Genomic DNA, 72,089 nt, shown 5'->3' on the forward strand with positions numbered 1-72,089 from the left:
GACAATAGTAGGGTGCTCTAGTGTTAAAATCATGGGGAAAACAGAAAGCTTGTAGATGTAATTTAAAACAACTTCTAATGCAAAGTAGAAGACACTATTTTTCTTCATTCTCAGATCCTAGTGTCCTCCCTTTACCCAACAAAATCCCAGGTATTTTCACATTGGAATTTTCCCCTTTCCTGAAAATTCTTTAGTGATCTTTGATGTTGCTGCAGAATATATATATATGAAATGATTCGTAAAGGAACATTTTACCAGAAAATACAAGCAAGTAAATGAACTCATACAATATAATTCTATGCTTCAATTTTAAATGTAACGTGCAAATCCCTACTTTTAAAACCCTATAAAAAGGCTTTCTGGACTTTATTATCCTAGGTTTACTGCAATTAGACTGGGTCATTGCATATACATTGCCAGGAACCATGCTATTTTGCAGTATTGTAATTGTTGTTTCATTTCCATTTTGATGATATTATTCTCTGTGTTATTATTTTAGCTTTGGACTCAGACACATTCTTTCACATTAAAATGGCATTTCATTAGCTTTCAACTTTCTCAGACACACATGATGATGGGGTTTAAATCAATGTATCCATCTATGTTATGGCCTATTTCTTTGTTCTAATTCAAGTGACAAAATTGCGGTTTATTTGTCTGATGACTATTGTTATCAAATATTTCAGCATGTAAGCTGCTGTTATTCAAAGGAATTTAAGTCAACAAACGTACTTAACAAGTACTATTAAAAATGATTCATAAAGTCATAACAGTTTTGTAAATTTTGATCTGGAGGACTTATTACAGATGTTACAGAAACATACTTTTACTGGAACAGGAACCTGATTCCAGATAGGTGATTTGACACTCAAGGTCTTCCAGGTATTTTGAATGAGCTAAGCCTGAAACCACTGGTCAATTTTTCTTTACTTTTTTTTCATATGCTGAAATCATCCAAATTATGTCTAGCCCCCATTTCTTTAACTTGGCTAATTAGAATGCATGTAATAAAACCTTGTCAACCAAATATCACATCATGCATAATAATATGTATCTTGAAGGTTATGTTAAATGGGAAGATGAATCTGGAAAGCTAAGAGAATTAGAGTTCATGGCTTGGTATAAAATCACTATGGAAACAGCTTTCATGGCCAATTTGTGGGGAGGTGTCAAAAGGCAATAACCCGTGACTCCTTACTTCCAAAGCCCTGTCTATGAAGGTTACAGGTTCTATATCTACTTTCATGATGACATTTGTCTATGTTATTGTAGGTTTCTATTCTGACAAGCACAAAACCCTGCCCCAAGTTGAACCTGTCCTTTGTGATGAAGCTGTTGAACAGAAGAGCAGCATAGCAGTCTGTTTATTCTTGCTCCACATTCAGCTAAATGCCAACTCCTATCCCTTTGAGATACTGATCAGCCTGAACTCAGGGAGAGTGTCACCTCTCAGTATCCCAACTTCTCCTGAGAACTATGTGGTGAAACCACTTGATTAAGGTCAAGTTCTTAGTCAGTTCATGGAGTTATTTTATCTATAAGCTAAAGGATATCTATGTATCTAAAAATCTACATATAAATATACAAATACATGAAAAATACTTCAAGCTTGTGTCTCTAAATACAAATGTATAAAGAAATAATGCAAGTCAGACATTAGTTTTGCTTCATTATCTTATATAGTTCAGTCATTGTGAAAGAGTTGTATATTTACTATTTTATTTAAATCAGAAATATACAAGAGAATCCTTACATTTTATTAGTGTGAGACATTTTTACTACAAAGCAAATTTCTGTTTTACTTATTGAATATAATTAAGTAATTATATTTCATAGTATATTAAAATTAAATGTAACTATAGTTATATTACACATATAACTATACACATATACATTTATTTATATATACATGTAACTATAGTTATGTTACACATATAACTATATATAAATAAATATATATTTATTTGCATGTATATATGAAATATATATAAATAAATATATAGAAATATGTGTAAATTTCTATACACATATTTTTATATGTGTATAGAAATTTATTTATATATAGTTTCCAAAATACTGGTATTCAGCTTTATAGACATGGGTAGAAAAATATGTGTCCTTTGTTGAAGACTCACATACCAAGACCAAACAGATTTAGTTTTTGCAGGCATACTGATAAATTAAATAATATATTGTAAAGCATCATTATAATGTGTTCTGGTATTATTTCTTATGATATTATAATAGTCTTTAATAAATACAACTTATTTTAAGTATTACTACCTAACTTATTTTGATTTTAAGTTTAACATAGTTGTACATCTCTAGTTTAGTCAGGAGTAAATTACAAATTGAGTTGATTAGATAACATACATATTTTCTAGTTTTTTTGATTTTTTAAGGTTTTCTGTCCCTCTGTGAGAATTATCTTTCATGACATCTAACAAATAAATTGTCTAGTGAGATGTTGGATTAATTTTTTTCTTGTTTTCAATCCAGCATTGCCTAAATGGTAGAGTGGTGAAAGTATTCCATTCTCTTTACCTATAACCTATAGCTTAAAATATTTTGAGTCTTCAGGGATGCTTACATTTTAACCTAAAATTACAGCTAAGTAGCACAGTGTCAGTATAAGGATACAAAACTATAAAAAAAGAAGATGTAGTACTGCTCACCAATGTTTTTAAGAACATTAGTTTTATCTTCAACTGTTTCTGATTTTAAAAAGTGTTGAAACCACTAAGAGCTTGAAAACATTGATCTTTTAAAAAAATTGTTTTTAAAAAAGAAAGTCCAGGTAATTCTAATTCCAAATATTCCATGTTTAAAATAACAGTATGGATATCAGGAAAAATGTATATATTTTTCAGCATGTTACTTTTCCCAAGAAACCCAAAACAAATATTCTGTTTTTAAATGGAAAACCTTTTTTTTTCATAAAAATAAGTATATTTTGACTTAAAAGACTTTGGTATTCATGAGAGAGAAATCGTTAATTCAGTGTTTTAATGTATCAATTGAAAATTATGTTGCATTTAGAATATATATTTAAATCCTAATATAATCTAAAAATAAAAATTAGCCAGTAGCTAGTAATGAGATTTCTTGGTGAAGCATAAAGTTGCTCCATTTAGTATTACAGCTTTTAAAAGATTTGTGGCAATTTTTGCTTTACATGTTTGATAGAATGAATGTATACCTAATTAAAGGCTTTAATATTAAAACCTGACTTCTTTGAATGTTCTTTCTGTATTTTGTAAATTTGTTTTTGAAATCATACAACTAATTTTCCAAAGTTTTAAAAGAAAGGAAATTAGATACCTATAAAAGAATGAAACTAGACCCCTATCTCCCACCACTCATAAAAATTAACTTGAAAGAGATTAAAGGAGTTCATGACTATGAGGAGTTCATGACCATGAAACTCCTTCAAGGAGTTTCATGACCAAGATGAGGTATCACCTCACACCTAACAGAATGGCCATCATCAAGACAAGACATACCAAGTGCTGACAAGTATGTGGAGAAAAGGGGATCCATTGCACACTGTTGGTGGAATGTAAATTGGTACAACCACTATGGAAGACAGCATGGTGGTTCCTAAAAACATTTAGTAGAACTACCATATATATGACCCAGCAATTTCACTTCTGGGTATTTATTCAAAGAAAATGAAAACACTAACTTGAAAACTATCTTTACCTTCGTGTTTATAGCAGATTATTTACAATACCCAGACATGGAAATAACCTAAGTGTCCAAGGGATAAATGAAAGAAGATATTGTGGTGTTATAATATAAAAGATAGAATATTATTCAGCCATAAACAAACAAAGGAATTCTTCCATTTTTGACAAAATAAATTCATCTTGAGGGCATTATGTTAAATAAGTCAGAGAAAAACGGAGACTATATGATCTCACCTACATGTGGAACTAAAAAAGAACTTACAAAAAAGGATTATATGTGTGGTTACCAGAGGTAGTGGGGGAATGTCATAGGAAGGGGGAAAGGAGACAGGTGGGCAAAAGGTATAAGCTTCTAGTTACAAGATGAAAAAAAACTAGGAATGTAATGTACACCAGAATGACTATAGTTAACATCGCTGTATAATACAGGGTATGAAAGTTAAGAGAGTAAATTCTAAGAGTTGTCATCACAATTTTTTTTCCTTTTCTTTTTGTATCTATATGAAATGATCATTGCAAAAAAATGTCAGAAAGGGGTACTGAAGTATTTTTGAGTGAAATGGAAAGAACTACTAATTTAAAATTATTCACTCCAGTTAAAAAGAGAAAAGGAAAGTGAAAATAATATAAAAACTAAATTATTGTAGAGAGTATAGATAAATAAGATTGGCAAAATATTAATTGCTTTTGCACTTGGGTGATGAATGCAAGGGATTTTTGATGTTTCACCATTCTTTTCACCTCGTATTTGAAGTTACTCATTATAGAAATTAAAAAGTTCGCCAACTAAGTAACTACAACAACAACAACAACAACAATAACAACAAAACCTGTGAAGCCTCAGCATCTGAGACTATGATTTCATTGGTATGGATTGAAATCGAAATATCTTTTTAAAATACTTTCTCAGGGCTACTAATTTTTTAATTGAATTTATTGGGATGATCTTGGTTTGCAAAACCTTATAGGTTTCGAGTGTACAACTGAGTAACATAATCTGCACACTGCATTATGTGCCAATTGCCCCAAGCAAAGTTTCTTTCTGTCCCCATTTTTCTCCCTTTCCATACCTCCATCCACCACACTTGCCTGCTGGCTATCATCACTCTATTGTCTGTGTCTTTGTATTTTTTATATATATATATATATGTATATATATATGTATATATATATTTATATAAATATTTATATAAATATTTATATATATATAGTGTGTGTGTGTGTATACATACACACACACACAATACACACACAATATGTGTGTGTCTGTGTTTGTTCCTTAATTCCTTCACCTTTGTTCACCCAGTTCCCCAATACCTCTCCCCTCTGACAGCTGTCAGTCTATTCCATGTATCTATGCCTCTGTTTCTATTTTGTCAGTTTATTTTTATCATTAGATTCCACACATAAGTGAAATCATGTGCTATTTGTCTTTCTCTGACTGGCTTATTTTACTTAGCCCAAAATCATGTTCGTCCATGTTGTTGTAAATGGTAAGATCCCCCTCCACTTTTTTTTAATGCTGAATAGTGTTCCACTGTATAAATGTACCACAGCTTTTCATCCACTCATCTGTTGATTTTCACTTGGACTGTTTCCAGACCTTGGTGATTGTAAATAATGTTGCAATAAATATGGGGGTATATATATTCTTTTGAATTAGTGTTTTGATTTCTTAGGATATATCCTCAAAAGTGGGATCACTGAGTCAAAAGGCAGTTCTATTTTTAACTTTTTGAGAAAACTCCATACTGTTTTCCACAGTGGCTGCACCAGTCTGTATTCCCACCAACAGTGCACTAGGGTTCCCTTTTCTCCACATCCTCCCCAGCACTTCTTGTTTGTTGATTTATTAATGATAGGCATTGCGACAGGTGTGAGGCAATACCTCATTGTGGTTTTAATTTGCATCTTCTGATGATTAGTGATATTGAGCATTTTTTCATATGTCTATTGGCCATCTCTATGTCCTTTTTGAAGAAGTGTCTCTTCAGACCCTTTGCCCATGTTTTAACTGGATGGTTTATATTCCTGGTGTTGAATTGTATAAGTTCTTTACATATTTTGGAAATGGACACCTTATTAGATGTATCATTAGTGGATATGTTCTCTCATGCAGTGGGTGGCTTTTTCCTTTTTTTGATGATTTCTTTTGCTGTGCAGAAGATTTATAGTTTGATGTCATCCATTTGTTTATTTATTTATTTTTTCAAAACAGCCTGCTACTGGCATAAGAACAGGAATATAGATCAATGGAACAGAACAGAGAGTGCAGAAATAAACCCATGCCTTCTAGGTCAATTGATATTCAACAAAGGGGGTAATAGCATACAATGGAATAAAGACAGTCTCTTCAATGAAGGGTGCTGGGAAAATTGAACAGCTTCATGCAAAAAAATGATACTAGACCACCAACTTACACGATACACCAGAATAAACTCAAAATAGACAAAAAACTTACATGCAAGTAGTAAAACCATAAAAATCCTAGAAGAAGACTGAGGTAGGACAATCTCAGACAACTCTCGCAGCTATTTTTTTGCTGGTAAACCTCCTCAGCAACGGAAACAGTAAAAAATTACAAATAGGATTACATTAAACTAAAAAGCTTTTGCGCAGGGCCACTAGTTTTAATTAAATGTTGAGAATATCAGCTTTGTTGAAAAGGGGTCATTTGAGAAGAAAAAGGCATTTCATTAAATAAAATAACTATGTTTTTACTACATATCTATGTGTATTTTCAAATTAAACTTTTTATTTTGAGATAGACTCACATGTAGTTTTAAAGAATAGTATAGTAAGATCTCATGTGCCCTCTTCTCAGTTTCTATGTTTGTACTATATTGCAAAACTATAGTATTATATATAATATCACAGCCAGGATATTAACTCTGATACAATAAATGTACAGAACTTTTTCACCATCCAAAGGATGCTTCCTGTTGCTTTTATAGCCAACCAACCATTCATACTCATCCTTTAGCCCTGGAAACTACTAATCTGTCCTCCATTTCTATAGTGTTGTCATTTCAAGAATGTTACATAAACAAAATTATATAATAAGGAAGTTTTGGGAGTTGATATTTTCCATTTTATGTAATAGTCTGGACATTCATCTAGGTAGTTCTGTGTACATTCAAATGGTTTTTTCTCATGTAGGTAAGATGTTACACACTCTCTCTCTCTCTGCATTTAAGAGATTTTCTTTGTCTTTGGTTTTCAGTAACTTACATAATGTGTCCTGACATGGATTTCTTTGGGTTTATCCTGTTTGGGATTCACACAAGTCCTTGACTACACAGGGCTATGTGTTTTACCAAATTGAAAAAGTTTTTACAAATTATTCCTTTGAGCATTTTTTAGCTTTCTCCTCTTTCTCCTCTCCTTGTACTCCAGTACCATGAATGATCATTTTTTGTTATATCTGTACATTCCTTGAGGCTCTGTTCATATGTGTGTGAGTACGCATATACACACATTCACACAACCAAGAACATACAGTTTACCTTTTAAAAGTTATACACAATGTAAATATAGGAATAAAAACAGAAATATAATGGAAGTTGCAAAGGTAAGGTCAACTGTATTGGTTAATATATTAGAAAATTCCCCTATTTTAAAACAGACAGTTGGTATCTAAGAGTATATTATTTACTTTTAAAAATAAACTGTTAAAGGATAATTTCAAAGAAATTAAAATTGCATTCATACAGATATAAAATAAATGTGTTCAAATATTTATTTAACTCATTATTAATGAGAGATCAAAAAGATGTTACAACTAGTTCAAAGGGAATCTAAAGAATAGATATATTTATAGATAAGAAATATTTCAATACATTTTAAAATAAAAAAAAATCCAGCTTCTTCTAAAGTGATTGAGGGAAATCAATTGAAGCTCCAACTGACATAATTTATATGAATGTCTATAGACAATAATTATTTTCAATCCCATCAGTCATCCACAATTTACAGAGTTCTAAAACATCTCAAAGGTAATGAAAGAGCAGAGTCCCCGCAGGGGCAGAATTGGATAACTGCTGGAGGCCCAGGGTCTGAAAAATGCATGGTTTTCCCCAGAAGCATATTTTCCCCCTACACTGCTGAGAAACTCATGAAAAAATTATAAAAATGATATTTGTTTGACATTACCTTGTGCAATGACTCAAGGTGATTCTTATGTATTCGCCACTGAATACGTAACCCATTTTGGGGACTAATATTATGTTAGCATATTTTCTAAGCATATTGAATCCTATAAACAAAAAGCGAAATTTCATGGTAAGAAATATTGGACTAGAGATTTAGAGTGAAATGGGATCTAAAAATTAAAAATAGAGTAAATTTCTTTTTGATGATTTCTTTACTTTGGAAATTTTGCTTAGAACATCTTTCTGTGGTTTAACTCTCGAACCCATTTCAATGACTAGTCTGGTCCTTAGGAGTGGTCAAGCCTTCCACTGGAAATCATGTTTTTGAGGTTTGTTACTCTATATCTAAATGTCAACATTCACATCATTTTTAAGAACTTGTAGAAGGAAGAACACTTAGATAGAGAGCTGCTAAAAATTCTATCTTTAATCCTCAAAACCATGCACATTTGTGATAGTTGTTATCCTGAATGCCCATTTTCAGAGATAACTTTTATTGAATATAATCAAGATAATTAAACTCATCTTGTTCTATAACAGTTGTTACATCTCTTCAATCATATTTGTCTAAAAGGACTTTGCCCTTGACAACAATAAACTTTACCTGAGTTCTGTGCCTCCAGTAACCAGTGCTGCTTAACTCCTCCTCCCACTTTTGTTTTGTGAAATATCCTAAATTTTCATGTTCTGGGAAATGGCTTACTGAAAAGAACCAGTTTTCCCCATATGACTTAGATGAGACTCACGGATGACTCTCTTGTTTACTTATAATAAGGCTAGACACAGTTCCTACGAATCCCCATTCTTTCTCTCATAAATGATTAGCCGAACTGTTTGTTCCCCCTTGCTGAAAATAGCTAGACACTGAGTGACTAAATATGTGAAACAGACAATAGTCAGACCACTTCTGAAACAGATTTCTGACCAATAGTCTGCAGCAATAAGACTGGAAGGCCAGTCTGCTCCCTGCAGTGACTAGCCTAGTAAACTGACTTAACTGGCTACAAGTCGAATTTGTGGGAGGTCAGACTATCTCTTACAAACACTCTGGGAAGCCAAATAATAACCCTTGTAACAATTGTTCACACATAGCCAGAACTTGATTAATAACTGATAGTTTCCCTAAATTCTGTTTCTACTTCCAATTTAGGACCAACTAGAGAAAGCCAATTATATACCTCTCACCAATCACATAAGACACCCCACTGCTAGTTAGCCTGCTTACAAAATTCCTGTGCCAACAGCCTCCAATCAAGACACACCTGAAGCCTTCCCTTTTACCTACTGTCTAGCTTTACATTACCCTATCTACCTTTGAGTCTTTGCCAAATGCAAGTGATAGTGGCTGACTTGCAATGGGAAGCTCTGAATAAATAACATTCCCTTGTTCTTATTTGGGTGGTCTTCCTTAATTCCCATAACATAAACATTTGCTAACTGACTCAAATTCCCTTTGTTTATAAAACCAACCTCAACTGTAAAATCACCCAGCTATATCTTGCTACTCCTCATAAAAGTCTAAAACAATCCACCACACTGATACATTGATCTTCTAGGCATCTGAGCATCTAGGGTACTCTTCCTATTGCAACAGCATAAAGAAAATAATTTCCACTTTCTCATAAATCATATAGTCTTCATACAATCTACATGCACGCAGGGATGGACAAAAGTTTACAGTTTTTATGCAAATAAATACAATAATTAATAAATAATAGAAGATATACTTGGTGTTTCATGTACTTACAACTGTAAACCTCCTTTTGTCTACTCCTATGTTTGCATAATTATTTTTATTTTTAAAAGATTTTATTTATGTATTTTTAGAGAGGGGAAAGGAGGGAGAAAGAGAGGGAGAAAAACATTAATGTGTGGTTGCCTGTTGCGTGCCCCCCACTGAGGACTTGGCCTGCAACCCAGGCATGTACCCTAGACTGGGAATCAGATATGTGACCCTTTGGTTCACCAGCCACCACTCAATCCACTGAGCCACACCAGCCAGGGCTTTATTTGCATAATTATTTAGAAAAGACCTCTCTCTTAAAAGAACATTCATGCCACTTTATGTAAATATGTAAATGCACAAAGAAGGGAGTGAAAGCTTAAAGGAAGGGAAAATAAGTATGCAGCAGAAAAGGAATGAGGAGGGAGGGGAATTTGGGGGGGAATAGCAGGGAAATGAGGTTTAGCTAAAAAAGAAAGGAGTTCGTATGTCTAAATCAAAGATACAAAAGTATATTGAGTTTATTAATATTGATAATATACTCTGTGGGGATTCTGTCTTACTCCCTGTAGAATATTCTGTGCCATTTAAAGAATATATAGGCAATAGTTTCTGTTTTCATCTTATCTCTGTGCACAAATTAAAGTTGAATATCTCCTTTAAGAAGATATAAATCCAGGTTAAGAAAATAATTCAACATAGTGGGGTAGTTAATTTTTTTCTCTTTGTATCTGGGTATTGCTCATTTCCTATGTGTGGAGGAGACAATTGAGGCTATCATTGTCCACATTTACTACTAATAACACTTTTTAAAAAACTCTCACCAGAGGATATACAGTATTTTTTATTGATTTTAAAGACAGAGGAAGGGGGAGAGAGAAACAGACAGATGGACAGACAGAGAGACATTTATTGGTTGACTCTCAATTGGAGATCAAATCCTCAACCTTGGAATGTGCCCTGCCTGGGGCAGAACCCACAAACTTTGGTGTACAGGTTGACACTCCAACCAGCTGAGCAACCTGGCCAGGGCCTGATGAAACTTCTTTAAAAGCAATGACTGTGTCAGACACAGTGCTTGGACTAGAAATTGAGTAAGATTCAGTTGTTTGTGCTCCCAAGGTCCTCAAACTTCAATTCTGGAGAAAGACTTGGAAAAAGATATAAATAAAAATTCTGTATACATTTCATTGTTTCTCACTTTGGAATATTTTATGCATTTTGATGTTAGTTTAATTTTGCTACTGATGATTCTTTATCATTTATATAAATTTAAAGTCAGTACATATCTGTATATGTATAGCTACTGCAATCACATTTCAAAGGATCACCAAAAGGGAAATATTTTAGACTGAAGAGAAAACTAACATTTTACATAGTTGAAAGAACATGGTTCATAAGTTTATAAATTCATCATGTTTATCATCCAAATACAACATTATCTTTTCCAAATTGCTAACATTCTTGGAACAATAATACTGGTCCATAATCTTCAGATACACTGGTATTTCCTGTGTTTGCATCACTGTCCTCCTGCTAATAGTCATGACCTTCAAAAACTTGTTCAGTTTAGGTTTGATGAACTTTCCATAAAGAAAAGATGTTGCCCTTTTCTGCTTGTGGTTTCACATTAAATTTTCAAATGTAGTTTTTTCAAGGGTATAATGTCACCCATAGTTGCTTTTTTCACTGCTGAATGATTATAATCAGCAGATACCTGAAACTCTGTCATTTGCCATTGAATGTTTCATTTCTAAGCAAGAATGCATAATTTGGGGTAAGTTTTTTAAATGAATAACGTGTTAGTTATCAATAACAATGAAATTCTTAAGTAGTATGCCTGATAAATAGAGCCTTGATTATGAGAAACATAATCTCCTAATTTTTTGCAGCCTACTGAGAAAATGATTATTAGATGTGGTGAAAACCCCTACCAAGCACTCAGTCAGAGCAATGAAATCCATATTCCAGCAGTGAGTATGTTCCATTTAATATTTTCTTCCCCTTCCTCCCCTCCATTTCCCTTAATCAAAAGGAGAAGTACTTTTAAGCCATCCACAATCTGTGTGAAACTTCCCAAGGAAAGTTTATTGAATTGTTTTCTGTTCAGCTGCTCTCAGAAAAACATGGGCCCCTACTCCCAGCTGCAGAAACAACATAATAGCATTCCTTATCCTTCTTGATCACTTTGTTTATGCTTCTCTAACCTTCTAGTAAAAAAAAAGGAAACAGAAAACTCTCAATCTGGATCCATAGATAATTGGCAAATGGCAAAAGGGAGACTCAATTAACTCAGATTATTAACAGAGACATGCTACATCTGCTCATGGCTGAGTCTGTTTGTCCAGAAATATCTATCAAATAAATGATTAAAATCAAGACCTGGCAGATGTGCTCTCTCCACATATGACCCTCTTTCTCTAATGTATAAAAATGCACTTGGTTTGATTAGAGATTTTTCCCCTTTAATTATACAACTTAAAGTCGATATTTGGAAAATGGAAAATAACCTGGAAAAAGACATCTGTATATGCTTATTTAAGTTTTCCCTCTTGAATCTTGTCTCTGCAGTACTAGAATATAGTAGAATGAGAAACAATCTGTATTCTTGCCTTTTGCTCATAGCCCTGAAGGAAAACCTGCTGGGATTGGCTGCAGATGGTTTCATTGCGAGAGAAGGATGTGCCTGCTCTTGGCTGCCTGTTCCGTATGCATGATCAAGCCTCAGTCAATGCTTCATGTGCCTCATTAACTGTGGGACAGGAAGAAGTATCGTGCTTCCAAAATACATGCCCTTTTTTTCGAGCTAAGGCCAAATATGAAAAGCAAACAGTTAAAAATTAGAAATACTGTTAAAGATTGGTTTTTACTACCAAACTCAGTGCCCAGCTGACAAACGATTGTTAAAGACACACACTCACTCACAACTGATTTGTTTACTTCCAAGTGAATAATACTGGAAGGAAAAAAGCATCATAATTTCTTAGGACCCTGAACATGAAATACATAAGATACTTAGATTGCATGATGGTACATCAGGAAGAACAATTATATGAGGGAACCAGAGAGTTAATTTTGTTTAAAGCTTCTATTTGCCCATGACAATTGTTATATTAAAATGTGTACTAAGTATGATTTTTGCCACTGCAAGAGGCCTAAAGCAATTTAAAATTTGCTTAGAGTTTCTCAATATAATTAAACATTTTCAAATTATTTAAATGAGGATAATTAACATTTATTAAACTCATACCACAACCGGGTGTTTTAAATTTGTATATAATTTTGTATTCCTAATAATATTGCAAAGTAGTTATAATCATCTCATTTTATAGGCAAAGCTAAAAGACGTTAAGTGCTCTTGGTCAAGATCCTTTGAAATAAGTCGGGTAGGGTAGGCCAAGTCTTTCTGAGGCTGATGAAAATCCTGAGCCTACTACTCTGCCTCATCACAAGCTACCTGAGGATGGCGATGACAGCAAGCAAGAGCAGCATTTGGAACAGGTAATTTCTTTTTTTTTAATTTGTTTTTATTGTATTTTTTCCATTACCACTTAGCCCCCTTATACCCTCCCTGCCCCACCCACAATCACTACACTGCTGTCCATGTCCATGAGTCTTGTTTCCTTTTCATCCAATCTCTCCATCTCCTATACTTCCTCTCCCTTAGCTGCCATCCTGCTCTCTATCAGTCTGTCTTTATTTTGCTTGTTAATTTAGTTTGTTCATGAATGAGTGAAATCATATGGTATTTGACTTTTTCTGACTGGCTTATTTCACTTAGTGTAATGTTCTCCAGGTCCATCTATACTCTCACAAAGGGTAAAATGTTCTTTTTTTTTATGTCTGAGATTATTCCATTGTGTAAATTTCTAACCAATGCACTCTTCCACTTACAGTAAAATTTTAATTAGAGTGTTTAGAATAACATATTTCAAACAGAAAAAGCATTAGGGATTAGAAGCTTTGTTGCTGATGAAGTAGTTAATTTTTTAGTTATTGTTATTGATTTTTAGTGAAAGTAATGTAATATGATTAAATACAAAATAAAAGTGATGAGCTAAATGTAATGCAGCAGTAGACAACCTAGTCCCAATCCTCAGATGCAACAACTACCCTTAACTCATCCTCATCTTTCAGTTCCCTTCATTTATTTAAATGTTTGATAATTTTATCTACTGATTTACCACCTTAGATCATCTGTATTGACTTCCTGCTAAAAGGTGTGATATATAACATATAATACTTCTTCTTCCTCCTCCTCCTAAATGTCCATAGATATATTATAATCTGTTCTGCTTTAACCTGTGTTTCTAAAGTACTAATCTTTTATTTGATATTGGTACATTGGTAAGTAATGTAAGTATTAAGATGGAACTTGTCCATACTTATTTCCATGTTCCACCAGGGAAGAGAGCAGAATAGCAGGGCTAGAGGTATAACTTCAGAGGGGAAAAAACCCCATAAAACTTTGTTTCCCACAATACAAGGAAGAAACCCTTTCAGTGCTATTTTTACCAAAATTGATTTTGAACACCTGCAGGTAGAGCCATCCCAGCTTCCTCAAATCCTGCCAGGTTGCTCTTCTTGTGTCTGAAATTCCACTTCCATCTTCATGTGTCCTCACCATGAAACAGTTATTTCCAATCTATTGTTTTTGCGTATGTTTAATATCACCCGAGGAAGCCTCCAACCTGGGTTATGTCCATGGGTATAACACTTGTTTTTGTCAGTGTTCAGTTTAGAATTTGAATGATTTTGACTTTGCTTTTACTATTTCCCCTCAATGACCTTGTCATTTTTAAAGATGGAAATCTTGCAGAACAAATAATTTTTTTTCCTTTTCAGGAACACATATGGTAAGGCAGAAAGACCTGCATTTTTTGCTTATGTTTTATTTGACTTTGTAAACCTGCTATTATACTTAAATCTCTCTTTAGAATCATCTAACTCTTTCTTCCTTTTGGTCATTTGAGTATTTAGCACCTTTAAACTTGCTCCCTCAAACTTTTTTTACTTCTTGTCTTTTGCTTAGGTTTTATCGTTCTCCCTATAACTTAATAGTATGTACTTTTCCATTTCTGCCCATGGGGAGATCCTAGATTTTTAAAACATTAATAGATTTGCATAATTATTCAACTACCTTTTGCTGCAAATCCATGTTTAGGCTGTGACTATTTCTTTCTTTGTGTTTCCAAAGTCATGACTACTTTTCACAAAAATGAGAGTGTTTTCCAATGCAAAGGTCAAATGTATCCCTCTGTTTATAGTCTACAAATTCTTCAAATCATCACTATTTATTGTTTGTCTCATATTTTGACATGGATTTTTCAGTTCTTGTTTTGTTTTTCTTGTTTGATTTTGTGCATGTATGTACAAATATAGATATTTGTATGTATATGTATAGAAATATATAGAAATACATATAGAAATATAGTAGGAGAATTATAGAACTTAAAATATAGAAAGTAAAATATAGAAATATAGAAAGTAAAATATAAAATATAGAAATTAAAATATAGAGGTATAGATATTAAAACATAGAAAGTAAAATATAGAAATACATATGAAATACATGTATGTATTTCTCTAATATACAAACACTTCTCTCTATTTAAGCAGAGTAATCCTAATATTTTATTAGCTTTTTTTAAAAAATCCATTTTCTCAGTTTATTGAAGACATTCCTCTAGTCTTTCCTCATTTGGGCTGACTGCATCCTAGGCTTATGATACGCATTCCCACCATGACTGCTCTGTCCCTCTGTGAGACTCTAGGATCAACCACAGAATCTGGTCTATTACATGTAGTACTCTTTTTGATAAAGTACATTGTCTTAGAAGGCAATCTTCTGAATATTTTTTCCATTGATTTTATATTTATTTTAAAATTGTATTTGGTATCTTGTTCTCTCATTTTCTAAATATTTTCTCATAAAATTGTGGGACCTTGTTCCAGCAATACAGCTTTCCCCATGTATAACTCTGTGGATATGTTTCAGTCCTCAAGTTACTTGTCTCCCTATTGGAATCTGATATTGATCATAAAACTTTCCTTATTGAAACATGACCCTCTACCTGTGCCCATGAGACTACTTCTTTTTTATATTTCCTCATTGGCATCTTCCAATTTTGTCTGTACCTGCTTTGTGACTCGTTCTTTAGTATCTAGTTGCCTCAGTGCTTAGTGATGATAACTAGCCCACATTTTAGTCCTTCCTAATGGCCAAAGTAACCTCTTCACACTCAGTTACAATCATTATCTATCTATATGTTAAGTACAGCCAAATTTATAGCTACAGCATGGGTCTGAGCTCCAGATTCATAAACCTCTGCCTACTCTACATCTCTCAGATATATCAAAATAATCTCATATTCAACATGCCTAAACCTTGAAATAATTTTGTACACACACAAGCACTCACTATATCTGCCAAAGTCTGTTCTACTTTCAAGATATCATGTTCCAGAGAATATTAATAACCACACAACTTTTCAATCCAGACACAAAATATTCTTTACAACTTCTCCTTCCTCATCTTTAATATCTAACCTATGACAAGGTCTTATTGATTTTACTTCATAAGTCTCACTCAAGTAATCTGCACTTTACACCTATACTATTCTGATTTAAGCTATCATGTCTCACCAGAACCATCACAGTGGCTCCAACCAATTTCCCTTTCTATAATGTATTCTGCATTTGCTACACAGAATTTACTTTTGAAAAATAACAAATATAATCATGTCAAATGACCAACTTAGTATCTATCAATGGCTTCCTATTGTTGCTAGGATAAAACCAAACAACATGCTCTACTAAATCCTCCATTGTCTGTTCTGCTCCACCAACATTTCCATCTCATACCACAGTTTCCCCAATTCAGTTATAATCATTGTGGCTTTCTTTCTGTTCCTTATTTATATCTCATTCATTTCTAATAACTTACCCTTTTGACTTGCTTACCCATTTGCAAGAAATAATCTTTACTCACACTTTATGAGAGTTCATGGTTGACTTTCTCAGAGTGAAATTATCTTGTCTATTTCTACTTTCCAGGCCAGGTTATTTTTCTTTTTATATAAGATCATAAAATTCTTTCACTTTTCAGGTCACTTAATTTATTTTTAATTGTGAATGAATTCATTTTTAATTGTAAATGTACTGGTATGGTTAATTGTCTGTCTCCTGTAGTAGAATCTAAGATCTATGAGAGCAGGCATTCATCTGTTCTTGATCAGTGCCTACATTTATCACATAATCTGAAAAACAAGAAACATCTGAAGTCTGTAAAGTTAGTTAGTCAATGAACAAGCAAAGACTAAGCAAGAGAACAAGTCCAGGAATTCTAAAGGATAAGGAGAATTTTAAGTCTTTTTTAAAATATTGATGTAAAGTTCAAAAACTACAGAGTATCTGATTAGTATGTTCTGTCCTTGAAAAAGTAAACATTGTTTTTCTATTCTGTTGTAATACCTAAGCCCTGAAAAACAAAAGTGCTCAATTTCTCTCATCATTTTTTTTTTCTTAAAGGTGATTTTCCTACAGTGGACATATATTATCTTCCCCTTTTCTCTTGCAACATTCCTCCAAATTGTTTTCAAAAACTTCCTCTCTCACTAAATTATTATAGTTACTACCAAGAACCCATCAGGCATATTTCAGATAATTTTTACCTATTTGGACATAAAAAATAAAATATATAACTTTTTAAATTTTGCTTACAGTGATATTTCCTAAGTGAGACTGGCATAACCCAGGGGAGTTGGAATGGTGATCCACTGGGTTGAAAAAAAGATATTTTAAAAGTTTTTATTTATATCAATTATAAATCTGACATAAGAAATAAGCAGTAATAATATTTGATATATAGCTTGATATATGTTGAAAGTGATTTGAGGCTTTATTATATTAATAAAGAGAATAAATAGCATAAATTAACCAAATTTTTGTGTTGGGAGTAGGTGTGCTCCAAATACCACTTAATATACACTACTGTCTGACTGGGATCATCATACCCTGATCCAGATATTAGCAAGTTAACAGAATGGTAACTAGTGTGTTTTTCTTGCTTAGACAATAATAAAAAAGCATGCAGTAAAGTATATATTAAATAATTTTGCAGCTGTAATGTCACTACATATGCATGTAGGGCAAGAAGACTATATAGTTAATATTGCTTAAATGTTTTATGATTTTTATTAATTATTTAAGGTTTCTAAGAGAAACTAATTTTGATTTTAGACAGCATGTTTTGTGTAAAGGGATATTAAGGTTAGGAAAAATCAAGGGACCATCGCCACATTAATTGCTAGCCCTTAGTTTTAATTTTCAGATTTTGTAAGCAAAGAAGCATTGTTTTATATTAAATAAAATGTAATTTCTAATTTAATTTCCCTATATTTGTAAAATATATACGGATTTAATGAAAGAGAATACAGCAACAACAAAATTTACACCAGAAATGACCTTAAAAAGACTGTTCATTAAACATTTCTTTTATGTAAATCATTATTCCAGCCACAATTTCATCAAACTTTATACATGAGATTCACTATAGATATGCTAATCTATGTCAACATTAGTAGTATTATTTTAAAGTATGTGAAGACTAGACCAACTAACCACAGCAACTGCTTTACTTTCAGTGTTAATCAATATTCCAAATTAAGCTGTTGGACAACTTTTAAGATAGTCTCCTCACCCTCAAGTGAACTGATACAAGTTTATTTTGTAGGTACAAAATAAAGACCAGAAGATACAGGTAGATAAAGTTTATATAGAATAAGCAGAAAATTTTTAGTTTTTCTTTTTAACTGGCCTCATTGGATATACTAGTTGAAATGTCAGTGCTCCTAATATTATTCCAATTTCTGACTACATTTTTAAAAGAATGGCCTGTCCTTTAATAGCATTTGCTTAGATGGTAAGCCGTTACCATATTCATTTCTATCTCTTTATCTATTTTATATATATAACAAAATATTTATTTTTATACATTTGCTTATGAATGGCTCCTATATATTATTGTATAGCCATTTAAGCCCTACCAATTAAATACAAAATACAAGATGTGGCACAAATAATGCTCCTTTTCTATTATAACATCATAAGTGTGTAATTCTGTAACAGTGCTGTCATACTCAAGCACACCATATGACATTTTTGGTGAAATATTCAAATTAAAACTATAAATTATTACACACATATTATTGCCCTACCAACCACACTCAAGCAGGCCTTCTTCTGCCGGAACTTGTATTAATAAGCATGCTTCCTAAAGTAAATGCAGTAATCTTATTCATGACACTAAAAAAATAATTGATTCTCATATCTCACAAACAATAAAATTCTAGGAAAGAGAAAGATAATACAATTGAGAGAAATTTTGTGTAATTTCTCTCAAATAGATGTAAAAGCAGCTCTTTATTTTTATGCTGTTTTTAAATGGTTAGGTATATTGTTTTTATTTTTACCATCACAGTAACTGGTCTTTGAATTTATTATTTAAATAAATAGTGTGGAGAAGGATTATATCATGTACAATGATGACTGAATTCTCTATTAGTTGAGCCTTTGGGCAAAATCTGATATATGACATATTCTCTTGTAGCTTTGTGAATCTCTAAAAGGTCCAGATGAAAAGCTTGCCTTGTTTTATAGTCCTGCTTTCCTCTATTGCAACTCGGTGAGTCAATGATCATTACTCACCTTCACTCCTCTCAGAAAATAACCAGGGCTCCACAGTGTTAGCACAAAAATATCACATAGCATGTCTAATCTGAGGAGTTTTATCAGCAAAAAAGATTACATGTTTAGATTCTCAGAAAAGGTTCTAACTTCTGTTATTTTCTTTAAAAGAATCAAGTTAGAATGTGTGGTAAGTTATTATATCAGATATGCGTTCACCTCATATCTTAGATTATGAGACAAATTAGATTCACTTCAAACAACATAGAGAGCTTATGTTTGTGGATAATTCACTGAACTGACTAAAGTGTGTTACATATATCTTAATTAGCAGATTAATCCTTGTGCAAAGCAGTTAAACTTCATTCTGCCCAGATTTCTAAGTTCAGTCAGCACTTATGCTGTCCTGAGTTTTGATGTCGCATAGTTTAAAAAATGCTTCAGACCATTTCTGTTACTCTAGATCTGTAATAAGCAAAGTTCCATACAAGGGTATTATATTTATTAAATGAATATCTGTATAACTTGCAAAATTTATATGTAATGTTCCATTTAATCCTCAAAACAAACCTTAAAGGTATACATTATTATGAGCATCTAAACTATAAAATTATACATTACTTTTTAAATATTGACATATGAATATTAGAAAAGATGTATAAAATCAAGTTAGTAAAAATTTAAAGAAAATAAATCATCTATTATTCAACCACACATGGGCATTCACTTTTAATATTCTGGTACCTACCATGTATAGATATGTTTTCAAAATACCATCATAATATGAACAAAATTATATTGCTTGTATCTCTAAAACATCATAGACATTCTGCCCTGACATTCAATATTTTTGCAGCTATAATTCATGCTATACATGAATAGTGTATCTATACTTATTAAACCACATATAAATATTTAGTAATACCATATTTTTATAATTGGCTCATTGTCCAAAATATTTGTCATTAAAGAGTACTGCCAGCTATTAAAATTTTTGTGTAATCACTGCAATTTTATGTTAATTATTTTATGTGCCAAAGTATTAAGGCATTTTTTGTTGTTTTTAAAATTTTATTTATTGTTGTTCAGTTACAGTTGTCCCTATTTTTCCCATCACCCCTTTGACTTTGTCCATGGGTCATTGACATGACCCTTCCCCTTCTTTCCATTTACCCCTCCTCCCTACCCTGTAGTTACTTTAAGTTTGCTCTTTATTTCTATGTCTCTGGTTCTATTTTGCACACTTGTTTCATTGATTAGGTTTCACTTATAGGTGAGATCATATGGTATTTGTCTTTCACTGCCTGGCTTATTTCACTTTGCATAATGCTTTCCAGTTCCATCCATGCTGTCACCAAGGGTAGGAGTTCTTTCTTTCTGTTGGGTAGTATTCCATTGTGTAAATGTGCCACAGTTTTTGATCCAATCATTTGCTGATGGGCATTTAAGCTACTTCTAGCTCTTGGCTATTGTAAATTGTGCTGCTATGAACATCGGGGTACTTAGGCTCTTTTTGATTGGTGTTTCAGGATTCTTAGGGTATGATCTCAGCAGTGGAATCACTGAGTCAAAAAGCAGTTCCATTTTTAGTTTTTGGAGGAAATTCCATACTATTTTCCACAGTGGTTGCACAAATCTAAAATTTTAAAGATAAGGTAATTGAGACTTACATTTTTAAGCAGCTTAACCAGTACTTGTTTTTTCCAGAACTTATACACTTGTGCCAATACTTAAATAACGTTATTTTATTGCAAGCCTCCTATGTGCTATTGACAGATATTTTAGCAAACTTATGAACATATTTTAATACAAATAAAAATGTGATCCTTCATTTTATCTCTTTGAGTAAAACCACTGTAAAATTTTGGTATTTGCTTTGTGTCTGCATGTATTTCTATTAAAGATATCTTTAGTATAATAATAGAAACAATATGAGCAGGATAGATGTTATGAACTTTGTCTAACTTTCTAAATGTTGTCACATCATGATTCATTAACATTGTCCCATCTCTAGCTTTTACCTACGGTGTAGGGAAATACTGTCCTTACAAAAAGCTGATATAATACTGCCATTTTAAAATTTAGATTTGTTATTTGACACAATAGATAAAATAATATATCATTGATTTTTAATGATGTTCTTTTTTACTGATGAAGTAGGGCCATTATTCCTGATAATTAGTAATTTTTACCTTTTCTTAGAAAGACCTCATCTTTAGCCTACTTACTGGCAAGCCATTTCTTTTCTGAACATTGCAAATGAGCTTGGCATACCTCTGTCAAAATTAATAAATTTTCTGCAGTTTTCAAAATGTTTTAAAGTTTTGTTGTAATAATTATTCATTAACTGACATTTCCAACAATTGGCATGTAATACACATAATAAAATGTTTTTATAATGCTGCTTATTTCCTCTGTTCTGCATTTTTATAACAAATCCTTTAGTTTTTGTTTTTATTCATCCTTGGTGATGAGTTGTACAATCCATTGTTTTCTCATAAAGCGTGCAGAGGTTGTTCTTGAAACTCTCTTTTTCTACCTGTATGCTATGAGGAAAAGGTTCTTTTCTGTTCCCCAAATGACATCATTAGTCACAAGGAACTACTGCATCAACTTAACAAAATTCAAACTCGCATGCATGGCCCACTGGTGTTCATTTTCTACACAGCAGCCAGAGGAACTTTTGACCTCACCTCTGCTTTTTCTAGAAATTCATAATGTAAACCACACTTCCACAAGCCCCTGCACATCCTGGTGCTTGCCACTTCTCAACAGCATTTTCTGCCTCTGTGCTCTACCTAATTATCCATGTCCTTGACGAACTGGTCTTCTTTCTATTTCTAATACATTTGACAAACAAACAAATCTCCCAAGGAAACCAAAGCACTACTTATTTTTCATACTTTCACATAGTGTCCTGCTTAGAGTTCTTCCAGAAGGTTGTCAGAAGGTTATTCTCTCTTGCTTTTCCACTGGGGTCTGAGACATTGCCCAGCATCTTTTCTCATTAAAGCAATATTTTTGTCTACCCAATCTGACTCTTATAAAAAAAAACTTACAGTAGATAATGAGAATCAAGATTAGTGAAATAGGACCTTATAAATTTCTTCTGAAAATACAAATATAGCTTATACTTACATTGATATTTATTGTATTAGAAAATCAATGAAAGTGTCAGCATACATAGTCTAGTTAGAACAGCCTGTTACCTCTTTTGTTTCTGTCTTGGGGCCTTTGCATTCACTTTTTGTTTGACTGGACATCCTCTATATTTTCCATGTCTGAGCTGGATGCTTTCTACATAGAAAGGACTCTCTGGATCATTCTGTATAAAGTATGCTTTTATCGTCTCTTACAATCATCTTCTGCATTAATCATTCTGTTTTGTTTTTTAACAGTATTTAATGGTAGCAGCAATTATTTTTATGTTTTGTATATATATATTTACTAATACCTGTACCACCCTCTCCTGCCACAAAAATGGTCTATGAGGACAAAGACTTTTGTCTAGTTTATTTCTCCTTAAGTGCATCCATGTGGTTCCTGCCTCCCCACAAAGGTACACATTATTTGTGAATAAATAAATAAATAAATTCCCATGGTCTAATTTACATCAAGCAAATTAATTTCTTCTAAGTTGAAAAGTTATTGATAATAGGAGTAATAAGACAGATGGCCATTCCCAATTTTCACTATTGTTTATTTTTTTTTAGGATTTTATCCTTTTATTATCATTAGAGAGAGGAGAATGGAAGGAGAAAGAGAGGGAGAGAAGCACCAATGGCAGCCTCTTGCAGCACCCCCAACCAAAGACCCAGTCTGCAACCCAGGTATGCACCCCAACCAGGAATCAAACCAGTGACCCCCTGGCTCACAGGCCAGCATTGACTCCAACTGAGCCACACCAGCCAGGGCCCAATTTTCCCTTTTCTATAGCACTTACCATCCTTACTCTCCAAGTCTTACATTTTGATAAAATGATCAGCCTAAATGTTATATTCCACATTTAGTGCCTTCCATACATCCCCATTCCACAAATTTTCTCATGCAATTTTTACCCTTTTGTGTACTGGTAATTTCTGGAAAAATATAGAAATGGTATTAAGATGTGGCCACAGCTACTTTACCTTAAAAGTAAGACTGGTTAGCCAATACAAATGGATCTAGAGGGTATTATGCTAAGTGAAATATGTCAGACAGGAAAAGAAAAATATCGTTTGATTTTACGTATATGTGGAATCTGAAAAACAAAAAAAAAAAAACAGAAACAAACTCAAGGAAGAAACTGATGGTTTACAGATGGAAGGGGAAGAAGGGATAGGTAAAAAAAAAGTTTAAAGGGATTAGGAAGTATGAACTTCTAGTTATGCATTAAGTCATGGTGATATAATATACAAAATTGGGATTATAGTCAATAATATTATAATAACTATAGTGACAAATAGTGTGTGTGTGTTCCATTTTTAAATTTGGGAACACACAGGGTTTAGGAAGAAAAAGTAGTTTATTCCAATTATCCAAAGTGAGTTGCTTTACTCTCTTTAGACTAACATAATAAGTCACCAAATAGTTTCATCAATTTTGTATTACTGGGAATTTTTTTTTCTCAGATGATAGCTATGTATTGCAACCAAATATTCTAGGGGTTGAGGGACTATAAATATGCTAATTCTCTAGTATTTTTATATGTCAGGGAGAGGTTAGGAGACTAAAAATCAAGGCTGCTACTGAGGAATCATTTAAAGGAAACAGGGTTAGCCTCTTCTTCATATTTCATACTTCATATACTTCATACTGCCAACCTAAGTAATATCATTGAAGACCAGTGTCCATTATCTTATCCATAAATGCTGGCTCTAAGTTTTGTGGATGTTCTTGCCCATTACAACCAGCTACTGACCATGAAATTATGAATGGAGACATGCTAATAATAAAATTTAAAACACTTCAAATTAATTAAGTAGTTATTAGAACCTCAAGAGGAAAGTAATAGGAGTCAACATAAATCCTTATTATCCTAAGTTTTCATTCTATCAGGGATAAGTTGATAAGTAGTACTCTATCACCAACATTTTGAAGTTAATTATCTTGGCACAGAACCATATTTCTTCAAAAACTCTCACAATTGAATATGTACTAGATATGCACTTCAATGGAATGAATACATAAAGGGAGAATGTGTTCAATACAAGTTCTCAACAGGCAAGGCTATTAAAAGACAAAGAATAATGTCACTTAAAGGATTGTATTCTTACAGGCAAAGAAAGTAGGTATTGTTCCTGAAAGAAATGTTAGTTCTCATTTTATTTTACTTTCTATAGAGATTGATGAAAGGAGACTCACGGATATAAGAATTCTGCTTCATAAAATGTGTTCTATATGTATATTTGAGACATAAAACTGCAAATAGCCAACAACACAACTGCAATTAATTAAATAAATATATTTTGGAAAGGAAAAAGTCATTTAAGATGTTCAATAAAAAATTAGTTATTAACTTTCTCTGCTTCAATCATACATAACCAAGAGTAAATATAACAAACTGGAAAGACGTCAGAGTAACAATAATTCTTATATAGAATATAGCCATCCTCCGGTGCATATCCTCATCACCCATTCATGGTTTTCCCCTTCTTTTCACCTGCATCTGCAGACCTTAAAAATCTCAGAAGCATACGATATACTAAGACATTAAAATATACAGAGTTGGGAGTGACATCAGCAAAATGGTTGGATAGCAAGTACTTTCCTTCATAGACCCACTGAAACAAGGATTTAACCATCTGTGGACAAAAATACCCTTATGAGAACTCTGGAGTCCACCTGAGAAACCTTCTGGAGCTCAATATGGGAGATTAGCCACAGTGATAAGAATAGGAAAGGCATTTTAACCGCACCAGTGACATTTCTGAGTCTGTCAGAGCTCAGAGCTGAAAGGGACCCCTTGGGTTGCAGTGTCTTCCACAAGGGATAGAGTCACATGACAGCTTTTGGGACACAGCTCAAGAGGCCCACTTCTGCCTGACCTAAGCCATAACACAGGAATTTGACCCAGCTAGATCTGGGAGCAGCTAAAAACAAAGATAAGAGGTGGGGACTCATAGCAATTGGCATATGGGTCTCAACAACCAACATGTAGACCCTGATAGTTGGTGCCCAGAAGTGTATGTGCACCTATAATCAGAGCACCTAAGTATATAAAAGAAACATTGACATACCTGAAGGGAGAAATAAACATCAGTACAGTGACAGTGGGAGAGTTCAATATTCCACTTTCAACAATGGATAGAATAGCCAGACATAAAAAATAATGAGAAAACAGTAGACTTGAACAATATTATAGAACAATTGGACACAATAAATCTATATACAAAACATTCCATCTGATAGGAACAAAAAACATTCTCAATTGCACACGGAATATTCTTTAGGTTAGATTATATGCTAGGTCACAAAAAAGTCTTAACAAATTTGAAATTATTCCAAGTAACTTTTCTGACCACACTGAATAAAAATAGAAATCAATAACATAAAAAACACAGGAAAATTCAGAAATATGTAAAAAATAAACAGCATGCAGTAAAACAAGTCAAAGAATAATTTAAAAAAAATTAGCATCTCCTTGGAGAAGTGTCTGTTCAGGTCCTTTGCCCATTTTTTAATTGGATTGTTTGTCATCCCGGTGTGAAGACCTGTGAGTTCTTTATATATTTTGGAGATAAAACTCTTGTCTGAGATATCATTGGCAAATATGTTTTCCCATATAGTTGGTTGTCTTTTTATTTTGCTAATATTTTCTTTAGTCATGAAGAAGCTTTTTTATTTTGATGAAGTCTCGTTTGTTTATTCTTTCCTTTATGTCCCTTGCTCTTGGGGACGTATCAGTGAAAATATTGCTGTGTGGAATATTTGAGATTTTCCTGCCTGTCTTCTTCTCTAGGAATTTTATGGTATCATAAGATGATCCCATACTCAACTTATATTTAAGTCTTTTATCTATCTTGAGTTTATTTTTGTGTATGGTGTAAGTTGGTGGTCAAGTTTCATTTTTTTTACATGTAGCTGTCCAAATCTCCCAAAACCATTTGTGGAAGAGGATATTTTGATTCCATTTTATGTTTTTGCCCCTTTTGTTGAATATTAATTGACCACAAAGACCTGAACAGACACTTCTCCAAGGAAGACCCACAGAGGGCCCAGAGGGATGTGAAAGGATGCTCAGAATCACTAGCCATCAGGGAGATGCAAATTAAAACCACAATGAGATACCGCTTCATGCTATGATATGTGAATGGTCAGAATGGCCATCATAAACAAATCAACAAACAATAAGTGCTAGCGGGGTTGTGGAGAAAAGGGTACCCTAGTGCACTGTTGGTAGGAATGCAAATTAGTGCATCCTCTGTGGAAAACAGTATAGAGTTTCCTCAAGAAACTGAAAATGGAATTGCCTTTTGACCCAGCAATTCAACTGCTAGGTTTATACCCTAAGAACCCTGAAACACTAATTCAAAAGAACCTATGCACCCCAATGTTCATAGAAGCACAATTTATAATAGGCAAGTGTTGGAGGCAGCCTGGGTGCCCATCAGTAAATGAATGGATCAAAAAACTATGGTACATTTACGCAATGAAATTCCATGCAGCAGAAAGAAAGCAGGAACTCCTATGCTTCACAACAACATAGATGGAACTGGAAAGTATTATGCTAAGTGAAGTAAGCCAAGCAGTGAAAGACCAATACCATATGATCTCATCTATAAGTGCAATTTAATTAACAAAACAAACTGTCAAGCAAAAAAATATAGCCAGAGACATTGAAATCGACAACAAACTGACAGTAACCAAAGGAGAGGGGATAGGGAAGTAATGCAGGAAAGAAGGAAAAGGGACATAAATGAACACAAATGAGGCACCCATAGACAGAGCCAAGGAGGGTGAGATTGAGAGTGAGAGGTGGACATAGGTAGGACAGGGGAAAGTGATGGTGGGAAAATGGGGACAACTGACATCAATTTAAAAAAAGAGAAAAAAGAAAGTATCTCAACACAAATGAAAATGAAAGTATAATATACTGAAACAAACAAGATGCAGAAATAGCAGTACTAAGAGGGAAGTTTATAGAAATAAATGACCACACTGACACTCACAACCAGTAGATAAATAAGTCCTGGAGGTCTAATGCACAGTATATTGAACATAGACAATATCATATAATCATCAAACTTGCTAATAGACTAAATCTTAATTATTCCTACCACAAAAAAGAAATTACAATAATGTGAAGTGATAGAGGGGCAAACTGATGCTACAATGGCAAATATAATATAGAAATATATCTAATCAACATGTTGTATGCCTTAAACTTACACAATGTTTATATAGTCAATATTTTTTAGATAAAAAAGAAAAAGAAGGATCTCAAACAATCAAACTTACAATTTAAAGAACATTAGTGGAAGAAGGAAGTAATAAACATTAGGACATAAATCAAATATAGAATTGAAAATCAATAAAAATATTGCAAGTTGTTTTTTTTTCAAAGATGGGAAAAATTGGCAAACCCTTAGCTAGACTACCTAAGAACCAAAGAGAAAAGGCTAAAATAAATACAATCAGAAATGTAAGAAGAGATATTATAACCAATGCCACATAAACAAAAAATACCATGAAACTCTTATTCATAATTATGTATCTACAAATTGGACAACATAGAAGAAATGGATAAATTTGTACAAACTTACAACCTACTAAAATGGAATCAAAAGAAAAAGAAACTTCTTTTGAAGCCTCCCCAGGCTTCTTCAGGTTTCAGGCTTCTTGCCTGATAAGCCCTAGTCCTTATCACTATTTGCATCAAGTTGACAGAAAGATAAAGAGAATATGAAGAAGATACCTCAGTTTTTCAAAGTCCTGGCATAGAAGGACAGGTGTCATGACTGCTTATATTCCCTTAGTGAGGACCAGCCACAAGGTCACACTTAGAGGCAAGCAAAGTTGGGATAAAAAAAATAATAGTAGAAAACTAAACAGAACCAATAACAATCTCCAAATAGAGACTGAATAAGCAAACAAAAGTTTTTCAATAAAGAATAGCCAGAGACCAGATGGTTTCACTGATAAATTCTATCAAAAATAAAAAGAAGACAACACTAATACTTATTAAAATATTCTCAAAAAGTAGAAGAGGAGAGAACACTTTTGAACTTAGTTTATGAGGCCAGCATCAGTTTGATGTGAAAACCATGCAAAGACACCTACAAAGAAAACTACAGACCAATATCCCTGATGAGTATAGATTCAAAAATCCCCAACAAAATATTAACAAACCAAATTCAACAGCACATTAAAAGGATCATATACCATCATTAGTGGGTTTTATCCCTGGTATGCTAATATGGCTCTACATACACAAATCAATGTGATACACCACACTATCATAACAAGGATAAGGAACACATGATTATCTCAACAGATGCTGAAAAAAGCATTTAACAAAATTTAATACTCTTTCATGATAAAAACTCTAAAAGATTAAATATAGAAGGAATTTATTTCAACACAATAAAGTTCATATATGAAAAGCCCATACCTTACATTATACTCAATGGTGAAATCCTGATAGTTTTTCTGCTAAGATCTGAACAATTACCAGTTCTACTCACTGTAGCACTGTAAGTCTTCTCCAGAGCAATTAAACAAAACAAAAGATATCAAAGTCATCCAAATAGAACAGGAAGAGTAAAATTATCTGTTTGCAGATGATATAATCTTGCATGTATATAAATTTAGACTCCAAAAAAATATTAGAACTAAGAAATGAAATTAGTAAAGTTGCAGGATACAAAAATCAACATACAAAATCAGTTGCATGTGTATACACAACAACAAGTTATCCAAAGAGGTAATTAAGAAAAAGTTCCATTTATAATAGCATGAAAAGACTTAAATACTAACCCTGGCTGGTGTGGCTCAGTGGATTGAGCACTGGCATGTGAACCAAAAGACTTAAATACTTAGAAGTAAACCTAACTTAAGGAGGTGAAAGACCTGTAAATTGATTGAAGAAATTTAAAAAGACACAAGAAAATGGAGAGACATTTTGTTAAAATGTCCATATTACCCAAAGCACTATACTGATTCAATGCAATCTCTGTCATTATCGCAATAACATTTTTCACAGAAATTGAAAATAAATCCTAAAATTCACACAGAACCACAAAAACCCCTGAATAGCCAAACTAAGAACAAGAGCAAACCTGGAGGTGTCACAGTTCCCGATTTCAAACCACATTAGGAAGCTATCATAGTCAAAACAAAATCGTACTGGCAGAGAGCAGACACATAGACCAACGCAATATACAGACAGACCAATAGGACAGAGAGCCAGATATAGACCCCCACAGATATGGTTGATTCATTTTTGACAAAGGTGTCAATACACAATGGGGAAAGGTTTGTCTTTTTAATAAATAATTCTGAGAAAACTGGAAATCTGTATGCAGACCCATAGCTCTAGACCTTGATAAACTAAAATACTTTCACTTAAACATACACACTGTAAATCACTTAATAATATTAAGTATATGAAACAATTTGGGAAATTCTCTCATTGAGTCTTGACATTAGTCTTACAACTTGAAAAATTCATAGAAATAAATATAAGTATATTTTATTTTTTGCATTTTATGGATTTAGATCTATATTTATTCTATATCTACTATCTTTTTACAGGACCTACCATACCTTATGTAATTATTATTCAAGTGCTTAGACCAGAATATAATTTAAAAGAGAACTATCTTTCGTTTAAAATATTTTAGGCTACCTTAGAAAGACACAAAAGCATTGTATTATAGATAAATTATTCTTGTTAAATAATCAAGGGTATTACTGTGGTTTATAATACAAACTATTATTGATCAGCTTACTATGTTGGGGGCTTATATTTTATGTCCCTTGAAATGTTCTCAGTTTATGACATATTATTCCATTGTCAAGCTTCTCCCTATGAATAATTGCATGCATTTCATAATACAACACAATTCAGTATGTTGAAGTAGATTCCTGCCATTCTCTAAGATTCTCTTCATCAGCCATTAATTTGAATAGTATCACACATAATCATAATGTAAACTTAGATGATCCCATATATATCCTAACAGTTAAGTGAAAAATCACTCTTCAGCTGAGTATAAATAAGCATGAAGGTTAAGAAAACTACCTAATGACAGTGAAATATTCACCCAGAATGAGGTGTGAGAACAGTTCCTAACCTAACAGAGAGCCAAAAACATAAAATCTGGTTCTTTAAGAAAATTGGTAAGTTAACAAATCTCTAACAGATTAATAAGGAGAAAAAGAGAAAAGAAAAATTCCAGGGACCAGAAATGAGAGAAATAGTATGATTACAGAATTCTATAGACCTTAAAAGATTAATAAAAGGATATTATGAACTTTATGCCCCTTTATTTAATAGTTTTAATGAAATAAATACATCTCTTAAAAAACACAATCTATCAAAGCTCAAAAATATAAAACTTGAATAGCTCTCTATACATTTAAGAAATGGAATCTATAATTTAAAACCCTCTCAGAGAGAAAGCTTTAGGCCCTGATGTCCATACTGGTAAATTATACCAAACAATGAAGAAAAGAAATACGACCTGTATACAAACTATTCCAGATATTGAAAAAGTAATATTTCAAGGTTCATCCTAAAAGAATGTTGATAATTTGATACAAAACCAGAGATAACAGACCAAGAAATAATAATACTAAAGTTCTTGATCTCTTATAGATATTGATGCAAAAAATTGCTTTAAAATATTAAAAAGTCAAATCTAAGAATTGTATAAAAAGTGGTAATACATCTTGACCAAGAAGAATTTACCCCAATAATGAGTTTAGTTGTAGAAAATCAAAAGTTTTCACTATATTCAAAATCTAAAAGAGAAAAGCCAGCCTTGGCTGGTGTGGCTCAGTAGATTGAGTGCAGGCCTGTAAAGTACTCCTTGAGTGCAAGGAGTTTCTGGTTCAATTCCCAGTCAGGACATATGCCTGGGTTGCAGGCCAGGTCCCCAGTAGGGGTCACATGACAGGCAATCACATACTGATGTTTTTCTCCCTTTCTCTTTCCCTCCCTTCCCCTCTAAAAATAAATAAATAAAATATTTTTAAAAAGAAAAAGAGAAAAAAGAAAAACTATATGTTAATATCAAGAGATTCATAAAGAACACTTAATAAAATCTGTTATACATGCATGTTAAAAATAATAACAATGTTAAATAATTATCAGTTAAGTAATTATGGAGAAAATTTCCTCAGCTTGGTTTTTAAAAATATCAAAACAAAAAAAGCAAAAAGCCAAAATCCTAGATCATCTTCTAGATGATTAACATCATCTTCCATGGTTCATATCTGAATGACTTCCCACTTAGACAATCAACATGGTTAGAATTTTTGTCCCACCACTTCTATTAACCATTCTATTGAATGGTCAGTGCTATATAAGGCAATGTATAAATAAAAGGCATTCACATAGGACAAGAAGAAATATGACTATCTTTATCCACTGATAATATAATTGTCTATGCAGAAAATACTATGGAATCTATAAAAATACTTTCTAATACATGAGATAGTAATATTGCAAGTTAAAAAGTATATAAAATCAATTTGACAAACATTTGACATGACATTTAAAAATATTATTTACAATAAGAAAAAAGTATAAAATAATTATAAACTTGTAAAAATGTCACAAGCCTATATATTAAAACTATAAAACAGTGATACAATTTACAACTAAATATTAAATAAATAAATACACATATATCATTTTCATGGACTAAGATACTCAATATTCTTAAGTTCTCAGTTCTCTAAAAATTCATCTACGAGTCAATGAAATTCCAATCAAAGGCATAGGAGAATTTTTAAATTAAAAATTGTCAAGTATAGTCTACAATTTATATGGATCTGGAACTGCTAAAACAACTTAGAAAAAGATAAACTATTGTTTTAAATCCTCACCCAAGGACATGCTTATTGATTTTTAGAGAGAGGAAAAGGGAGGGAGAGAGAAACATCAACTGTTTGCGTCTTATATGCACCCTGACTGGCACCAGACCTGCAACCTAGGCATGTGTCCTGTCTGAGAATCAGACCTGCCACCTTTTGATTTATAGGACCATGTTCCGACCAAATGAGTCACACTGGTCAGGGTAAAGAAAAAGAAAAAAAGAAAAATACTTGTAAAGATTTATTATTTTGAATGTGGTGATAGCTTCATGATTCCCCCAGAAACTGAGCCTAAGATCTAGACCCAGATGATTTACTGAAAGGATATTCTCACAGTGCTGGAAGCAGGATAGGTTCAGAGAAGTATCTAAACAAGGATGTGCTTACAGCTGTAATCCAGCCTGATCCATAAGTGGAGTTCAGGTGTATAAATAATCCTGCAGCATTGGTCCCACCTGTGGCAAGATAGAGAGCTCTCCCCCCCCCCCCCTGCCGCACCCTGCTCTTCTACAGGCATTTCTAATCATTGGCTAACAAGTGTTTCTGAGAATGAGATAAGGAGTATAAATGCCAGGGCCTGGCAACTCCGACTGTCCAACAACAATTATAGAATTGTTGAGGAGAGGAAGCAGCCATGAATCCTTATAAACTGACACTCATAGTGCCTCTGCAAATGAGTACCCACAGTGAAGGGACCCTGTGTGGGGCACTAAAGCCCCCAGTAGAGGAGTTATGAATAATCTCTTTCTGTGATGCTGATAATAAACTTGATAATAAGAGAAAAAGCAACCTTCACAACTAAGTTAATATGTAGCATTTAATAAGGAATTCCTCTGCCTAGAGTTGAATGATAAACCTTTATAGTTCTATATCTTTTTTTTCATTCTGGAATGTAAAGCTCTTTTTAATTGTAGTTGACATACAATATTACATTAGTTTCAGATGTATAACATAGTGAAATTTCACATTTATGTATCTTACAAAGTGATCACCCCAAAAAGTCCTCTATCCATTGTTGCGTGGGTCCCCGGCCAGCAGTGACCACGGAATGCTGTGGATGGCTCGATGAAAACACACGAGAAAAAACACACATGCACAGAGACAAACTAGTTTCTGTGGGGAAGTAGGGACGAAATGGCCACCCCCCCTAGTGAGGAGCGAGCCGATTTACAGTCCATACCTGCTTTTATTGGGCTCATTCTGCATAATAATTCAGGTAAAGTACAGTACTCATTAGGGGGAAGTAAGGAACCATAGAAAACAAAGAACTCTGAGGGTCTATTTTGAGTCGGGGTAAAAGAGCTGTAAGACTGAGGAACAAACTAACTTCCTCCTAAGACCCTTCTCATTCAACTGACAGCATTCTAAACAAAGAAGGTTTCACAGTAATTTGCATATTCTTTCTTAGGCCTGATCACCCCGGGGAATCCGCACTTCTCAGTACAGAGCTGTACCACCCTGTCATTGTTTCAGGCTTAGGTGGAGCAAGGGAATTAAGGCAACCGAGAGACAAGGAGATTTTCTCCCAGACGCTGAGAACTCAGGCTATGTCAAAGCCGAGGAGCGAGGGTCCATCACCCCCTTTTGCTGCAGCCCCCCCCCCAAGTCCTTCTTTTGGGGGGCCTCCCAAAGTGATCGTGCCTGTCTTAGGTCATTCCCCCGTGGGGAATCTTACCCGTCTTTGGCTAACCGACCAAGCTTTTTGGGGTTCAGTCATGAATAAAGCAGCAGAAGCAGCATTCCTGCCAGGGAGATAAGCTTTTGTCTCCTTGCTGGCTTACAGTTCCAAGGGCGTTCCCTTAGCCTTAGCCTAGGCGGGGGTTTCAGCTTCTGATACCAGTCAGGGCGGTTCCCAACAATCCATCTGTAACTGTGTAAAATTATTGTGAAATTGTTGATGGTACCCCATGTGCTGTACTTTCATCCTGGTGATCTATTTATAATTACAAACTTGTTGCTCTTCATAACTTTTTGGCCTAACCCTGTGGCAACTATCAGTTTCTCTGTATCTATGAGTTTGTTTGGTTTGTTTGTTTTATTTTTTAGACTCCACACATAAGTGAAATGATAGTGTTTGTTTTTCTTTGACTTATTTCACTTAGTTTTATATCCTCCATGTCCATCCACATTGCCTCAAATGATAATATTTCATTTTTTTATGCCTGAGTAATATTCCAGTGTATGTGCATGTGTATACTTCTTTAGCCATTCGTCCAGGTTGCTCCCATGTTTTGGTTATTGTAAATAATGATTCAGTGAATATAGGGTGCATATAATTATTAGAATTAGTGTTTCAAGTGTTTCATTTTCTTCAGAAGAGTGCCTAGAAATGGAATTGCTATGTCTTTTTTGTCTCTTGTTTTTTTTCTAATATGAGTATTGCTGTTCCAGCTTTTTTTTTCATTTTCATGAAATATCTTTTTCATCCCTTTATTTTCAGTATGGAGTCTCATGTAGGTAGAATATGTAAGAGCCTTGTTTTTTATCCATTCAGTCAGCCTATGCTATTTTTAATGGAACACAGTCAATTTATATTTGAAGTAATTATTGATAGATATGCACTTACTGTCATTTTAATTGTTCTCATATTAGATTTTAAAGTAATTGGTCTACTATCTTTAGTATGTGTTTGCCTTTACTAGATGACTATTTCCTCCACCAGGTTAGGAAAGTTTTCCCCAATTCTTTCTTCAAGTAGGTTTTCTGTCTCTAACTCTATGATTTAATTATTAGTACATTTGATGCTGTCCCAAATGTTCCTTATTCTATCCTCATTCTTTTAAATTCTTCTTTTTCTCATCTTTCAATTGATGGATCTCTACTAATTTGTCTACCTGATTGCTGATACACTCTTCTGCATCATCTGATCTGTTATTGCTATCCTCCAGTGTATTTTTTCATTTTGGCTGTTACACTCTTCAGTTCTGATATATCCTTTTTAATAATTTTAAGTCTTGGTTAAAATTCTCACTGAGTTTATCTACTTGTATGCAGAGTTTGATTAGCACCTTTATGACCATTACTTTGAACTCTTTATCTTGTAGACAGCTTACCTTAATTTCATTTAGTTCTTTTTGTTGTGTTTTATCCTGTTTGTGTGTATGTATGTGTGTGTTTGTAATATATTCTTTTGCTTCCTCCTTTTTCCTTTGTTTCTATGTATAAGGTAGGTCATCTAAATATCCTGGTCTTCAAAAAGTGGCCTTATTTAGAAGGTGTCCTATGGGGCCCAGTGGTAGAATCCTTCTTGTCACCAGAGCCAGGTGCCCCAGAGATGTGCCTTGGGTGGACTAGTGTGGCCTCCTATTCTGGCAGGGCGACAATTTCAATATACACACTGTACACAATTTCAATGTACACACTGGCAAGTGAGGCTGGTCCCATGCCCACTGGTTGTAAGGCCCAGCCACAAATGTTCTGCGCTCACTGGTATGCAGGACAAGCCTTCAGTGTTGCCAGCTGCAAGGCCCAGCCACACTGTGACAGACACAATGCTGTGTGCTGATTTCAACAAAGGCTACCCACTGGGTGTGGTAGGGCAGGATCCACTTTGAAGAGTGCTAGCCTGGCTGGGTCCTCAGGGAAATGCCAGGGTTGGGTGAAGAGTGTTAGCAAAGTTAAAGGAGAGTGTCAGAAATAGTGCTTGTCAGTGTCACACCAGCTACACTAAAGGAGAAGGAAAAAATGCACCTGCCACCATCTGTGAGTCAGGAGAAAGTTCCAACAAATCCCTGTCCCCTTCCAGCGCACACTGTAAAATTACCCAGGTGCTGTATTACCCAGGTTCTTTTCAAACTGCTTCTTTGGTGCTGGGACTCAGAGAATGCAACCTGGGTTTCCTGTAACATTTTGGTTTTTCAGACACTGGTTTTCAAAGGCAGATGCTATGGGGGCTCTTCTTCCTGGTGTAGGTCCCTCACGAGATAGCTTGGACCCTCTCTCCTCAGGGATGATCTCTGTTGTTATGATATCAATCCCGCCTGTGGTCAACAACATGGGGTGTAGGGCACAGGGTGGGTCCTGACTAGGTACAGTCTCTACCCCTCCTACCTGTTTCCATGTGGGTCCTTCTTCATATCCATAGTTGTAGAAAATCTATTCTGCTAGTTTTCCAGTCATTCTTAGAGGTCATTCATACATAGGTATAGTTTTGGTGCCAATGAGAAAATGTAAGCTCAGGGTCTTCCTATTCTGCCATCTTGAACTTGAAGCCAGAAGCCGTATTCTTGAATGGCAATTTAGCTTGTTTGTGAAATGTCAAATCTTGTGGTTGGGGCACTGCCCATGCAACAAAAATGTATCTAGATAGGATTACTGAGTCCATGTTGATATCTACTTTTAAAGATGTGAATTAAAACATTGCAGAAAGAGATTTTAATGTAAATGACACTTTTGGATACTAACTAGCCCTTACAAATCATGTTTTACTATATCAGGATATGAAAAATGTTAATGATCAATTTTATAATGCAAAAAAGCTAATTATAAGTCAGAGCATCAGCAAAATTTCAAGTTATTGTTTAAAAAGGAAAGAAATGCACACATTTATTTAAATATCTTGGAATGACACCAAAATATAATAGCTTTAACTCTAGATTGTTCAAACATTACTTATTTTTATTTTATTTCTCCATTTTTGCAAAAGTGTTTAATTTGAAATAGAAAACAAGAATCTATTGTGCAGTTATCTGTAAAGTAGTAATAGATGTAAAACTAATGTATATAATTTTATAACAATATATATATTAAATATATTTTGTATGTATTATACTTATGGGTATATTATAGGAATATTATTAAACTATAAATTATCATTTTAATACTTTTAAAAGTATATTGTAACTATTATTTTGTATTGAATCTTTACTATGAGCTAGATGCCAAGCTAACTATTTTATATTCACAAGTTTATTTAATTCTCCTAAGATCCCCTAATAGACATGTATTATTTTAATCTCAGCTTTATAGACACATAAAGTTGAACAGTGACTAAGAGGCACATCAAGATCTGCACCCAGTAGCCTAATTCCAGAACTTGTACACCAATACAGTGGTCTGTGCTCTGCCCTCATTCTTTAATAAATTAATTTTATTTCTTTTTATTGCTACTGTCTATTGAGATTTTCAGAAAATGATTCAATTTCCCATTCCAGAAACTATACTAGAAAAGGAGATAAGAACATAATCCATTTAACACAAAATGTTTGACCAAAAGTTGTTAAAGCTAAATTTTAACAGAATCATAGCAATTGGATACTTCCACCTGTAAGCAATGTATTTATTGGTAATGGTCTTGACCATGCAAGTTAGGACCTTCAGAGTTCACTAACTAGCTTATAAAATACTAGCCGGCTATGCAAGGTCATGTGAGAAATCTAGAATTTAATCTTTCTTTTTTAATGGCACATGTACATTTCTGCTATAGTATTCTGTTTTTAGAATTGTAGTTGAATGAACTGTGCAAGTCCACTTATATGTAGATTTTTTCAATATCAATATTGAAAAGTTTTTTGAAATATGCCAGAATTTGAAATAACTTGCCAATTGCATAGTCTAGAAATCTTTAAAAAATGCAGAAGTAGGTATGTCATGAATGCACTAAATATATGTAAGTACTTGTCTATTTTATAATTTGCCACTGTAAAGTACATACAAATTTATTATAAAAAATTACAATCTATCAAAACTTATGTACACACTTACAGACCATCTGTGGTGCCATTTGCAGTCAAGAGAAATGTGAAGAGATATAAGATGAAGTATTAAATCATAATGGCACAAAATTAACTGGATGCATACTGTACTACTGCAATAGTATTTTAGGCATCTCCTGTTGCTACTCCAGTGAGCTCAAGTGTTCTAGCTGCTTAAAATATCACATGATACTAATTCTCTGTGTGAACAGTTGTCTTTCCAGTAAATTGTATATCCCAGTAAAAAGTGATCTCTTGCAGTTCTCATGTATTTTTCATCCTGTTTAGTATAATACTGTAGAACTCGAGTAACACCATGTGACCTATACAAAATGCCACCAGTGATGTTGGAAGTGCTCTCAAGAAGCAGAGGAAAGTCACAGTATTACAAGAAAAAGACGAACCACTTGATATGTACCATAGATTGAGGTCTACACCTGTGTTGGCCCACCATTGCAAGATAAATGAAACTGGTGTGAAAACTGTTGTATAAAAAGAAAGGAAATTCATGAGGTTGTCATTGTAGCTTCACCAGCAGGTACAAAACCATGAATTCTTTGTGAAGTATATTTTTATCTCATATTGAAAACACACTTTTTATGTGAGTATAGGATTGCTATAAGAAAGGCATAACTCATCCTGGCCAGTGGCTCAGTTGGTTAGATCATTATTCTATGCACCACAAAGTTGTGGGTTTGATACTTGGATAGGGCATATACCTGTGTTGCGGGTTTGATCTCTGGTGGTGCATGTATGTTAGGCAAACAATCAATATTTCTCTCTCTTGCATTGATGACTCTTTCTATCTCTCTCCCCCTTCCTCTTTCTCTAAAATAAAAAAAAAACAAAAACAAAAACAAAAAAAACAAATAAAAACCATATCCGTGGGTGAGGATTTAAAAAAAAATTAAGAAAGAAATGCATATCTCCTGGCTAGTTTGCTCAGTTGGTTAGAGTGTCTTTCTGATACATCTAGGTTGTGTGTTTGATTGCCAGTCAGGGAGATATAAGATGTGACCACTGAATGCATAAATCAATGAGTGAAACAACAGATTGATGTCTCTCTCTCTAATCAATCAATTATAAAATGAAAGGCATACCTGTAAACCCTAATATGCTTCAAGAAAAAACGTAATCATTATGTGACAAAGCCACAGGAAGGGGGAGGATCCCCAGTAGGGAATTTAATGCCAGCAGAGGATGGTTTGATACTTTTAGAAAGAGGTTTGGCTTGAAAATATCAAGATAACAGAAGACAAATTTTCAACTGTGAGTCAGAAGACAAATTCCCAATGATTTTCTGTTAAAATCATTGAGGAGAAAGGATAACTAACTGCCTGAGCAGGGTTTTAACGCAGATAAAAGTACCCAATTCTGGGGAAAAAATGTGACAAAGGGCATTATTAGTAAGAAACAGAAGTGAGCACAAGGATTTATGGCAGGAGGAATAGGCTAACTCTGTTTTGTGCAAATATAGTCAGGTTCATTATCACAACTGTCCTTATCTATATAGCTGCCTACTCCTGGGTCTTGAAGAAGATAGATAAACACCAGGTGCCTGTCTTTTGGTTGTATGACAAGACTTAGATGATTAGTTCAATTAATGGTTTGTCCTTGTGGCAGGAAGTAGCTTGCTAGTGAGGGGCTGCATTTTGAAGTTCTTGAATATTGGATATATTCAATATTGGTCCCAGCCACCCAGATCCCTATGAGTTTATTGCCAGAGGCATCAAAGCAGTCTAATTGCCCCCAGACACAAAGTGTCTGTCTCAGCCTGTAGATCAGGGGGTCATAAAGATGTAAAGACTTATTACCCATGGTATTCTATGAAAAGTGTAGAAGAGAACCCTGAGAGAGAGAACATCATGGACGTATGGAAAGACTACACCACTGAAGATGCCATCATTGTTATAGAAAAAGCTTTAAAAACCATCAAGGTCAAAGCAATAAACTCCTACTGGAGAAAATGGTGTCCAGATGGTACCCATGACTTCATAGGATTTATGATGGAGCCAATGAAGAAATCATGAAATAGATTTTGGATGTGGCAAAAAAGATAAGGGTGATGGATTTGAAGATATTCATCTTGAAGAAATTTAAGAGCTAATAGACACCTCAACAGAGGAATTAACAGAAACTAGGCTGGATAGAGATGTGTACCTCCAAACCAGTGACAGACAATGAGGAAAAAGATGTAGAAGATGCAGTGTCAGAAAACAAGTTGACATTAGACAATCAGGCACAAGGGATCCAGTAAATCAAAGCTTTTGACTTCTTTGATCACATGGAGCTTGCTGTGATACAGATGCTGAAACTAAAGCAAACAGTGGAATGGTACCATAGAAAAACATTTTAAAAGAAAGAAAAGCAAAACGTCATACAGACCAAATGATGTATTTGCATAAGGTACACAGAATGTGCCTGCCTCTCTTTCTACTCCCCCATCCTGCTCCCCCCCCAAGAGGGCAAAACCAGCCCCTCCTCTTACTCCTCAGCCTACTCATCGTGAAGCTGAGGATGGAGACTTTCATGATAATCCACTGCAGCTTAGTGAATAGTAAATTATGCCTTACACTTAATAAACTTATCTGCCGTGTATGTTTGTGTCTTCATGTGAAAATTTAGTAACTGTATAGCAAGAATGGTATGAGACACTTTTGTGCCATTATCATTATAACCTAAGTATTCATTGCATAGAACATTATGTAGAAGAATTGTATGAAGTGGATAGCCTTACATAGGTGTACAGTGAGTGATATTTAATGTAAAATTAATCATGTGTTAGCTTTCTTAAAGCTTTATAACTAAATAGGTTCAAGATAAAGTGAAAAACATTGAACAGCATCAATTCAAAATTATAATTATGAATCCACAAATTCAAAGAATTACATTACTGTATAATATGCTTTTGTCATAACTGGTGAAACTTCATACCCCCCTCTCCTCACAGGCAAGTCTTTTGTTTTTAATGTGAGGGGTAAGGTGAGCCAAATATATGGTGACTGAATATGATTCGACTTTGGGTGGCTGGAACATAATGCAATATACAAATTATGTATCATAGAAATGTACACTTAAAATTTATATACAGTAATCCTATTAACCAATGTCACCCCGATACATTTAATTTCAAAATAAAAATGTTTCTTATACTTATTAATATGATAATAATGTATGCCATAAAAATGTTATAATGATCCATTCATGAATGTATAGGCAAGGCTACCATGGAGCAATTTTATCAATTGCACTATGCTACCATAAAGCAATCATATTGCTGCTTCTTCATTATCAACAAATGAAGCATTATACTTCTAAATAAATATGAGTTTCTTTTTACATTATCTTTTCATTCTTGATATTAGTGTTAGTAATACATACAACATCAAAAGTGTCTGATACAAGGTAATATTAAAGTAGGTGCTGGCAGACAATTCATCTTATAAACAAAAGATGTAAACCAATGGTATTGCTAAATACATTACTGTAAATGTATTTTCTTTACCATTTTGTTAATAACATTTTCTCTTGTTACTTTATTGTAAGAAGACAGTATAAAATACAGATAGCATACAAAGTATATGTTGAATGTTTATGTTATCTGTAGGGCTTCCAGTCAACAGAGGCTATTAGTAGTTAAGTTTTGGGGGAGTAAAAAGTCGTACATGGATTTTCAACTGCATTGGGGATCAGTGTCCCTAACCCACACATTATTGAAGGGTTAATTATAATCACTAACCTGCCAAGTTATGAATTACTTAAGTCAAAGAAATTCTGTTAATACTATTTCTGAATTGAATGTCGCCTCCCTTTTGTAACTGTCACCCACCAAAAATCCATTTATCATTTGTATTTCAGGTCCTTGTGACAGTATCCTAACATTCTTTCTAATCATCCCAGTTTACTTTCCTCTTTCTTCTAAAATGTATGTCACTTTTTATTGCTGATATTCACATAGCATCTAACATTTGATGCTTTGTTTAGTAACTTTTATATACTGTCATTAGATTAAAAGTTCATGGAGGACAAAAAGTACATTTTGTTTTGCTCATAGTACCTTCTGCAGTACTCCCCACTTGATACATAATTGTTGAATAAATTATAATAGTTGCTTTCAATCAGCTGTTCTAAGATGCCAGAAAAGGAGCCCAGTGTGAAATGGAATTAGAAACATACACAAAAGATAGAGCTGCTGCTTCCATAGATAGGAGTCACTAGTTCAAAGCTCCCATTGGGACCAGATTCTTTGGAGACCAAAAAAAAAAAAAAAGTCCATTGTCAGAAAAACAGGACAGGATCTAAAGTTTATGCACTTAGCTATGTGACATTTTATACTGTTACAATTTGTGGATTCATAACTATAATTTTAAATTGATGTTTAATGTTTTTCACTTTATCTTGAAGTTATTTATTTAGTCCATATTATTTTTTTTGTTATTACAACAGTTTTATTGAAGATTGCTGGTTTAAAGTCTTTTTGTGACAGTGGAATATTTTTCTTGATAAAAAAAGAGAAGACATTTCAATTCTCCTGTAATTATTTTTGCTGCCATTGATGACTTCCTACATTGGGCATATTGGGACATATTATTTTAGAAAACAAGAATTAAATTCTTGCTAACTTATGGCTGATTTTATTCTGTTTATCACATTGTGAAAGCTTTCTTGCTTCTTCCTTTCTTTTTTTAATTGTTCTTCAATTACAGTTGTCCTAATTTTCCCCTGTTGCTCTCCCCTTCCCCGCCCAGGCCCCCACAGCCAACCCCCACCCTGTTGCCCATGTCCTTGGGTCATTTATATTAATTTCTTAAGGCCAAGACTTTATTAGAAGATACAAATTTGAAAGAGTTCTTTTTTCCCTTAGTAGTTTAAACACTACAAAAATGTAGACAGAGTATAAAGCAATATAAACAGTTCAAAAAATACCCTTTGGGTACATGTTAATTAGCAGTACAAAAATGGCTTCTAGAGTTAAAACCTTATTATAGACAATATATGAAGTGCATAAATATGATGTTTTAGACCATTAGTACTTAAAATCACAGGGCAGTAGATAACTTCTTACTGAAAACCTTCAAAGAGAGTTTGCTTTTGAACAACATATTAAATAATTGGAAGGAAGGATAAAGGTAATTTTTCTCCAAGTGCAATGCACAGTTTTGCAGTATTTGGAACAGTAATTTGTAAAGGAAAATACTTCCTGGGAAGAAGTGAAAATTATTTGTATGAGGATTTTCATTTTTGAAACATTAACAGACTGATGCGTGATGCAGTTTTTTGTAAAAGAGGTTTTATCATTGATTAGAAACTATATTATGTTTCTTTTTGTTCTTTTGGATTTTGTTAAACATGCCACAAAGGCAGTCTATTGTAAAGGTTTCATGTTTTATTTTCAGCATCTATGTATGCTTCCCCATGCTCATTTTCTAATATGATTAGATAGATGTAAATAAAATGCACTGAAGTGGATACAATCAAATAATAACAATGGTGAACATGGAAAGATTGTATAATAATAGCAATGTGATTCTTTGGAAAAGGAAAGATAGAAGTACATTTCATTTGAATTAGCAATACCAAAAACATCCAAAATATCATAAAGAGCAGCGTGTGTGCAGAGACCCATTTCTTAACTTCATGAATCGGCTTCCATTTACTCCTCCATGCAAGCAGAATGTACTTTTGGGAAAGCAATGCAATACTTAATCCTTCCTGACAGAATCTCTAATAGCGTAGTCTGGTGACACGAGCATTGGAGTGGCTGAGGTGCCCAGTGAAAAAGAGCCTAATTATCTTATTAACCCACTGCAGAAGTCTGTGTTTATTTACCAGTGGGAGGTGTGACAGAGGGGAAAAAGGAAACTTATTTGAAGGAAGGTTGTGAAATATGCAGTTTAATTGTCAACTATACAAATAAAATGGGTGTGGGGGACAGGTTTAGGAAAAATTATGTTCTTTTTCCCCTTAAAAATGTAATGGATGTTAGACTACACTTTAACCCTCTATTTTTTATTTTTACATTTTATTGAAATTTTTTTCTGCTAGTATAAACGTAATCACTTCAATTTCTATTTAAATAGTACTTAAAATTATATTTTCAGCAAAAAAATGTGTGAATGTGTGAAAAAACAACATTTTTGATATGATAATGTTTATCACCAACAAAATGCTTTGAAAATCATACTAACATATATTTGCTATTGCTAGAATCTTTTGTAGTTTTATCATTTGTATATTATATAGTGTGTCTAAGGAGAGAACTCTGGGAACTGCAAAAGTAATGCAACATGACTGTAGATTTCCTAGAAGGAACAGTAATTTTCAGGTGATACAAGTTGATAATATTTTAGTTTGTAAATAGTGTTAGTAAATAAATGTTTAAAATCACTCCTATGCATCAACTGTTTATAAACATTATTGCCCTCACTTGCTTTATACATGTTGATTGTACTTTGTTTTCTTTTTCTTTAAACTATTGTGTCAACCTTTTCCTCTTTATGTAATTATTGGTAGGTGCTTCACTGTACTTTTTCAAGCTTACAACTATACTTAGCTTATTTATTCAATGTTGGAAACCCTTTCATCAGCATCATAAAATAAGATGGGCATCTGTATTCTGGGAAATGATAATATAATCCCCTTTCTTTCCTTCACCTCATGCCCAAATCACATAAAATCTACATCCAAAGACAGCCACATTTGAAGGTAATGATTATTTCTTTTTTATGTATTCAATTTGGCCTTCAATTTCTCTTAGTATTTAACTAAACACAGTGGTTTCAAAATAATTGTTTTTCGTGTTATTAGTGTTGCTATTTGCTTTCCCTACTTAATTATGAGGTACTTGAGCTCAAGAAACACTTTAAACTCATCTTTTACACCAACTAAGTCAGTAATGAGCAAGTAGTACGAATTCACTCCATATTTATGGAATAAATGAGTGTATGATATGATGAAGGTGTTACTGTGTTTTTAGTATACCACCATAATTTTTAGATTTACTTCTCAATTTTTGGTGCCCTTTTTTTTCTATACTCCTATTTCCCCATTTCTTTAGATACCTGTAGGAATATTTACTAATCTAGAGTTACAATATGTTGAAACTTACTCTTCTTGTGAAATATAAAGCTGCTTCCCAAATTATAAAAACAGATTAAAAGTAAAATTCCTATATTTTCACTCTGAATATGTTCTAAAAGTCAATTTATTTCAGAAAGGAAAAATACATGTATTTTAGAAATGTGATGATGTAAATATCAGCATGAGGTGAATATAATAAATCTACATACATCTACTGAAAAAATAATGGCTTAAGATGGAAAGGTAGTCAGGTTTTTAATGACCTGAACTGCTAAAAACTTTAATATTCTATTAATAAACTACAGAAATGATCCCTGAAAGTATAACCTTAACATTCTAAACTATTAAAATTTCATGTGCAGTTTGAAGCTGCTGAAGTAATTTTATTTTGCTTATCTAGGTTATCTTTACCATTTGTTCAACAGATTTATAGTCATCAAGTGCTTATGAAAATAAGCACAATAGTAAGGGCTCTTTCTAAAAGTAAACATGGTTATAAAGAAATTTAGAACAGTTTGGCTAGACTTTCAAGAAATAAGTGTTTTGAATATTTACTTCAAGAAGGCTTTGTACATAACTTGATTTTTTATTTTCATAAGACATAAAAATATGAATAATTTTAGATACTATAATGTTCTCTGGGTTAAAAAGGGGCAGTTTATCCCTTTTAAACTTACTCATTAGTTAAGTGACTTCAATGAAACTATGTACCTTTCCAAGCCCTCTTTTTTTTTCCCTCATGGGTATTAAGGAGATTAAAAAGTAGTAACTATTTCATAAAGTTCTGATCTATTAATAGATATAAAGAAAATACTTAACACAATGTCTAACAGTCTAAACACTCAATCAAGGTAGATGACTCTTTGATATATATAACATACAGTTGGATGGAAGGTGGTAAACAATATTGTATTTCTATTTCTGTCTCTTTCAGTGATTTTTAGTGGTGATATCACCATTAATTATTTTTATATACAGGAAAATATACATCTATAAAATTCAATTTCAATCTTTATGAAGTTATAGTTTATATTTTAATGCATAACAAACCTATAAATATGAAAGAATAGAAAAACCCAATTCAAGTATGCACATGCATGTGCATATGGGCTGTTAATGTAGATTATTTCTTTTCACCCATTACAATGTAAAATAATCTTTCTCAAAGTAACAAAAGCAAAAAATTTGCTCAATTGGGTATTTTTTCTCAATTTCATTATTTATTGAATTTACATTTAAATTACAGAAATTGCATTTCCCAAAAAAGTGGGTGAGTAAATTCATTTGCTAATCATTTACTAATGCCTACAATGTCTACTAATTATCTACTAATGTCTACAATGCCTTGGTTTGGTCTGATTCCCATATACACTCACAAGCATATTTTGGTTGATTGTGGTGTGTGTACCAAAATTTTATACTTCTATAGTTTCATGAAATATTGATATCCAATATTTAACTTAAATAATTAATTCTGACACTTCTGCTTGCTTGATCATTCATTATATAAGACATAAATATCAGGGGCAACATTATTTTCTAACTTTGAACTAGATTTCTATTTATTATAAAACTCAAAATGATTAACATGAGTATACATGATAATACAGATTTGTAATCAGTTATAATTGTGACTGGAATAGAGAATGAACCTGAAAAAGAACATTGGTGTTTTTGTTACTTACTTTTGTACTACTCCCATATTTGTTATTACTCATGTCTTCTTTATTTACTTTATCTTTCTTAGAGAGGCAAGTAATTTTAGTCTATAGTTTATGTGAGACAGAACAGGGTGTGAAGCCACATCAAATCTGAGATGAAAGTAAAGATATCCTATTTTCTTACACACTACCTTCCTGAATATGAACCAGAGAGGGTAATTTTCAACCTATTAGCCACCTCGAAATGATGACTGGAGTATTCTTTCACCAGAACCTGTAGAAACTATATGGATACCTGAACAAAAATTGAAATTCTTCTAAAAGAAGATGGCTTGTAAGGAAATGGCAGTGAACAGTCTAGGCTCTAAGTGGAGAAAGAAGTAAGGTAAATATTATATATATATAGCTCATCAAAATGAGGAAAGCAGCATGTGAACAATCTTATGTTATACATTATATATAAATATAAAAGAGCTAATTTATAAAGTACTTACTATATAGTAGATATTCTACTACATTACACACAATATATTTTTGAATCACTACAACCACCTGTGGAAATAAGTGATAAAATAAACACTTTTTAAAATTTTAATTGTTGTTCAAGTACAGTTTTCTGTCCTTTACTCCCATCCCAGCCTACCCCACAGTGTTCCCCACCTCCCTCCCATTTCCACCCCCTCTAGTTTTTGTCCATATGTTCCTTATACTTGTTCCTGTAAACCATTTCTCTTTTCCCCTGAAATTCCCTCCCCTCTCCCCTCTGGTCACTGTCAGCCTGTTCTCCATTTCAGTGTCTTTGGTTGTATTTTGCTTGTTTGTTTGTTTTGTTGTTTATGTTCCTCTTAAAGGTGAGATCATATGGTATTTGTCTTTCACCACCTGGCTTATTTCACTTAGCATAATGCTTTCCAGTTCCATCCATGCTGTTGCAAAGAGTAGGAGCTCCTTCTTTCTTTCTGCTGCATAGAATTCCATTGTGTAAATGTACCATAGTTTTTTGATACACTCAGTTACTGATGGAAACCTAGGGTGCTTCCAACACGTGGCTATTGTAAATTGTGCTGCTATGAACATTGGTGTGCATAGGTTTTTTTTGGATTGGTGTTTCAGGGCTCTTAGGATATAATCCTAGCAGTGGAATTGCTGGGTCAAAATGGAAGATCCACTTTTAGTTTTCTTAGAAAATTCCATACTGTTTTCCATAGTGGTTGCACCAGTCTGCATGGACTAATGGAACAGAACAGAGAGCCCAGAAATAAACCCAAGTCTCTATGGTCAATTAATATTTGACTAAGGGGGCAGCAACATAAAATGGAGTAAAATTAGCCCCTTCAACAAATGGTGTTGGGAGAACTGGACAGCTATGTGCAAAAAAATAAAACTGGAGCACCAACTTGCACCATACACAAAAATAAGTGCTTTGTAGAATCACTCAGTATTTTAACAATGCAGTAATCAAAGTGGAGATTTAGTATGTACTTAAAATTCTGTCTCTTGTGGGTGTGCACATGTGCACTTGCACACAAACCCTATTGCTCTGAGCTCAGGAAAGAGCAATTCACAGCAGAGGTCAGTGGGATCATTTGTTTGTGCTAATTATCAGCAATGCCAACTGTGCATCAGATAATCTGAGCTACTAGTAAGAGATAAAGAGAAAATTTATAAAACCCAGAATTAATCTTCTTGTTTTTTTCTTCAAATGCCCTGTGCCTGGTAAATAAAAGTCATCTAAGTTCAGTGTTCTACAACATTTGACATTTAGTACACATTTGCCCAGTTACATGGGCCAAATTTAGTCAAACAAAATAAAGTTGACAATTCTGTAGACACTCGTCCACTTTTCACCCTAAAATTTAGGATCTAATGAAAAAATGATGAAAACTTAATTTCTGATCTGGCCTAGACTAAAATCTATATTAAAAGTTTTCATTCCTTTTTAGTTACAGCTTGAGTACAGCAACCTAACATGTTATTCTAAGAATATTTACAATAATTCAAATTTATGTGGAGGTTTCAGTGAAGTATGAAGAAATATAAATTTGTGTGATTGTCTCAAGATTTAGACATTAGAGTTTAGAGAATTTATTTAAAATGTTGATCCTTAAATGTCCTTTAAGTAAAGGATTTTGGCTTTGACAGGGTTCTGAAATTACATATAGTTTGTAACACATATGCATCTGAAAAGATCTAGTAGAAAACTGTTAACAGCCACTTTGTAGTTGCCTATAACAAGTAGCTTAATTTGGCAGTATCATACAGAACCCTATTTCTTGCCAAAAATCTTGCTGAGGTATTTATGGGGAAAGACCATTTACTTTCAGTATTGATAATAAACTCATTATATATATATATATATATATATATATATATATATATATATATATATATATATAATATATATATAATATATATATATATAATATTATATATATATATAATCTTTTGGGGTAGCATAATACATAATTTCCAGAAATATGGGCACATTGTAAAATACTTAAAGTGACAATTTTTTGGTGTATGAATATTTATTAATGCTATCTAAAGTTAAGAACTGGTTGAGAGTAAGCAGAAGTAAGAAAATATTAATAGAAAGGAAGGGTATTATAAAAAACAGCAGCAAGGCAAATCAGAAATTGGATAGAGATTCAATGCCTTGTGGGAGTGTTGACACTGAGAAGTTACATCTCAAATGATTCATATAATGAAGACATTGCATGAAAATAAAATCCCCTCAAGGATTTTTTATTATTATTGTATAAAGAAAATCTCATAGTCCAACTCAGAATAAGATCCAGAAATTGCTGAGAAGATCAAGTTAAGAAACTGTTGAAAAATATAGGACCAAAATAAATATAATGTGGGATAACTAGGCAAGAAAGAAAAAGAAGAAAGTCAATGCTCTGACTGAATGCAAAGGTGAATATGACAATTATATCATGGAGATAAATTTAAACTCTAACCTAGACATAGCCTCCTCATCACTGAAGCTGTGTATTTGAGGTGTACCCTTCATGTGGGCAGAGTACACCCTCCTCCTGTAATTGAACCTTGATTACTGTTGGCAGGTCACTGGTGGGATTTACCCAGACCAGTCAGCTGCAAGGACTTCCTGTGACCACTGACCACCAACCTCCACCCTCCGTGGAGGATCAGTGTTACAGGCACAGGGTGGTAGTAGTCTAATATGGTCTATAGCTGTCCACTGGGTGTGTAGGCTCTGGGGTTTCCTGGGTGGTGCAGGCTAAGAATAGCTCCCACCTTTGCTCTGCCCAGGGCCCCCTCCATGAGGTATGAAGCAATCTGAGATGGCTTCTACTTGTGTTGGGCTTGGAGATTCCCAGGCAAGCCCAAGCTGTGAACCTAGGGCAACTGCTGCTAGTGCTGGGCATGGGGCCACTTAGCAAGTGGTACAGGTGCTGGAGACTCACTAAAGCTAGCTATTGCTTATTTCAAACAATTAAGGTAGTTGTGCAACATGTGCCAAGACCAGCCATTCATATGGAAAACCCACTGTTAACAGCTTGGGTGGGCCTTTAAGTTGGGTGGGACTGAGTGTCAGGGGGTCTCCAGGGAGAGGCAAACAGTTTTAGCCTAGTTGATGGAGTCTCAGATATGGCTCAGTTGCTCTGTGGAGGGAGGGTTCAGAAGAGGGACAATGGCCTCAGCCCACCTTTTTGTCTGGGAGAAAGCTGTCTGACAGCTCTTTCCCTGAAAGCAGGCACTCCAGTTTCTCCCCATATGCCACTGGTGCCTTTCAAGCTGCTACCCTGGTGCTGGAGCTCAAAGGGATTGAATCTAAGTAAGCCTCTGTCTGGGTTCTTTAACAGGAATTGCTTGGGACTCCAGAATTTTCTTCTACCAATTCAATCCCTGCTGGTTTTGTAGTCAAAAGTTATGAAGTCTTGTATTCCTGGCATTGGAATCCTGGACTGGGGGACATAGAACACCTACTACATTAGACCATGCTACCAAAACAGGGAGTCATACAACCTCTACTTAATACATAGAAGTAAACACAGGGAGGCTGCCAAACATCAAGAGACAAAGAAATCTGGCCCAAATTAAAGAACAGATCAAAATTCTGTAGAAGAACTAAACAAAATGGAGAAAAGCAATTTATCAGATGCGGAGTTCAAAACACTGGTTATAAGGAAGCTCAAGGAACTTTGTGAGGACCTCAACAGCATTAAAGAGATCCAGTCAGAAATGAAGGATACACTAATTGAAGAATAATGACAAGGAAACAACAGTAGAGTGGATGAAGCTGAGAATCAAATCAATGATTTGGAACATGAAGAAGCAAATGACAACCAATCAGAACAAGAAGAAGAAAAAAAAATAAAAAACAGTGAGGATACTGTAAGGACCTGCTGAAATAACTTCAAGCATTCCAACATTCTCATCATTGAGGTGCCAATAGGAGAGGAGGAAGAACAAGAAACTGGAAATCTATTTGAAAAAATAATAAAAGAAAACTTCCCTAATTTGGTAAAGAAAATAGACATGCAAATCTAGGAAGCACAAAGAGACCCAAACGAGATAACTGCAAAGAGGCTCACTCCAAGACACATCATAATTAAAATGCCAAACATTAAAGAAAGAATCTTATACGCAGCAAGAGAAAAGCAGTTAGTTACCGACAGGAGAGTTCCCATAAGACTGTCAGATGATTTCTCAAAAGAAACTTTGCAGGCTAGAAGAGATTGGCAAGAAATATTCACTAATGGAAATCAGGGATCTACAACCAAGATTGCTCTACCCAGCAAAGCTATTATTTAGAATGCAGGGAAGATAGCTTCCCAGACAAGAAAAAAATAAAGGAGTTCACGATCACCAAACCATTATTACACGAGATGTTAAAGGGACTTATTTAAGAAAAGGTTGCCAGATGGGAGGTGGGTTGGGGGAATGGGTGAAGAGGTGAAGGGATTAAGTAATACAAATTAGTAGTTACAGAATAGCCATGGGGATGTTAAGTACAGTATAGCAAATTGAGTAGCCTAAGGGCATATATGCATGACCCATGGACATGAACAATGGTGTGGAGACAGTCTGAGGGAGTGGGTGGTTCTGGGTGGAAGGGGAAAACATTGGGACCATTGTAATAACATAATCAATAAAATATAACTTAAAAAACTTTGTCAGGAACATGTATAAAGGACACATAGACAAAGCCAAAGGTGGGTAGGACCAAGGGTGGGAGGTCATGAGGGCTGGGGTGGTGGGGAGGGGTGGGGGGAAAAGGCAGAAAACTGTACTTGAACAAGAATTAAAAAATTATAAAAATTAAAAATAAAATAAAAATTAAAATTGTAAAAAATAATAAAATAAAAATAAAAACTTTAACCTAGAAAAAATACATTTTTACAATGAATATCCAACATTGCTTTAGCTGTAGGATTAGAACATGAGACATTGTATATTGAATACCTGGTTCCTTGATTTATTTCCCCCCCATTATTAGTCCAAAAAATTTTTAAAGCTAGAATGTAAAATAAGACAAATTTATTTTATATTATTCCTTAGGCATATACAGTAGAAAAAAAATTTAGAAAATACACCATGAACCATTTACAATTACTATTATTGCAATAACCATACTTATGGGAATCAATTTGAATTTTAAATAAATGTATAATCTTAATAAGAAAAATTTCAAATTATAAAGAAATGGATCTAAGCAATATTTATGGATTTATGTCTTCATTTATTATTATTGTTATCCATGTAACAATGAATAATAATTCAATATTTTCATATTGTGGTAAAATATTTCAATGTTATGTATACAATTTTATAAAATATTTTGTATTTATATACATTATTTTTAATAGGAATTATATAGAGAACCTAACAAAATAGAAAATAAAAGCCCTTCAGTCTTGAGGGCCAGAAGGGTATTCTACTGCCTGTTCTGTGATATGGATGAAATTTAAAGCATCTCATTCCACCTAAACATCCTCATACCACAATCATATCCTGCTCTCATATAAACAATGCTATACAAAATTCCAGTGTATAATACCACTGAAGAAATTCTTCATAATCTCATGGTCACCTTTCTATAAAGCATTCTTACAATTACATTATTTTAACACAGGGGTGTCAAACTCATTTTCACCAGGGGCCACATCAGCCTCACAGGTTGCCTCCAAAGGGCCTAACGTAATTTCAACTCCTTAACAGTTAAGGAGTAGTTACATTTATACAGTCCTAAAATTATTTTGGTCCTTTGAAGGCAACCATGATGCTGATGTGGCTCCTAGTGCAAATGAGTTTGACACCTCTGTTAAAGTTTAACATGTTAGTACCAAATTTCTGTGACTAAGTTACTTCTGCCAGACCATCCAACATATTTTACATCATGGCATGCCCAGGAAAGGATATTATTAATGAGCATGATTGCTCTAGTCAGAGTCACCCATCCATATCTTGGTCGAGTCCTTTTGACTGGCCCAAGTTGCAAAATTTCACACATTCTATATATTCTGCAGCAAAGGCACACCAGTAAGTCTTGGCATCCTGCTGCACAGATTCTGTAAAGACAATACAGATCACATAACTCGACCCAAGAAACTGCCTACTTTAATTATCACATAATATACTCCTGCTTTGACATTTTGATCTATTTATATAGAATTATTTCTGCTTACCATTACAAAAATACAACAAAACTATCAACTAGCATTTATTAAGATACTATATGTCATACACTAAGCTCTATATTTGAACCATTTTATAATTGTAATCTTCACAATTACTCTATGAGGGCTGAGTTACTATCCTAGTTCTTAGGGAAGGACACTACAGCTCACGTACTGCCTCAGGATATGTAGCAAGTAAAAGTCAGCACTAGGAATCATACTCAGGTTTACTATGCCAAAAAAAAATTCCTTTTTTAAAAAAAACATTGCTAAGAAAAGCCTAAACACTGTAAAAATCCTACTCTACCTTTATCTGTTTTAGCACCCAGGTAAGGTTTTACACACAATAGAAATGAAAACAATATTTTATAGAAATAAAATACCATACAAATAGTTCATTTAGTCTATATTGATATGTCAGAAAAATAAACATAGCAGAACAGGCCAAGGGAGTTAGATTTTAAACAGTTCAGCTCCTTTACCTGTGAGATGCAAATTATGACTGTGCCATTTATTGTGTTTATGAATATGTGGTCTGGATTTTAGAATTTTGTTTTAATTTTAGTTAAGCTTCCCTAAATAGTTTATTGTGGTACATTGTTTTTTAGGACCTTGGAGAACTATGTAGCTAATTATTTTTAAAACTTCTAATAGCAATAACTATAGATATTAAAATCTCTAAGTAGAAATGGATCATAAACCATTAGATTAGGATTTTTTAATCATGACTATAATTATTATTTCCTTATACGGACTAAGTAGAGTTCATTAAGACCATTTTTTATCCTATAATACTTCAAAACTATCTACTTTTTAAACAGTCATTTCCAGTTTTATGTTCCAGGCAGTATGTGCTAATTTTCATCCCTGTTAACTGTTGTTGCTTTGATCTCTTGTCCCAGTGAACACAAAACTTAGCAAAGCTTTAGCTCAAAACATCACTTAGCATATAAGGAAAACTGGCAACATCAAACAAAACAAAACAAAACAAAACAAAACAAAAAAACTGTTCCAGTGTTGAATTTCCAACACAGAAAAAATTTAGTAACTAAAAACATTTGAGTAACATTATGCCTGTTTTTAAAAAGGTATAGTAATTACATAATCAGGCTTCAATACAAATTGTATTTCTTACTATTTTCATTTAATGTCAAATAATTTTTGTATTGCTTGCAATTTTTTCATAGTTATCACTTTTAGGATAAACATGAGATTTTATCACATAAAATAGTAATTTATTTAACCATATACAATTCTTAAGCACTTATTAGTACATAGTTCAGTATTATAATATTGTCATCATTATGTTTTTATGTTTCAGTTATTTATTCTGTTATGAAGTAAGAATTAAAGTTATTAAGTAAATAAGTTTAATTATTGTTAAGCCTCTTGCTACTTAACAAGGCAGAAAATTATAAACATCATTTATTCATTCATTTATTTTTGAATACTTACTATTTGATAGTGCTTTCCTTAGTGTTGATGAAACAAAATATTCATTGAATTCATGGATTTCCTTCCAGCAAGGGTAGGCACATTCATCAGCAAATATGTAGGAGATGTCCTAAAAACTTTGCATTGTAATTCAGGACTAATATTCTCATAAGGATAAATATAAACTAGGGAGGACGAGTTCACTGTGGACTGTGTCATGATTTTGCCTTTCCAAATAGTTTCAAAACACAATAAAAACCTGATGTAGAATGTTTCATTTCATTGTCACCTTCCATTAAATTGTCAGATATATCCTGTGCCTCAATACACACCATACATTGGCTTAATAGCATATTATAGCACCCTTTATAGAACTGAATTCCAAATATCATTTATTTTATTTGCCTGCATGGGTGATATTTGCAAGCTTAATTTTGTAAGCATGTTCTTGTTACTTTTTATTTCTCAGTTTTCCACCAAAACATTTTAGAATTCTTCTTCCTAATTTACTTAGCAGCATGGCATGGAATTTTAAAAGGCTTTTTTTAATAGAATTAATTACATGTTCTATTTTGAAGTACTAACACTAACACTCCCACTTATTAAAAAATTGGAAGTCAATTCAACACCATATTATATTAGTTTAAATTATGATTGTAATGCATGTTAAACTATTAACACCATGTTAAATAACAGCTTGGTTCACACTTCACTGCTGATTTTAATAGCTAAAGTGGACTGACATTTGCCAATAGTTTAATGCAGTTTAGAAGCTGTTTAGTTCATAGCGTTGAATGTGTGCATGATAATTTAAAACATTTTGAAGAAATTTGCATTATTTAAAATTCTGTCCAATGATATTTTCTTAATATTTTACATTAGAATATTTTCAAACATGCACAATTAAAAATCACCGGGGATGTAACTGCATGATGCCAGCTATTAACTTACTCGGGATAGTACTGGAGTTATAACAAATAAAAAAAAGGGTTCAGAACTCAAGCTGAGCATGCAACAGTGGCATACCAAAGGAGGAAAATTTCAAGTTTACAAGAGTGTGGAATAGGCTAATGAAAAAGAATCACTAGCAAATGTAAGGATATGTTCTTATTAGAAGTAATTACTCACTACAGCAAAGTTATAGTTTATTTTTATAACCTTATGATAACATTAAATAAACTCACACCTTTGTAAAAATCTAAGATGATTATTTTAATAAAAATTTTGAGCATTTTAAGTTGTAGTTCAGCAAGCTTTTCTCCGACTTTGGCACAGTGGCAGATGCCAGTTGAAATATGACTGTTTTTAAATAGACTTCCAATGTCGACTGACCTGCGGTATTGAATGCCCATGTTTCCTTTCAATGGGAAGGAAGGCTTGTGCATTTTCAAAAACTGACAGTTGTCACAAAGGAGCCAAAGCAGTTATTCTCTGAACCTTGAAAGTGACTTTTGTGTGGTATGCAGTAAAATAGGGTGAGCATTTACCTTGTGGAACATTTTAGTTTTTCAGGACAAAGCTATATAATAAAGTAAGAAAAAACCCCAGAAATTCAGGGAAGTAAAAATCCATATGCACTTTGGGAAGAGACATTTTATTATAAAAAGAAAAATCGGTTGATCTAGAATGAAGTGATTAGGTCATTTGTCAAATAGTGTTACTCTTTCTGATAACACTTACGGTTAACATACACTTTTCAAACCTCAGTAGAAGTAAGCTCGCTCAGATGGAACTCAGCCACCTGAATTCGTGAGATTGATTGTTATGAGTAAAGGTTGAAAGATTCTGTGAAAATGTTAAAGTATTCCCTTTATGTAGGAAAAAGCGAGTATGAAATTAAAAGTTAAATAGAAGTATTTTTATTGAGTAGTTTAATAACAAGCATAGTAATTTATTGAATTTTCATTGTAAGCTTGACAATGTGCCACTGGTTTATCCATGTCTTATGTCATTGTCAAAATAATCCTGTGGCATAGGAACTAACATGATCTCTACTTGTTGATAAGGAAAATATGACAAGTAAGTTGCCCAACTCAATACTGCCTAAAACATGGGCAGGTTTGATTTTGATGATTTTGAAGGAGTAATTTGTATTCTGTATAAATTAATAAATTTAAAATAAGCTTAAACTACTTATTGACCTTTACAATGATTTTTAATTTCTCAATATCTAAAATAGAACAATCTTGTAAAATGCTATTGTAATCAGAAATATTAATAAGATCATTCCTTAGGTGTTTTTATTTTTGTTCTAAAGTGACAATGAGTATTTTAATGTATTTGAATATATCTTTTCTTTATCATATAAGGGTGTTTTTAAATAAAAAAATCTATTTAATTACTTAATAAAAATAAAAAAATAACCTTCCTGGACAGAGATTTTCCTATGACAAAAATTAGAAGTATTAGAACTGTAAAAATAATATTAATGATAATAGCAAATAATCTACATTTCATTTACCTATTGACAGGCACTGTATTAACATAACAGATTGCCACACTGTCTAATTATGTTTTCTAACAATCCTCAAATGTTCATATTATTATCTAAGTTCACTGGTAAGGGCATTAAGAGATTGAGGGCTTTAATATTTTACCAAATTGCACTCCTAGTAAGTGGCCATATTCTGTAATCCTAGTCTTTGTTATAATAACTATTTGTTCTTAATAATTCTTGGTTAATTTTCTACATAAGGGGTTTCAGTAAGAATAGTCATTTATTCATAGATACATATTATTGTTCCCCATACTCGTAGATATATAAGTTAGGATAGTAAACATCCATCAATTAAAGAAGTCATTTTGAGAGACCAAAATTGCTTTGTTGTTTGTTAGGAAATTGGTTCCTAACAATTTTTTTCTTTTTATGTGAATTTTGACTTCTATTAAATAATATGCTTGCTACATAAAAAGGATAGTTCCCATGAGCTTAGTTTTGAATAACTTTGAAGTTTTGAAAACATTTGATATATTTTTTGTATTTCTTATTACTTATAATTTATATACTATTTTCTAAATGAAAATAATATGTTACATCAACTTGAGGGTAGTAATGAATCTTTGTCATGCTTTGCCACATAAAATCTACTTTTGTGATTCTTCTTATTTAGTTTATTATTTCATTGATCATTAATAGAAAAAATCATCTAAAACACTAAACTCCAAAATGTGTTAGTTAGAAAAAATAATCTGAAAACACTAAACTCCAAAATGTGTTTTTGTAGGTGGCTTTCTAAAGAAACATATATTAATTAATATTAATAACATAATAATAAGAGGAAAAATCAAGTATTCAACTAACCATTTCTTTTTATAAAACAATAAGGAAAAGCCTTAATATTCTGAGGATAGCATTTATTTTTTAAGAAAGAATATGAACTAGGTGGTTAGTAATTATTTAAATTAGCATGGGGACAGTACTTGCAAAGTTAAAAAAGAATGTTAACATTTAAAAAATGTTTTAAAGATTTCATTTATTTATTTGCAGAGAGAGGGGAAGGGGAAAGAGAGTGAGAGAAACATCAATGTGTGGTTGCCTCTTGCACGCCCCCAACCTGCAACCGAGGCATGTGCCCTGACTAGGAGTCAACCCAGCAACACTTTGGTTTGCAGGCCTGTGCTCAATCCACTGAGCCACACCAGTCAGTGCTCACAAATATTTCTTGAATCTGGTCAGTCATTAGTTCTACTCTGTATTAATTAAAACTAGATAATTGGCTTATTTGGGGGAAAATGCTTACTATATAAAAACAAAACATTGTCTTTTTATCCTTCTTATATCTTCTTATTTTTAAAACATGTTCCTTTCCTTTTAAATTTAATACCCTCTTAAATGTAACACAAAGACCCATGATCTATAATTGGTCTCTCTCTACTGTTACAGGGCAAGAGAGATTTTGTCATGCATGCTTGCTGTGATACTGATGAGATATATCTTGTGACTATTTAAAGATTATGTTTTGATGTTATAAATGTATTATTTTTACCAAATATAGTTACTTGTTGCCTTGATACAATTCAGCTACAAAATTTCATTCATTCTGATTTCTGTATGCCAATAAAAAACACTTATATACTTTTTAAAATATCAATCAATAATGCTCACCCCATTTGGCATTATTCTCTGTTTCGTACCACTGCTCACAGGGAGTACATAGCTTTTGAATCATGTTCAGGGACTTTACGCTGACATGACATAATGATATTGAATCTTGATGGATTGGTATCATGTAAAACCTTGCATTGCAAAAAGTCTAGGCGAAATTGCAATATAAACATCATGGCATTGTGATGTGTGAATTTATCCTCAGGAATAACACAGTTAGTTACCTGGCAAGAATTTTATTTCACTTCCATTCTAAATGATACAGGATTGGATTTCATTATTATAATTTTATCATTATTTGTGTGTATATATATATATATAAAAGTTACCATTTTGATATAAAGTATCTTATTTGGGAAACTGGCTATATGAAACATAATGGATTAATGCATTTGCATGACTTTATTTTGATAATAATTTTCTGTTCAAAATTTTAAAAGGTTGATTGATTATGAGAAAATAGAGTTTTGAAAATAAAATATTATTGAAAGTATACAATTAAATCTAGCTTCATTCTTAACCCCCAAGTCAAAACCTTATCCCTCTAAAATTTGGGGGAGGGAGAGTAATACAAATGTATTCTCATTCTCTCTCTCTCTGTGCCCCCGTGAGTCCCCAGCTCTCTCTCTCTCCCCCTCCTTTGCTTCACAGTTGGTGGTAACTTCTACCTTAATGTGAAGGTAGAAGTTGCTCTTTTCTATTGCTATTTATTGAAAAAAGTGTGTTATCAAGTTAATACTTTATAAATTAGAGGTGTTTTTCATTTAAAAAATTTAGAAATTTTAAAATTTGGGGGAAATTATAAAGTGATTAATAACATTATAGAATTAAAATTCCCATTGTATTCTTTCTTCAAATAAAAAGTACTGAGTTTTGAATTGGCATAATTGTGCATTATTCTTTTTTCATCCTGTCTAAATGTACATTATTGATACTAAATAAATACACTGTGTTGTGCTTTAGTAGATTTTCCTCTTTAAAAAAAGAAGGTCAGGATACTATTATTGCATAGTCCCAGAATCAGTTTCCATAGTTTACTAATATCAGAGATGGCAACTTTGTGAAATGCCTGGCTATATTTAATTATTTGATAAAATTCAGGAATTAATGTTAGCTTATTAATCTAAGCATTTGAATATCATTGTGAAAATACAGACTTAAAAGTTAGCTCATATCAAGGCATTCTATCCATGTTATGATGAATAAGCTAATTACAGAAAAAATCTTCAACATGTATTTTTGACATGAAATAATAACCTTTGTCATAAGGAATAAATTTAAGGAAGAGTACTTATTTAGAATACAGGTATTTTATAATTTTTGAGTAGAGTGTTAATTTGACTTTTTTAATTGTAACCTGATGACCTATGGTATCTTCTCTAGTAGTACAAATATGATATCAGTACCTCTTTGAAATTAAATACTTTACCATTTAATTATACCTACAGAAGTTTTGGTGCATATTATTATTTTCAGATGAGATCGGGGGAGTTTAGGGTGGTATGGCCTTAGACCATATTATTATTTTTAAAGAAAACCACCTATATTTCATCCTAGAAATGGTGAGCTACCTTTGCAGATAGGTGCGCTACTGACTTTTAGTATTATAACTTAATGTTCTTTTCACAGACACTAATTTCATCATTTTCCCAAGAAAAAAATAAACAATTCAGTTAGACAGTGATGCTTCTTAACAAAAATGCCCCATTATATTTAGCTCACATGTGGAAATTTATGCAGTGACCTTAAAGATATTATAGATCAAGAGGTAGATCCAGTGACTAAAAATGCAGCTGAATAAAGACTGCCCTGAATAGGATTCCTCGAACTGAGTAAAGCCTAATATTTACAACATGAGTTTCAATGTTTGATAATAATCCCTACCTGAGATTCAAACCAATTAGTAATTTCCCAAGTAACAATCATTTACTTACCTTAGATTTTAAATGTTTATTTGAGTGTCACATATGAGCTGAAGTTGTACTTGATTGTTTCCGACAGTGGTGCCCTCAGTGTAGTCAATGCATACGGAAAGAGTTAGAAGCAGAAGTGTATGATGTGTGAGAAGAAATCTCTTTAGACAGGTTGAATTCTGAATTCAGAAACTCTGAATGCACTAAAAATACTCCTATCTAGATCTAGATATGGCAGTCAGAGAGATTGGCAAGCAATGGATTAGAATAAAAAAGATAATGAGAATTATAGCAATGCTATTTTGACTATAAATTCTCATTAATTGACACAGTTACCAACATTCCACTACCATGTCTTATATGATATGTTTTAAAGAATGTTTTTCAATAGTTAGTTCTGACTCCAGAAAAATCAAATGGACAGCAAAATGCTGCCTCTATGCTCCTATTTCCTACTTCCCACATGAGAATATAATTTTGAATGACTTGGAACTGATCTTCCTCTTGCAGGTAAGGCTGCTAGAATGATTATAAATTCCATTTATAATACTCAGACTGCTAGAGGAGTTTTATGGATTATGGCTATGGAGAGAATTTACTGTCCAGAAACTGTTATCTTTAATTTAGTGAAAAAACTAGCCTCTAATTTATTTCTTGAAGACTATACCAGAATGAAATCTTTTTTTTTTCAAATAAAAGATCTCATGGGTGATTTTTTCCTTATAATATTTAAAATATTTGGTTCAAAGCTCAATGTTTTTATAGCAGTAGTATTACAGTGGAGTTATTTAACTGGCACAAAATCCATTTAAAACAAGGAAAAGAGAAATCATTATATACTCATAGGTCTTTGCTGATGTACCATTAATTGTATGCTGAGCTTAATTTATCCCTTCTGCTATTTTTCAAGCCTGACTATTGACATTAAACCCCAAGGATGTGTTTAACCCTAGGAATATATTAGAAGCCATTCATTTTGTGGATTCTGCAAATCACTCTGAGACATTTTACTATCTTTCAAGCCCCTGCTCAAGTCAGTGACTTTCACACAACTAATGGATCCTTCCTTTCTCCTAACACTCTGGTAGTGGGATAGAACAACCAACATCATCAATATAAACTCAGTCCCTTGGAAACTTACATTGGCATAATTTTGTCCACACACTGGAGGTATAGCTTGAAGAATAAACAAATGGAATATAAGCATGATCATTATATCTTAGATTGAAGAATTGCAAAGAAAATAAGACCCATGCTTCATGAAAAGTTCTACCCTAAATGCTTTACTTAGAACCACAGGAAGCTGAGATGTTTTCCACTGAAGAATAAATGAGATGATGCTGGGAAAATATTGGTGAATTAAGATAATCTCTGCCTTTGGTCCTACTAATAATCTGAGAGATGCAAGGATTTTGCTTTCTCAGTACTTCAGTATGAAGTGTCAGAGAATCATAGTACATCTGATTTATTCAACTTTGAAGTATTTGTTATAAACACCTACTGATTAGAACTTGATGAATTATTTTCTTAAGCACTTCATACCTACACTATAACACTTAACACCAACTTTTAGTAAAGTACAAAATTATTTCTGCCAATTTGCAATCTTTAAAATTTGAGAGTAGTCTTCAACAAAAGGATGATTATTATCTAATGGCAATAATGAGGATTTATATATCCTCATTTTTTGAGTGTCAGAGCGACAACAAAACTAAAAGCAGTTCTGTCATCTAAAATAATAGAAGAAAAAATCAATATTTTGGTAAAAAATGAAATTGACACTCAAGCTTTTTTCTAGGTTACAACATTAACAAATACAGTCTCCAGACTCAAATTCATTTTTGATTCTTAAAAATCGTAGTCTTTCTATTTTGATGTAGCCCCATTTGTTTATTTTTTCTCCTGGCCTGAGGAGATATATCAGATCAAATTTTGCTATGCGCAATGTCCCAGATTTTCCTGCCTATGTTTCCTTCTAGGATTTGCATGGTTTTAGGTCTAACATTTAAGACTTTAATCTATTTGAATTTACTCTTGGGTGTGGTATAATAAGGTGGTATAGTTTAGTTTTTCTGCACATATCTGTCCAATTTTCCCAACACCATTTATTGAATAAACCATCTTTAGCCCTTGTAAAGGTTTGCTTCCTCTGTCAAATATTAATTGACTATAGAGGCATGTGTTTAGTTCAGGGCTCATCATCAACAAAATGAAGAGACAACCCACTGAATGAAAGAACATATTCACTAGTACATGTGATAAGGGGTTAATATTCAAAATTTATAAAGAACTTATATAACTCAGCACCAAAAAAAAAAAACAAAAACAATCCAATTTAAAAAGTGGGCAACAGATCTGCATAGACAATTCTCCAAACAGGACATACAGATGGTCAATAGGCATATGAAAAGATGGTCAATGTCACTAATTAGCAGGGAAATGCGAATTAAAACCACAATGAGATATCACCTCACACCTGCCAGAATGGCCATCAGAAATAAATCAACAAACAATAAGTGCTGAAGAGGATGTGGAGAAAAGGGAACCCTAGTACATTGTTGGTGGGAATGTAGACTGGTGCAGACACAGTGGAAAGCAGTATGGAGATACCTCAAAAAATTAAAAATAAGTCTGCCTTTAGACCTAGCAGTTCCACTTCTGTGAATTTAACCAAAGAAACCAAAAACACTAATTTGAAAGAACATAGCATCTCTATGTTCATTGTAGTGTTATTTATAATCACCAAGATTTGGAAGCAGCCCAAGTGTCCTTCAGTAGATGAGTGGGTAAAACAACCATGGGACATTTGAACAACAGAATATTACTTGCACATAAAAAAGAATCAAATTTTACCCTTTGTAATAGTGTGGATGGACCTGAAGAATCTTATGCTAAGTGAAATAAGCCACTCAGAGAAAGATAAATACCATATGATTTCACTCATATGTGGAATCAAACAAAAAAAAAAAAACCCTGAACTAACAAGCAAAATAGAGGCAGACTTATAGATAAGGAGTAGGCTGACATCTCTGGGGAGGAGGGTTAGAGGGTAGAGGGATTAAGCAAAATGGATAAAGGACTCATGGACATGGACAACAGTATGGTGATTGTGGGTGGAGGGGTTTTAAGAGGGATAAATGGTAATGGAAAAATACAATAAAAATAAATGTTTTAAAGAAAATAGCTAAAATGGTTATAGCTGATAAAAATAAATGGAAAAACCATAGTTTTTTTGATAAATTTATCAATGATGGAAAATCTTTTAAATTTCTATTTAAACTTCATTGAGATTGAGTGTTACTTTCAAGGATGTGCTTAAGAAATATTTTCTCTCTCCCATGATGGTTTTAGGGAGTCCCCAGTCTCGATAAACATTTTCATTGTTAATTAATCCATATTTTCTATCTCTGAATATCTTTTAAGCCTATATATCCAAAAAGGCTTGTGGGTTACTTTATTTCCTAGGATAGCTGAAAAAGAGTTGTCCTTTGTTTAATACATGGGACAAAAGAACAATTTTTTGAAGTTTCACTGCTTCAAAGTCTTCTTTCTAGTAGATGCTATTTCCTTTAGCTTTGGCATCAGATTTCCATATTTTCTATATAAAACATCTTTGTGGGTACTAATAAATCAAACAAATTTGTTCTACCATTAGTGGGCAGTATAAAATATGCACAGACCAAAAAAACCCTACAAACACAACCTACTAAATGCAGATATTTAGAAAGCATCTTACATATTGTAAAAAATACGATCTCACCTATAAATGGAACCTAATGAACAAAACAAACAAACAAGCAAACTAGAACCAGAGACATGGAAATAAGGAACAAATTGACAGTAATCAGAGGGGAGAGGGAAGGGGGATAACTGGGAAAAGAAGGAGAAGAAGGCTCTAATCAATGAACATGTATAAAGAACCCATGACAATGGACAACAGGGTGGGGACTGACTGAAGGAGCAAAGAAGGTGGGCAGGGCAGGGGAGAGCAACTGGGGATAGGGTGGAAATTGGGACAATTGTAATTGAACAACAATAAGAAAAAATGTCCTACTTTACAGAGAAATAGGCATGACAACTCTGAAATCACTAAAAAAGTATGACACTCATGTTATTGACTGTTTCTGGAAAAATCAATTGGCCTATGAGAAGATTGTTAACTAATAAATTACCATTATTTAACAGGGGAGAGATTCTAAAACTTCTTGGTGGGCCTATGAAGCCACTCCACATACCAATGTAAGTCTGCCTTCAAAAGGTCACTGGATCATTATAAGTTTTGTGTTTTTCATTTAATCTTTATTGTATTATTTTCCATTACCACTTAACCCCCTTATTCCACCCTCCCCTGGCAACCACCACACTGTTGTCCACATCCTTGAGTCTTTTTTCCTTTTTGCTCGATCCCTCAACCTCTTAACTTCCACCCCCTCACTAGCTGTCATCTGCTCATTATAAAAGTTTTATACCTTGATATATCCCAAACTAAATTCAACATCTACTAATCCAGCAGATTTGTCTTTCTTTGCTTATCTTAAGATTTAACACTGGCTTTTATTTGGTTGCTCAAGGCAAAGATTTGATAGATATATTCTGGGTTTTATCATTTTAGCAATCCAATCTTATGTAATCAGTCACAGAATCATGTTTCTACTTTCCTGTTACCTGTAAAAATGGTCTTTCCCATGCCCAGTCATTTTTTTTTATTTAGGTCCTCATTACTTTCCAACACAATTTTGAAATAGTACCTAATATGTATTTCTGCTTTTTGATTTATCCATGTCTAATCTACTGCCAAAGAATTTTCTGAACCTAGATATTTCATATGTCATTCTCAAGTACTTATATTTTGGGGGACATTGAAGAACCCATAGCTTTCAGTGAAGAGTTCATTCAACAAATACTCACTGATATTTACTACATGCTTGGCATAGTTCTTGGTGCTAGTATACAACAGTGAACAAGAACAAGAGAAAGAGAGAAGGAGGTACAAGAAAAGGTAAGAAGGATATGCAAGAGAAGAATGAGGAAGAGGAAGAGTAGGAAGAGAGGAAGGAGGTGGAAGTGCCAGGGAGAGGAAAACATTCAAGCACTTTTGCAAACAACTAATTGTTCCTATTTTAGATGGGTGGATGATAGATAGATGGATAAAGAAAACTCACTTTCAAAACAGAGCACATTTAATATACTTATGAACTGATTTTTTTTCGTCTTTTACTTTAAACTATGAAGTTCCTAAATGCAATCTATTGAAATTAGGTTTATTTTATTTTAAACTATTTTTGTTTTTTAATTATTTAAAACAGAGCCATTGGACATTTCTCATATACAAAGCACAGTACTAGGTGTGATTGAGATGGGAAAATATATATTTAGTGAAGGAGAAAATTCATGTACATAAATGGCTATAATATAAAGATACAGGTATATGTCTTACAGTGATAATAAATAAATAATTATAGAAATTTACAGAAGAGAAAAATTACTTTCTGCAGGATATATTAGTGTGTAGAAAAATCTATTTTAGTCCTGGTTGGGCTGCTCAGTTGGTTGGAGTGTCATCACATATACCAAAAATGTTGAGGATTCAATTCCCAGTGAGGGCACATGCAAGAGGAAACTGATGGAAGTTTCTCTCATATATCAGTCTCTGTCTCTGTCTCTGCCTTCCTCTCTCTGCCCCTCTCCTTCCTTCCTCTCAAGGCAATAAAAATATTTTTTAAAAATTCTGAATTTTAGTTAAGCTTTGAATATATATGGGGTGCAGAGGGAAGTTTTTTTCCAGAAGAAAATAGCAGAATAAAGTTAAAAATTAGGAAGTTTTTGTTATATTTATAAATAGTTCATCATTTAAAGTTTTTGGCTATTAAGCTAAAGTTTTCATGGTTAATTGCGTAACTGAAAGCTACGACTGAATTTTTTAACAGAAAATTGAGATTGACAGATGATACTTCAAGACAACTAATTTATCAGCAGTACCTGTAGAAGGGAATGAGAATCCTTAAAGAAGGTCATTTAGAATAGAGATGGCACATGTATGGATGGATAAAGATCTGGCAAAAGGAAAAAAGGCTCAAGATAGAATTTATGATATACAAAGTATTCTGAAAGTGAGAATGAGGAATAGTGAAGTGTATTTAAGGAATGAGACAGAAAATTAGTCGATGTTCTTTAATAAAAACAGCATAATGTATGTTTAATGTGAATATGCTATCAATCATGTTTCTAGTAACAACACTGTTCTGTCATTGAGAAAAATACTGTCTTTGACCCTTACTTGAAAAAACAGAAGACTGAGAAATTAATTGATAATTTCCCAAGGGCCACAAGACAATAATAACAAAGTAAAACTAAAGTTCCAATTCATTTTTGCTTTTCACAAATTCAATGCTCTACCTATGAAAATGTGTACAGAGCTCCATATTAAAAAATGTTGAGTAAAATGGTGAATAAGACTCATCACCTTTTCTAATTAACCCTTGTATTATCAATTATGAGATGATGTAATGGAGATTCAAAGTATAATGAACAAATAGAAAAAAACTTTAACTGGTTTAACTACATAGAAAACTATACAGAGGAAATTGCAATTATACTGAATTATGAAGGAATATTAGTATCTCTACTGTTAAAGAAAGAAGAGATTTTCAAGGTATAGGAAATATTATAAATGAAAGAGGAAAAAGGGAAACAGGTGAAGACATATTTAGGGAATAGTGTGCCTTATGAAGCAAGCATAGAATATTTATAGACTAATGAAATAAATGCAGTATAGCATAGAATATTTACAGATTATTGAAATAAATACAGTAAAACTAAATGCTACACTACTTACCAAGCTACTTAATGCCATGATAGATAGTTCAGCTGATGTCACCTACTAGTGATGGTGCCTTAAATGTTTCTTTAAAACATTCATTGCTTAACATGACAAGAAATGTGGATTAGGGTAATTGTTATTGTGTAGGCAATAGAGACTGGTTGTGGGAGAAATGGGCATATGTTTGTAGGTATGTTTGAGTGTGAAAGGCCTAGGGCTTTATGATATTTATATCCTAACAGCCATGGGAAACAAGAGTAAACCTAAGAACATGGAATACTGAGCTTAGATTTAGAAAAGAGAATACAGCCCTGGCTGGTGTGGCTCTGTGGATTGAGTGCTGGCCTGTGAACCAAATGGCCGCTGGTTCAATTCCCAGTTAGGGTACACGCCTGGGTGGCTGGCCAGTAGGGGGTACACAAGAAGCAACCACACATTGATGTTTCTCTCCTTCTCTTTTTCCTTCCTTTCCTATCTCTCTAAAAATAAATAAATACAATATTAAAAAAACTAAAAGAGAATATATGTATACAATTGTCTTCTGAGATCATTGGAAATTAGGAGACAGCAAGTAAAAATACAAATACTGAGGAGATGGGAGAAGTTGGAGTGATTCCCACCAGATATTCTCAAACTGTCAACTGTCAAATAAGCAAAAAATTCCCTGGAAATACTAATCAGCAAGCCACACTATAAAAATATTAATATGTAACTGAGGGTTGACTAGAATAGCATTGTATGCTTCTCATTCTGCCTTTTGGAGCACCACAAATTTACACTCATCTTTCCTGGATCACACATAAGATGTTTGACACGTTCTTTTAAGCAGATGGAATGTTAGGGATAGATGGAGTAGCATGCTGTCTCTTATGACATCAATAGCTTTCCTAAGCCGTCATGTCTTACTCTTAACTATCCTTGCCATCCTTCACTGGATCTCTCTACCATTTATTATTGCAGACTTTAGAATATTAGTCTCAATGCTGTATATCATGTGGATGTCTATGTATATTTTCAAATGTCATAATTGAAATTCCATGGCTTAAAATCCCCTTAAGTATTAATTATCCAGATACCTTGAAAATGCCATTTGCAATTTTGAGAGAAGGGCTGAAATTCTGAAATCAAAGTATATAAAGTTGATAAAATAAATACATGATTCTTTGATGTACATTATGAAAATTTTTTGCAGAAGTTGAGAAAGTATTCAAATTTTATCAAGTCTGTGATATATTAGGTTACTTCTTCAAATTAGGTTAGAATGATAACCTAAAATGTGTTAACAAAATTTTGTAGAATTTCTTAAAATTTAATTTATTTTGCCTTAAGATGGCAGTATTGTTCTTCTTAAGATTTTAAAAAGTTAAAAAAAAGGCTACCTGAGGAAAGCATAGTTTGTCTAAATACTGTCTTACCTTCACATAGATGCAAAACCCCTGCTTATCAAAGAATTAGGTAAATGCAATATAGATACGGATTAAACTAAATGTCTATACAAACATTGATAATGGGTAAACATACACACAAGCAGTGACAATCTGATTGACATGTTAGTTAATTAAAAGCAACAAGGAGAAAACGTTTTGGATCACGGAGGGGATTACACACAGTGACAAGTCTTCCAAATTATTTTGTTTCAGTGAGGAAAGAAGAATCAATAAATGAAATTAAAAACAAACAAAAAATCCTCCAGGAATACATTCCACAGGACTAAATGTAGTGAAAAATACCAGCTTCTATAGAAAATATCTAATCAGGCGGAAGCCGAGTTTTGATAGTAAGAACAGGGAGTAGGTTGTGTGACAGGGTAAGATTCCTGATTATCGGTCGCTGGGGAATAATCTTCACACTAGTTTCATTAGCATTCGATGTGGCTGACCTATGTTTGGTCAAAAGCCTTACAAATCTTTACAGCCTAAGTAATTTAAAATATAAAATGCAGCAACCCTTATTTCTTCAGAGTTTCTGATTATTTAATGCAAGTCACAGCCTTAAATGCTCTAGAGGATAAAAATAACGATGAATTTATAGTCTCATTATAGGTCAGATATATTAAAAATTGAAGAAGCTGAAGTTACAATGTTAAGAAGTTCATACACAAAAGTGTTTTAGTGCCTATATGCCAGGTTAGTGAAATTAGACATTATATACAGTGTATTGCATCAGTATAATTGTTTACTTTATCAGGCAATTATAATCTTATCTGCAACCTAAGGCACCAGGATATTCTGTGGTTTGTATTAGTCATTTAGTATTTTATTGCTTCATGAATCAAATGTAATTTTCTCTGTTTAATGTTGATTGTCCTACAAATCTCAGGCCTTCCCATTGTAATCTCACCTACCTTCACACTGAAACAAACATGAAAACCCCAACATAGGGCTTTTTAGAAAGTTATAAACCCCTAAATACATATATCTATTGAACTCTTTTAAGAATGTTTATCTGCATAAGATTTAATTTTCAGAGAATTTTTTTTAATTAGACTACAATTCTTTCTGAAATATCATTTGTAGCATAATTCCATGTGCTTTGGGACAATTTTCCAGGCACCAAATTATGATTAACACACATACTCACTTAAAAGACAACACAAAAATCACTGTGTAGAGCAATGAACCAAATCTTAACAAGGAAAGAAAAGTAGCCAAAGAATCATAATATTTAATTCAAATATAGAAAGAATAATTTGAGATAGTTCAATGTATTTATAAAAGACACAAATTAAAATCATTCTGTTTTTCTTTGTTATTAGACAAAATGGAGACAAAGAGAGTCACAGAAGGTGAGATGTTACCCAGAAATTAGAAAATCATTTGCTCCAACTTCCAAAATGTGTATCTTTTCAGCCTCCATTAATAGTGATTTCACTGCCTGGACTAGTTTGTCTCATTACAGAACAACTCACACACTAAGCATGTTTGTTTCCATTTCAAATTGCAACATGATGCTCTGAGAATTATGTACATTACTTTTAGTTCAGCTCCTTGGAGACACTCAGGGCCAATCTATCTTGGTTGACTATATCTGTCTTCTCTCATACCATCTAAACTATAGTAGCTTCTTTTGTTTTCAAGAATATTTTATGCATTTTTCCCAGGAAACACAATACCACTATTTTCATTTCTCTTAGAAGAAATTGTTTGGCAATTAGAAATTAGACAAAAAGATGGGTGGTTCATTCTTTCATTTTTATATGGGGGTTTTGCTTCTATCCATTGTATAGAAAAATATATTTATTTAATCTCTTAGTTCACTATTGATTAAAGCTCTAAGACTTAGACACATTAGTTGGGTTTATTTTATTTTTTGTTTTTTTATGTCTAGGGATGTTTTTCAAATTTCCACTTTTTGAGGTATATAATTAATGACATAAATTATAAAATATTTAAAGTGAACATTGTGGTTATTTTATTTATATCTTGTGAAAATAGTCCTACATCTAATTAATTATTACACTTATCAACACACACAAACATTTAAGTTATACTCTCTTAGCAAATTTTAAGTATACAAAACTTTATTATTGACTATAGTCACCATGTTTGGCATTAGATCCTGAGACCTTATTTATCTTATAGCTATTTAACCAACCTCTCCCTATCTCTCCTACCCACTAGTGAAATCACTTGTTAACTGTTGATATTAGTCTGAGAGGGATGTTACTTCTGTCCCTGGAGCAAGCAATTCTGACTCTTAATGGCAATGTGGAGCATCAACCCCTTTGCAAACCTAACTCAGTGATTTGATCCTTCTGTGAATATATGAGGTCCCCTCATTAAGTGATGTGTTAAAACTTTTAGCATATTTTCATTTCTTAATCACCTGAATAATGATTTTTCCATTTTGAAAATTAGATTTTGATATTCTATATAGTTGTATCTATATCCAATCTGTATCTTTATCTTTTGTGGCAATTGTCTTCTGTCTGGTTCCATCAGTCTTCTGTAGTTTGGCTGAATAGGGTGTTTTGAGCGACTGGACAGGAGGCATCAATTTCAATGGGATTCCAAATAGAAATGTATCATTGTTTTAGAATTCACAACCAAACTTTCTGGTGTCCGTAACAGCTTAGCTCGCTAATCTTTATTGCTACACTACTTACCATTCAATGGTCCATGACACGAGCTACATTGGCTGATAAACACTTATTTTTAAACTATGGCTTAGAGGGAGTTTATATTCTGTTATCATGGGTACACAATATTGATGATGTATTCATAAAACATTAATTATACATCTGTAAGACTATATATATATATATTTAAATAAAGTAAAAATCACTTAAAATCCCAATTTAATCAATGCTAACAAATACAAATTGGTTAACATAACTTTTCAGATACCTTCACCAATAATGTAAATCTTTTTCTACTTTGCCTTTTTAACTTAAATCCACTTTGGTCATTTGCTAATTGTAGATTTGAAACCTGTTATTTATACAAAAGTGACCATAAATAACA

Source organism: Phyllostomus hastatus, unplaced genomic scaffold, assembly GCF_019186645.2.
Source record: "Phyllostomus hastatus isolate PE091 unplaced genomic scaffold, TTU_PhHast_1.1 phas_contig_29, whole genome shotgun sequence".
NCBI lineage: Eukaryota > Metazoa > Chordata > Mammalia > Chiroptera > Phyllostomidae > Phyllostomus > Phyllostomus hastatus.